General features: G+C 40.6%; 3 protein-coding genes across 5 annotated transcripts; 2 read left to right on the plus strand and 1 right to left on the minus strand.

The window, feature by feature from the left end:
* Positions 1–1,550: 1,550 nt before the first annotated feature.
* Positions 1,551–8,631, plus strand: bet1l (Bet1 golgi vesicular membrane trafficking protein-like). Its single transcript, XM_022198608.2, has 4 exons — positions 1,551–1,612; positions 4,084–4,169; positions 5,440–5,496; positions 6,981–8,631. Exons 1-4 carry the CDS (start codon positions 1,594–1,596, stop codon positions 7,146–7,148), a joined length of 330 nt encoding a protein of 109 aa, XP_022054300.2. The 5' UTR covers positions 1,551–1,593; the 3' UTR covers positions 7,149–8,631.
* Positions 8,632–10,441: 1,810 nt separating this feature from the next.
* Positions 10,442–27,465, plus strand: deaf1 (DEAF1 transcription factor). Of its 3 annotated transcripts, none has more exons than XM_022198606.2 (13): positions 10,442–10,900; positions 11,877–11,974; positions 12,891–13,017; positions 13,122–13,271; positions 14,320–14,459; positions 14,546–14,647; positions 14,860–14,904; positions 16,618–16,741; positions 17,495–17,626; positions 24,286–24,578; positions 24,771–24,878; positions 25,672–25,758; positions 26,660–27,465. In XM_022198606.2, the coding sequence occupies exons 1-13, from the start codon at positions 10,702–10,704 to the stop codon at positions 26,759–26,761; spliced, it is 1,707 nt and encodes a 568-aa protein (XP_022054298.1). In that variant the 5' UTR covers positions 10,442–10,701; the 3' UTR covers positions 26,762–27,465. The 3 variants fall into 3 exon arrangements, with proteins under 3 accessions (XP_022054298.1, XP_022054297.1, XP_022054299.1); XM_022198605.2 differs by having other exon boundaries at positions 10,443–10,900; positions 25,669–25,758; XM_022198607.2 differs by having other exon boundaries at positions 10,444–10,900; positions 14,546–14,611; positions 25,669–25,758.
* Positions 27,466–34,999: 7,534 nt separating this feature from the next.
* On the minus strand, positions 35,000–55,837 carry drd4a (dopamine receptor D4a). Its single transcript, XM_022198598.2, has 4 exons — positions 54,917–55,837; positions 47,750–47,862; positions 40,553–41,142; positions 35,000–35,479 (listed from the first exon to the last, which is right to left on the minus strand). The coding sequence occupies exons 1-4, from the start codon at positions 55,148–55,150 to the stop codon at positions 35,274–35,276; spliced, it is 1,143 nt and encodes a 380-aa protein (XP_022054290.2). The 5' UTR covers positions 55,151–55,837; the 3' UTR covers positions 35,000–35,273.
* Between the last annotated feature and the right edge of the window lie 7,906 nt (positions 55,838–63,743).

Raw genomic sequence — 63,743 nt, forward strand, 5'->3', positions numbered from 1 at the left:
TGCCAACTCTCACGTTTTGGCCGTGAGACACACGCAAATCAGTCCCTTCACACGCTGTCACGCCACACTCCCAATATCACCCAGGCAAAAAAAAAGTTCCACTTTGCTGTTATGGGAATAACAACCTTTGGGGAAATCCAGTTCACATTTTTACTCCAGAGAACGCCGGGTTTGTGAAAAGAAAGAACCATAAGGTTGCTAGCATGTCATATACCTAAACGTTTTGGTGTCACACGGCTGCTTAGAATGTTGTTCCAAGCAACAACAAAAAAAAAAAGGAAACACAAAGTAGCATGTTTATACACCAGAAACACACTGGAAATAAGCTCTGATCTGTTTAGGTTAATTTATTTTTATTGATTTTAGAATATGATGGATTTGAAATGTTAAACATAAAAATCTGCAAGAGCTTATTCTTTCTGTGTTTCTGGTTTATTGTTTACAGGTGACGGGACAATGCTAGTTGCTTGCGAGCTTTGTCAAAATAGACAAAGGGCTAAAGAGTGTCTGCACAAATCTGCTATTATCCTGTGTTGTGTCCATAGAGAACAGCATTAAGTTTTGTTTGGTCACTTGGAGACAATGTCAACAGCTGGAAACCTACATTGTCATGCCCCTACTCATCTCAGAAAGTTGATATTTTAGTAAGTACACTATTAGTTTGTAGATACATTCTATTTTCTATATACAACAGACACAGAGTTATGTTTCTAGACCTCCTGTCCAATGTTCAGTTCAATATGAACTTTCATTCATCTTTTCTCACATGTTTAAGCTTTCCCAAAGAACGTGATTTATACACGTAATATAATAGTAATAGTAGTAGTAATAATAACAGTAATAATAATAATAACGATAAAAATAATAGTAATAATAGCAGTGATAATAGTAATAATAATAATAATTGATATAATAGTAATAGTAATAGTAATAATACTAATAATAGAAGTAATAGTAATAATAATAATAATAATAGAAGTAATAGTAATAATAATCATCATAATAATAATACCAGTAACTGTAATATAAAAAATAATAAACAATAATCATAAAATATTATAGGAATATAATGATAATTATATGAATAGCAATAACAGTAGTACAGCAGTAGTACAATAATACAAAAATAATAATTGTACTCCAATGCAATATAAAGCTGTAAATGCAAAGTCAATAAAAACCTGAGCACATCTGAATGTTTTCTGTTTGTTTTTTTCTATTTCTTTCTATTTCTATCTATCTATCTATCTATCTATCTATCTATCTATCTATCTATCTATCTATCTATCTATCTATCTATCTATCTATCTATCTATCTATCAAGTCTGGCGTTTGTTACAAGCAAACCCCGTCAAAATTGCTTACGAACTGAGCGATTTATGACAACTTTAATTGTATAAGCACATCATTCCTCTATGGAAGTAATGCATTGTAGGAGCGAGTGGCCCCGGTCCAAGATGGCGGCCCTGCAGGCACGTCGCTCGAGTGGGCGGCCGCAGTCAATGAGGCGTTACGTATGTCTATGGTGACCACTTCCTCTCTGCGGTGATCACGTGTCTCTGTACACAGCTGATCGTGACGTCAATATCCAACATGGCGGACTGGAGTAGAGGTTTGTTTTTGACACGTATTCACTTCTAAATATTCAAGAGTTTATTGTCTCCAGCTGTGCAGATAATAATGTCGCCGCCTTGTTATGTTAACAGGAATGACGGTGCTTGTCAGCTGCGTGTTAGGTGTCGGAATATGTATTTTATTAACTTAAAGCCTAAATCAATCCTACAGCTTAGCTAGCAGGCTAACTAGCTTATGAGTTAAGAGCTGACAGGTTAGCTGTCCTGCCGTCCGACAGGTCTCAACTATTGTTAACAGAAAGTTTAAGTCTATTCTCAAAATCCTGACTTTCTATGTCAGACAGAAGCGGATATTGATATGTTGTTTGATATTCCGAGCTGTTTATCGTTTAAGTACAGTTTCCCTAAAATCTGGACACATAGGAAATCTCATAAACTATATTTGTTTTGCCCCAACAGATTAAATATGGCTGTGTCCAAAGGTTAAATTCATCTGCTATCTTTCGATATATCCATCCTTCACGTCCACTGAGAAATACTAGTTCAACTCTTTCTTGTCTTATCTGTGGAGGCAAAAAATTCTAGTTATTGAGATTTCCTATGTGTCCAAACTTTAGGGACACCTTGTACTAAAAGGACAACACGGTTTACTTAGAGACCCGGAGAAGCTATGAAAGGACACAGTAGTCCGGGCCAGTGATCTTAGCACATTATGGGGTAACTTTCACAGCACAGCACTCGTGTTGTCGTGTCATAGACTGTTTTCCCTGTTGATGTATTTCTCTTACCTAAATCTAAGCGTAACCACGGGTCGGCTGATATGTTTTTCTGTCGACTTTTTAGCACTTTGTTAAAATAGCTTTGCTTGTGTGATGATGCATTTATTCTTCCATATTCAGGAACCCAGCCAACTTTAAAAGCCCTAAAACATTTGGTCACCCAAAAACTGCATTAGATTGATAGATAGAGACAGGACAATACAATGGCCTATCCCCAGGCACAAACTGGTGCTGATGATGGTAATAAAGGCTGCCTGCAATTTTAAACGATAAGAACAACATGAAGAGGCTTCCTGTTAGCTTTATTTTACATGTGTTTAGAAGTTCTAGGAGACAATGAAAACTTCTGAAAATGGCTCGCATTTTCACATGTTTACTTGGGCAATATGATGATGACACACTGACAAAGGAGATCAGAGAAGCTGAGGAGCCGTCTTTCAGCAAACGACCCTGCATCAGTGTGGAAAGGCCTGAAGAACATCAGTAACTACAAGCCTCCACCTCCTACTTCTGTAGGGAGCCAACAACTTGCTGACAACCTGAACCAGTTCTGCTGCAGGTTTGAAAAGGACTTCACACCCCACATCCACACTGACCATCTCCCCGCACAGCCATCAACAACTCCTGCTGCCCCACAACCCCTACTTTTTACTCAACCTGCAATCAAAATCTTTGAAGAAAACGTCTGCCGCCTCTTCAGGAAACAAAAGACCAGGAAGGCAGCAGGTCCAGACCGAGTCTCACCTGCCTGCCTGAAAGTCTGTGCAGACCAACTGTCACCTGTCCTCACTCAGATCTTCACTAGATCACTGGAGCAGTGCGAGGTTCCTTCCTGCTTCAAACGCTCCACCATCATCTCAGTCCCCAAGAAACCCAAGATCACTCTGGCTGAATGACTACAGACCTGTCACTCTGACATCTGTGGTCAGGAAGAACATCACCGGACCCCCTGCTGGACCCCCTGCAGTTTACCTACTGAGCAAACAGGTCTGTGGATGATGCAGTCAGCATGGGGCTGCATCACATACTTCAACACCTCGACAGACCAGGGACCTGCGGAAGGATTCTGTTTATGGACTTCAGCTCGGCATTCAACGCGATCGTCCCGGATATCCCCCTGCCTAAACTAACCAAGCTGTCTGTCCCACCCCACACCTGTCAGGGGATCTCCAGCTTCCTGACAGACGGACAGCAGCTTGTGAGGTTGCGCAACTTCACATCCAGCACCCGCACCATCAACACCACACCCTCCAGTGATGTATTCTCTCCCCACTGCTCTTCTCCCTGTACACAAATGACTCTACCTCTTCACACACCTCTGTGAAGCTCTTGAAGTTTGCAGATGATACCACTTTCGTTGGGCTCATCCAGGACGGTGATGAGTCTGCCTACAGACAGGAGGTGGAGCAGCTGGCTGTCCAGTGCAATCTGGAGCTTAACACACTCGAAACAGTGGAGATGGCCATGGACTTAAGGAGGGACCCTCTGCATCCGTCCGTTTACACTTACTTTCACACAGTACTTCTAATACTGATAGCATTTTATTTAGAATTTCTTAGATTTAGATTAGTATGTTTATTCTTTTACTGTCTGTTGTTGCTGAGTACTACAACTCTATACACCATGCCAAATTCCTTTTCTGATTTTGATACTCATCATCCTCAACATTACTGAACAAGTGGTTACAGAATAAGTCACACTCTTCTGATTTCTAATCCACTGTGTTTCAGGTCATGGCTCTGTGGACGATATGCTGGATGCTGAGAACAAACGGATGGCTGAGAACTTGGCCACCAAAGTCTCCAGACTGAAATCTGTGAGTAACACCCCCAAATTGCTTCTTTCATCCAGCAGTTCTATTACTAAAACTGCTGGTTTTTAGTTCGTTTTCAGTTAAGTCACTCACTAGTGTCAAATTTGTCCAGGTGTGATTACAGTTAAAGGTGCCACTTTTCCCTCAATTTGTTTTCAAAACCAGAAACAGGGCTCCTTGTTATCTCACAGATAGAACCACTTGAACCTTTCAGACAAGCACTCCATTCCGTTAATCTGATGGCAATTTATAATGTCAGCTTCATGTCTTGTGGACACTCTGGTCACGTCTCTGTAAAAGTCACCCACAAACTTACCAGGTTGGACCTTTTAACTTTTCCATATCACTTTCAACATGGGAGGAGTAAACAGGAGTTGAGGTTTGTTTCTTCCAGCTGTTTGGAACTACTGACTCTGAATTAGTTTAATACCTGCAGGATCAGACAGCAGTGTGATCAGCATGTGGCTCCAAAAAGAGAGATTTGCACGTAGAACAACAGCGCTGTTCACTTAATTTAATTCTTCTTCTTATAAATAATCCTCGAGATAATGGAAAATGTGGCTTCCTCTGGCACTCTAGGGGTATTGCTGAATTTATCTGTGAGGAATGATACAAAAAAGTACCGGAATCCCATCATGAATTAGTGAAGCCAGCAATGTTCCGAGTCGTATGTCTGAAGGGGTTTTGTGAATTATTTGTACTGCCAAAAGTTCAAAACCCAATGCAGTTCACAGTAGCAACACGGATAAAGTAATGATAGCAATACTAAATCAGTTACCCTAGTGCATGCTGATGGTGTGGAAGAGGTCCAGTTCTGCATAGTACTCCTGGTTTTTCATTGTTATCACCACCGCCCTGAGAAATGTAGTTGGACAAGTAACATCACTATTTTTAGCAACACTGTTGCCCAATGCTGGTACCTGAGCTACAGCCTCAAAGGTGATAAAGAAGCAGATGGTGTCTTTATTAAGACCTTTTTCAACAGGCCATTTTTGCTTTTATGATAGTAAAAGTTGAATAGAGACAGGAAACTGGAACTGAACCCAAGCTGCTGCAGTGGGCTTTGCGAGGCCAAAGCAGAGGATTTCTGTTCTCGTTCTGTTCGTTTTACTGCAGTGTGTTCTTCCCTGAAAATGTGCTGTCATGTTATCTCTACTGCCTGTAGTTTGAGCCAGGGATCATGTGAAAATTAATTAAGCGTCACATATCATTCTTTTATAAAAGAAAAATTGTGCAGTACATGTGATGGTGACTTGATTGTCTGTCCTGACAGGTGGCTTATGACATCAACAGAGAGACAGATGATCAGAACGATTACCTTGACGGCATGGTATGTCTTTCCTGTCTGTGTATTACCAGAGAAAAATAACTGATCTTTGATTTTTAAACAAAATAAGAGCAGGTATTTGATTTTTCTGTCTGTCTGGGGAAATCTGACGGTTCTTTTTTTTTTTTTTTGCAATCAACAATAACATACCCCATTATCCTTATCAATCTTTGCACTTTTAGAGCTTCGTGGGAGCTGTAGCTGTTGAGCTACTACCAAATGATAATTCTTCTCTCTTCAGGAGGGCTTCTCTGCACTATATGATTTGGGGAACATTCTTAGTAAAAGATCATAAATGTGGGGGAGAAACTTAGATCTGACAGTCTAAAGTTCTCTCTTTGATCTTGAATTCACACGAGAGAATATACACTGCCCGGCCAAAAAAAGTTGCACACTCTAATATTTTCGACTGTCTTTAGCTTTGAGTATGGCACTCATTCGCTATTGCTTCGTTTCGATAAGCTTCTGCAGTGTCAACCCATTTATTTCTGTCTAAAGACGCATACATTTTTCACCAAGGTCTTATATTGATGATAGTAGAGTCAGAACACTGCGCAAAGTCTTCTCCAGCACATGTCAAAGATTCTCGATGGGGCTGAGGTCTGGACTCTGTGGAGGACAATTCATGTGTGAAAATGATGTCATGCTTCCTGATCCACTCATTCACAATGTGAACCCCACGAATCCTGGCATCGTCATCGTAAAACGTGCCCATGTCACCAGGAAAGAAAAACTCTTTTGATGTTCAGACCTGGTCATTCAGTGTATTCAGGTAGTCAGCTGACCTCATTCTTTGGGAACATATTGTTGCTGAACCTGACCAACCCCAGATCATAACCCTAACCCTCCCGCTTGTAGGTACTAGCCATGGTAAGTGAGTCACTTCATCCGCCTCTCTTCTTACTGTGATGCCCCCATCACTTTGGAACAGGGTAAATCTGGACTGACAGACCACATTTGTTCCTTGAAGATGGTGGTCACCACTATCTTTCAGGTTTTAATAATGCAGTGGATGGTTCTTAACCTGATTTTAGTAGTTTCAGAAATCCCCTTAGTTTTCTTTTTTTTTGCTTGATGCATGCCAATAATTTGACCCTTCTGACACATATTAACATCCTTTCCATGACCACAGGATATGTCTTCCGACATGATTGTTTAAGAAATGAGAAGCTCCTCACTGCATCAGCTAGGGTTAAATAAGTTGCTGCAGCTGAAACATATTCACCACTGCAGTAATTATTCAATAGAAGGCTCTTCTTATTTGCTTAGTTAAATCCAGGTGGCAACTTTTTTTTTTTTTGGCCAGGCAGTGTATTTCACTAAGGCAAATTTAAATATGAGTATAATAATGTGCAGTGTTGTCTGTTAGTGTCTGTGGATGGTTAAAACAGTTATAGCAGTAGGAGCAGTTTAACTGTGAGACAGATGAGTGAAAAGTAACATGCTGTCTTCATTATTATAAAAGTATCTTCTTGTCTGTCTTTCAGGACTCGAACTTCCTAAGTGCGACCGGGTTGCTGAGCGGCAGCGTGAAGCGTTTCTCCACCATGGTCCGATCAGGGAGAGACAACCGGCGCATCCTGTGCTACGTCTCCGTGGGGCTGGTCCTGGTCTTCTTCGTGCTCTACTATTTGGTCTCCAGGATTCAGCGCTGACGGGGAAAACCACGACCAGGAACTGGTCCTGATGTGATAATGAGACTGTAGACTGTGATGCCAAATATGATCGGTTTAAATGAGGTCTGTGGATCTTATACAAATGAAAAGACATTTTTTATTCTGCACCAAAGTGAGAAAACAAAGGAGTAGCAGGCATTTTGCTGCATTGTTGGCTGGACCAATAGGGGGCATCGGCCATCTCCCTGGGGGGAACTGCAGTTGGTACAGTCATAACAGAGACCCTGGAGTCTATTAAAAAGAAAAACAACATGCCAGAACTTTGCAATCTTCTGCTTGGCACTGTCCTGCAGCTGCCAGAAAGTCCTTGTTTGGACTGAGGGAGGGTGATGACTGAATGCAGGCTGCATGAGTACATTACCTCCCACAGCAGAGTGTATTGGGCTGATGAAGCAGTCAGTCAACACAGACCTGTCCCAAAATATGTTTAATGTTACTGTGTCTCAGTTTCAGACTATACAACTTTTTACTTTTACAGAATTAGAATTTATTTTGAGGGGTCTACTAGAATATGTTTACATGGTTTAATGGTCAAAAACACATTACCCAGAGTACTGGTCCCAGTGTGGTGGTATATGCTGTGGACCTGAGGGGGAAGAACCTGTGAGGAAATGTCAGACCTGGATGGCAGTGATGTAATATAGTGAAACTTAACAAAACTATTCAGGTTAATTCACCCAGCAAGCAGTTGTGTTAGTACTGAATGACACTTACGACCTGTACTAGCCTTTAAAAATGACCTTGACATATTAATAACTCAACATTTGTTATTCCTGGCTCTAACACATATGTCTAAGCTTTGGTCATCTACACTTTTGTGCAGCATCTTGTTTTTCCAGGTGATACAATCTTGAATCATTTGACATTTGGGTGATATTGCAAAGAGGTGTACTTCTATCGTTGTGTACTGTATAAATGAGCGTGAATGTACACTACCAGTCAAACGTTTGGACACACCTTCTCATTGATTTTTATTTAATTATTTTCTACACTGTAGATTAATATTGAAGACATCAAAACTATAAAAGCATGCGTTGTACACAAAGAAGTGTTAATCTTTAGTATTAATCTACAATGTAGAAAATAATACAAATCAATAAAAAGCATTGAATGAGAAGGTGTGTCCAAACGTTTGACTGGTAGTGTATGTCTGAGCACACATATATTTTATTGTCAATGGTCAGATATTCAGTAACATTATAACCATCATCATTTAAAAGCCACTTTGTCTCAAATACATCTTCCATGTGTTTTCTATTTTGTGTCATTGTTTTCCCTTAAATTGTACTTCCTGTCTTGTACGTTTCCATTTTATTCCATGTTTTTTCCAGACTTTTGGTATTTGCTTTAGGGCTGCTATTCTCAAGATTCTGACAAAGACTAATTTGATTTTTTTCTGATGTAATAGACCATTGGTGTAAAGATTTATAAGTACAAAGACACAATAAAATAAATAAGTTTATCTGTGCAAAGTTTCTGTACTAGACCTTCATCAGGCAAATAGTTTGTTGTGAAGTCAGTCATCTTAAATAGGGTGTGACTCTGACCAATGAGCACCAAATGTCCGCATACCCATTAGACATAAGAAACACTGAAAGGGGAAACAGAGGAGGAGAAAAGATTATTTACATAATATCGAGACATGATAGTCAGCAGTGTGAAGCCATTAGTGACTCAGCTGTGATCAACAGTCATGTGATAAACGTGGACAGATCAGAAAGGTAATTGCGATCTGACAGCGCGTTCAAAGAGGATGGAGAAGGGCAGCAGAAGGAGCAAGAAGAGAAAAAGGCAGAGAAGGATGAAGCTGCTACAGAATACAATAAATCTGTGAAGAGGATAAATGAAAAAGAGGATGAAGATACAAGGGATTAGGAGATGTTTGCAATTAGAAAAAGATTCAGCACAAAAGCAAAACAGCAAGAAAATATAGAAAATGACACCAAATAACAGAAAGCCTTGAAAGAATGAATTGAGGAAAATTCCTCAAAGCAGCAGAGGGAGCAAGAAAAGAAAAAAAGCTGAGATTTATGAAGCTAATGCTGTATAGAATAAATCCATGGTAAACCAGGAAGTCCTACCCCCATTTGCAGTAAAGACCAAATCCTGGGAGGTCACCGTGAAAACAGTGAACCAATCTCCACCTCTGCAGAGTCTCAGGTGCTAATGTAGAGCTATTCCACTTGCCACAGACGTTAAGTTCAACATCAGGTGGCAGACAGCAAGTACATTTGTAAAACATCTCAGCCTCTGCAAAAAGCAAATGGACCAGAGGGTCTCACCATTACCAAACTGGTTCCACTTTCACCCATTTTCAATAAGACAACAAGTACAGGAAGGCACCACATCCCTCTTAAGAAGGAGTAGATCAGTGGCCACATCTGGAGAACACCACAACCTCCATGCATAGTATAATTTAATAGGTGCCATAGTATGATAATACCCATTATTAAAAAATGACAATAATTAGGCCAAATTTGCTGAATAGCTTTGACCTTAGAATCTTAAAATGCAGAGTTAATCTCATTTTCAACTGAAAAGGACAGAGCTCATACACAAAACTTTATTCAATAGGTCTGACTAGGAGGAGTACACAACAATATAAAATTATGGCAATTTCTGTCTGAACACAGCGCGATCAGCATCTTCTGACTAGAAATTCTAATTGTTCTTTACTTTTTAAAAAAAATATATAATTTCACTTTATTATTGAGGCCATGGTGGGTGACAGCAATGTACTGGACTATTCCAGTACAGTGCACTGAAAAGTGTTCCTAATATTTTTAATTTTAGAAGTGTACCTATTAAACTGGCCAGTGAGTGTATGGTACAATATATGTCTCACTGTTTGGGCCAACCTACAGACATACATTCAATACTGTCAATACTAATGAGTGGAAAACCAAATTAACTAATTATAGTCCCAGCCCTTCCTAGCCAGCTATTATAAAAGCAAATACTTCTTTTACACATGTTGTAGTATTTACATGTTTTCGAAAAGTAAATGGTTAAGAACAATTAGGACTGTTTCACTGTGGTACGTTCACGTGAGTACTACAAACAGGAAAACTGATATTCCGATTCAACGTAAATTTATTGATTAATCATGTTTATCATGTTGCTTACTAATGCTTATACTGATACATAAGCAGAAATTAAATACATCTAAAGGTCAGACTGGTTGATATGAAACTGAACAAGTGCTGTAACGCCTACAAATGCAGTTTTTGTGCACATCGCCGCTATGTGTCGCTTCGGGTCGACTCGTGCATTTTCGGGATTCTCCGGAGTATCTCTCCCTCAGACTTCATGAAAAACAAACAACGGGCGGCCCTCGTCTCTCCGGATTAGCTCGCCCGATTTCTTTACGTTTCCATTAATTTTGAAGAAAATATTGCTGATTTTAAGGATTATTGTTGGCGCGTTCCGTGTTCCGGGTTCTCCTTCGGTTCGTCACAGGTTCGGCTCCGCTCGGAGCCGCTCTGCCCCGCGGCTGCTCGGTCACATTCGGCTCTTGTCGTTCGGCGGAAGAATGGACGAAGCGGACTCGGCCACGAAGGCGCTCGGGCTGGATGAACCGCCCATCGGCGGGCCGTCGGTGGAGGGAGTGGGCTCGGATACCGAGTCGGAGGCCGAAGTCACCACGATGGCTGTGATGGCAGAACCGGGAAACATCGACATGGGAGCCGAGTCGCTGCCGAACCCAGACGAGGCCGAGGCTGCATTCGCTGGTAAAACTGGCTTCAGTTAGCAGCAGGCCGCTGCTGTACGGGGTGGCGCTAAAACACATGTGATGGTTATGTTAGTGAGCTGCAGTCCGCGTTTCAACTGAACAACAAAGATGATTACTAGTTATCCATCAAAGTTAAACATCAACGAAGAAGCTGCACAGCTGTTCAACACTAAATAAAACCACCATTAGGGCTTCTCGATAGACTCCAGATTTACCTCCCTTCGGGTATTGTGTTATTTGAAAAACTAGCATATTGGTAATATAACCAACACTTAGAGTATAGTGGAACTCTTTTGGTTATTAATTTTGCAAGCATTTCCAAATTCATCACTGACATACGTCCTTTATTTTTAACATAATATCCCAACTTCAGTTGATACACACTCTTCTTGTTTTTCCACTGCCAGCTCAACAGCATGAACACTGATTGACGGAGTTGACTGAATAATAAATGAATTATATGCATTTATCTTTTTTTCTGCTCTATTAAAAATATTATAACAGATATTTAATGGAGTTTGCTGAAGATAAACTGACTGTGTGAACAGTAGGTACACTGGAGGAATGCCTGCCAAACAACTGAAAAATGACATTAATTCACATATCTTTTCATAATAATTATTTAACATTCATGTTTTTGAAATGTATTGTTTAAAATGCCCAGAAAGCATCCGTCATTCACTTTTGTCACTGTGTAGTCAATTGAAAGGTACATCAACTAATAAAGTCTAAGTAGTGACTTTCCTCATTTAGACACATTATGACAGATATAGTTAATAGAAAAAAAGTCCTCATGATCATGACATATATGCTCTATGGCAGGCAATATAGGAAATAAGAAATATCATCATCAGAGTAAAACTCTCCAGTTTGATTCTACTTCTAACCTGTCTGTAGTGGCTATAATACAGCTGAAGAGCTCATCTGAGAGTTTATGTGTTGATAAAATATTTTCCCTTGTTATTTCTGATCAGAGGTGAGGGCAGTGACGGTGGGGGACGTTCAGGCAGCAGAGGACAACGTTTTCACCACCACAGTCACCACATCAGGAAGCCTTCCCGAACACGTGCTGGTAGGGCAACACACACTGATGTTCAGGCTGCTGCACATGCTCAGTGCCACTCTTTATGTTGACGTACTGTCCTTAGATACAGTATAGATGTAGTTATAAGCATCCAATTGTGACAGTCCAGCAGGTATCAAAGATGGTCATCTTTTTGGTAGGGCTGGACTGTCTTCCCTCCGCCTTCGGCCCACATCGGCTCATCCCGTCGTGTGATCACATAGACATATACACATATGTCTATGTGATCACCCCCTCCTCCCCCCAGACGAAATTACAACTATTCGGAGCTCATCTCTTCCCTTTGCCTTCGACCCACTTCGGCTCATCCCGCCATGTTCGGCTCATCTTGGCTCATCCATTCGTGTTTGTTACCACCACCCGAATAGCGAGGTGGCTGCCGACTCTGACATCACGCTTCACTTTGTCGCATCAACACAAGATGCCGAAGACCTCTGCTGTTTGGGAATTCTTCAGTTTAACTGAAGACAAAACGAAGGCAGTGTGCAAAATTTGCGTCCGAGAGACCAGACGGATGGATCCGCAGCAGGCAGCTGATGTAGTGTTCATTTGTAGTCATAGTTACAGTGACTCTTTGCTGCTATCTCACAATGAAACAGTAATCTTTAACAAATCTGTGGATCCACACTATAAACCGCATCACTGTTAACATCTAATCGGGTGGTCCTTGTGTCATTTCTGACCTTCCCTGGAAACTTAATCCAAATCTGTTTATCTGTTTTTGAGTAATGTTGCTAACAGACAGACAGACAAACCAATGCCAGTCCTCACATCACTTTGCCACCTTCCTTGGCGGAGTAATAATCAGTTATCAAAACAGCTAATGATTAATTTGATAGCTGACAGTTAATCGCTACATCATGGCAGCTCTAGTTTATACATGTATGTACTGCGTGTGTTCCAGAGCGGCAGGACCACTCTCCAGCTGGGTGAAGGTCTCAGCACCCAGAAGGCCACTCTGATTGTGGTTCACACTGACGGCAGCATCGTAGAAGCTGCTGGTCTAAAGTCTGCTGCCACCATCACATCAGGTACACCCGTCTGTCTGACTTTCTGATAAAAAATAAAAGTTGCCTGACAGCCTGAACTTGACAGAGACAGGTCTGTTTGCTAAATCCTCCTGTGCCTCCATCAGGCCCACAGACTCCGCCCACTCCGCTGACTCCGCCCCAGGACAAAGACTCCTGCTCCAAGTACAACTGGGACCCCTCAGTCTACAACAATGAGCTGCCGGTGCGCTGCAGGAACACCAGCGGAGTCCTGTTCAAGAACCGCCTAGGATCAGGTGACTAGCACATCGAGGGGTTCACACCTCAGACTTACAGACTAGCCTGATTCTGGGAAGGTTAGTTTTCAGGATTAGCTTCACATCAGGTTGAATCTTGTTGTAATCAGTCTGTCTTTAAGATTCTCATTCATTGCTGCCTTTAGACATAATCTTAACAAAAGTTCATGTGTTTTGCATATAAAATGTTCTTGCCATCGCAGGGAAGAGAGTCTGTAAAGTACAGAAAAGAAAACCATACTAAAATAAGAATGACTTTGATGCTGAATTAAAATTAGTGAAAGCAAAGTAAAGAAAAAAAATCGTTGAGTTTCACATACAAAATGTTACAGAACTGCTATCAACAAAAAGTACTTAAATTGTCAAAAATATAAAGGATTCATAAAGAAAATGAGTTGCTTCTATAAGATGAATATTACTGATTATTCTTTAATAAGGTAATAATTCTACTACATGTAATGCAATAATTCTACCAATCACTGTCATGAATCTTCCAGGCAGTCATATTAGTAGATTTAGTGCATATGTAAGGTCATTAACAACCCAGGACTGTATCACATTCTAATTCATTCATTTCATTCAGTAAGGTACTTAACTCTTGGGTATTTTGGATTTTTTCATCATTTTGCTGTCACTAGACAAAAGTGATAATCTTCCCATCTGACCTAGTGATCGAGTTGTGGTTTCACTGATATGAATAAATACAGGCACAGTGATTTTTTAAAAAAGCCCTGTTTTATCAAAAAACCTGGATTACATGTTTAATACAGCACTATTGTCCTTGGAGGGTTTTGATAACAGCAGCTCTGCAACTAACAATGTTTGTGAGGCTACTGATGATGAGGAATTAGTTTTGGTACCATTCATGAATCAGATTATTTCAAAGCAGAACTGGACTGTGAGAATAACGAGGCCATTCAGAGAGGACAAATGGAGAACAACAATCAGATATTTCCACCCCTACTAGAAATTACACTGATGGTTCTGTTATGTTTGTGAGTAATTTGCCCTGTTGCTGCCCACGCTGACCGTGCTACATTTGGTTCAGGGGGTAAGGGTCGCTGCATCAAACACAACCAGCAGTGGTTCACTCCCACTGAGTTTGAAGGCCTAGCTGGAAGAGCGAGCAGCAAAGACTGGAAGAGGAGCATCAGATACGCTGGCAGGCCTCTGCTCTGCCTCATACAGGTACTAAACTGTACTGCAGTACTGCACTGTATCCTGCCATCGAAAGGACCTTGCATTGCAGTGTGTGTGTGTGTGTGTTTTGCTAGGAACGTATCCTGAACCCCCACGCTGCCTCCTGTACCTGTGCAGCCTGCTGTGATGACCTGACAGCGGTGAGTGAGCAGGACTGGTCCTGCTCAGCCAGCACGGTCAGAAACCAGTTTATCATGGAAAAAAATCTGTCAATTAACCAGTAATGTAATAAATCTAACCAGTTCGGTAGTTAATTGGATTGTTTGTTGTTTGATTGGAAGGTCAAAATAGTTCTGAGCAGCTTGTGATAACTCAGGCTGCTTTTAGTACAGTTTGGATGGCAGAACTCGGTGTGTGTTTGTCTTATTCTCCTCGTCTTTCTCTTCAGTGTCCAAAGGAGGGGGACTCTCTGGCGACAGAAAGCATCAGTATGGTAAATTTAGTTGATTTTTCTCTGTTACTATCATTTCATTTCCGCCTGTTTTTACTTCATCATCTGGATCTGAATACATTCAGTCCTGATATTTCAATCTGTGCTGTAAAGTCAGTCCCCAGTTCAAACATAGAAGGTTCTTGGTCCTGCTAAAATACAAAAGCTGCACTTTCAACAGTTTTTGTTGAAAAATTTGTTCATAGGGTTGGGTATGAAATCTCAGGCCTGGTGAAATACAGTTGGATTATGTTCATTTTGTTTCTTCCTATAAAATAGCGTTACTTTTAAATGGACAACTCAATAAGGAAAGTCTGGTTTTAGCTTGCTGACATCATCACACGTCAGATGACGCTCTGAGGAAGACTGCAGATGCAGTCAAAACATGTCAGCAAGGTAAAACCATGCTTTTCTTATTGATTGGTTGTTTTTATAAGTAACGCTATTTTATTTTATTGTATTGTATTGTATATTATTTAACTCTAAATGAGTTTAAATGAGTATGGGTGTTTTTTTCTGATCAATCTACACTCTATGACCCATAATGACAAAAATAAACACAGGTTTGCAGAATTTTTCTACAAATTTCCAAACAAATTAAAAAGCTTTGAGTCTTCTTGTGTAAGTCGCTGCGAGCTTTATCCAATTCTTCCTCGCAGATCCTCTTAATCGCCCTCAGATTGGATGGGAAGCATCTGAACTTCCTTCTCCAGGTGAACACAGACGTTCTATGGGATTTAAGTCTGGGCTTTGGCTGGGTCACTCCAGGACAGTCAGACTTATCCTGAAGCCTCTCCAGGGCTGTTTTCTGCAGGTTATTGACAGTCAGTGCATATTCATCCTAATGCTTCAAATTAATTATAAATCCAAACTCTGCTGTGGTCGTCCCTCCAGCAGATTCTTTAATCAAGAATCTTTATTGTCATTGTGTTTTCGCACAGTGAAACTATGATTGGTGACCCCCAGCCGTAGATAGAAAGTAGAAAAAGGCACACTATATACAAATAAAATGTAAAGAAAATACTTAAAAAATATCACTATGTAAACAGAGTTAGTGCACATGAGCAGTAGGATCAGTGTAAAGTGCAGTCCAGTGCAAGATTCAGTTCTTTATTGCACATAGTGAGTCTGTTGTGTGTGCAGGGAAGAAATGGATTGGACAGCTCTGGGGTAGAAACTGTTTTTCAGTCTGGAAGTGCTCCTGTACCGTGTCCCCGAGGGAAGTGGAACAAACAGTCCATTTCCTGGGTGGGTGGGGTCGGCAGCGATACGTCGGGCCTTCCTCTGGACCCGGCCCGTGAATACTGAGTCTAGGTCTGGAAGAGGACTTCCCACAATCCCCTTGTGTGGTTTTCACCACCTGGGATAAGTTTTTTCTGTCCTGAGCTGTGCAGCCCAGAAAGAACTTATCCCGTTTGGTGAAAACAGCACAGGGGATTGTGGGAAGTCCTCTTCCAGACCTGAACTCAGTATACACGCTCTGTTAGAGTCACTGTTGTGTTCTTGGTAACCTCCCTGACCTTCTTGGCCCTTTGAGTGTTTTTTTTCCTTTATCATTATGAGTTGCTGGAATGAGATTCATGGCCAACAAATATTTATTCTAATTAAAATTAAATCAGTTTCAAACGGTGCTTGTTTGTGTTTATCAGTATCTGTTCATCTTTGATCCGTTGGATGTTGTGCTGATGTCAACTGTCTCCTCTCTGCTCGGTTCAGACTGGTCCAGTTCGCCTCTTCGTCCCATATAAGAGACGGAAGAAGGACATCGAGCCTCCGATCATTCCTGCCAAAAAGGAGCTTCCCTCAGCCAAAAACATCACACTGACTCCAGGAACCACATGTATGTCACACGACCTCAGTGTGACATGTGATTGTATTAGGGTGAAGCCTCTGTTACACAACAGAAGAAACAAATAGGCCAGTTTGTAGTTCAGGATCAGCTGCTTTTTGTCAGTTAAGTCTGTTTATTTCATAACTTAAAGCAATCACAGTCCCAGTAGTGTGTTTTGACCTCTGACTCTCACTTAAAAATTCACCTTAATGCTTCTTAAAATCATCCATTAATCCATTATCTGTACACCACTTAATCCTTATGAGGGTCACAGGTGCTGGAGTCTATCCCAGCTGACTTAGGGGGAAGGCAGAGGATCACAGGGCTGCATATGCAGACAAACAGTCGCACTCACATTCACACCAATAGACCTATGTTTTTGGACTGTGGGAGGAAGCTGGAGTACCCAGAGAAAACCCACTCATGCACAGGGAGAACATGCAAACTCCATGCAGAAAGATCCCAGGAAGGTCAGGATATGAACCAGTTACCTTCTAGCTGCAAGACAACAGTGCTAACCACCGAGTCACTGTGCAGCCCATCTGAAAAACAATATCAAAATATTAGAATCCATTAAATATTAACATATTCCCACATATTGCCTGATGTGTAGTTTGGGTTTGGTCATCTGAAAATGGACATGAAAAATCAGTGAAAGTTGGTGAAAGTCTGAGAGATCAGATCTGTGATGTGAGCATTTAAACCTGGTCTAGAAATGTCTGACTGTCCAAACATGGCTGACGTGTCCTTCTCTTCCAACAGTCACAGTGTCCCCCACAGGACAGTTCACCACCTCGGGGACCTTGACCTTTGACCGCACTCCATCAGGCGACGCCGCAGCTGCCATCATCTCAGAGAGCTCAGCACAGAACGAGGTGTTTGCCAGCACCACAGGTACCATGTCTCACTGATTTACCTCACTCTGTCATCTGAGGTGCATTTGTTGATTTTTTTTCATTGTATCTTGGGTTCAGACCAGCCCAGACTTCTGTACTATGAGAGATTAGAGAGTTAGCAGTTACACTACTGTTCAAAAGTTTAGGGTTGCCCAGACAATTTCATGTTTTCCTTTGAAACTCACACTTTTATTCATGTGCTAATATAATTGCACAAGGGTTTTCTAATCACCAATTAGCCTTTCAACACCATTAGCTAACACAATGTAGCATTAGAACACAGGAGTGATGTTGCTGGAAATGTTCCTCTGTACCCCTATGGAGATATTCCATTAAAAATTAAATGTTTTCAGCTAGAATAGTCATTTACCACATTAACAATGTCTAGACTGCATTTCTGATTAATTTAATGTTTTCTTCATTGAACAAAAACTGCTGTTCTTTCTAAGTGCCCCCAAACTTTTGAACGGTAGCGTTTAATATACTGAATTGTAATAAAATATAGATGTAGTGTAACATGAGTAAAATGGAGTGCAACCAGACATTATTCCTGGGTATCAGTCCATCAGATAGAAGAGATAGTTATGCGGTTATCTCATGTGGGAATTCATCAATACGATACACATATTGCTCAGTTCGATAGTGTAGAGTTTGACTTAGATTTCTTTTTCCTCTGAACTTGGATCCATCAGGGATGTTTAAAGTGTCCCCCGCTTTAACGATCTGTAATAGGGTTTTCCCAACATCCCCTGCATCACCGTCTAACCTGCAGCCTATCCATCAACCTATCAGGCACTAGGAAAGCACAGCAGCTGCTTTCTGATTGGCTGCTTTCGTGTTGCTGTAATGAGCTCTCAGGAGCTGGCGGCTCTATGGGTGTGTCTGTGTGATTGACGAGGCGCTACGACTGTTCGCTGTCCTGATTTCTCAGCCTGAACATTTTTTTCCCCCATACCTCCTCACTCCTGCTTTCACCAACACATCGTTTAGTACTGACACTGAACACCTACATTTGAGTTACTATGAAAATATCTGTAATTCAAATAGAAGAGATGGTCACTGATTGGGGTTTTAACATCACTGTGACTGCTCTGATTGGACAGCTGGGCAACGCACACAGATTCAGCAGTGGTTCAGCTGCCAGGACGCTCTCTGTCCTTCACCTGGAGGTTAATGAAGCACCCTGGGCCTCACTGACTATCTGTTTTAGATGAACAGATGAAAGGCTCCAGGATACCATTTTAAACCCACAGAAACAGCTAAATGCAGTGTTAAAGCTGTCAAAGTGAGAAATCAAACAGTGCACCAGTTTTCCTTTAAGCTGAGTTAAAATGAAGAGAAAATGAACGGTGCAGGTGTTGTTTATTTGTTTTCATTTCTCCAGTAGAGGGCAGTAAGTCTCTGCTGTTGCGGAACTACCACACCATAAAGAATTAAAACCAGTTGACAGGATGTTTTGACAGATGAGATGAGTCAGGTCAGATCTTCAACCATCACAGATATATAAAGAGAAACTGACAGACTCACCTGGTAGAACTTCTCATGTAGCTACAGTCAGTTCTCCACGGTTTATTTATCCTCAGAATATCTGTAACTCATAATCATAACTAGAAAAGCACTCAGAGAGCGAAGTACTCTGCCAAGGCTGTTCATTCCTCCGTTTGGTATGGCCACAAATGCAGCTTTTTTTCTTTTTTCTTTTTTTTTTAAGAAATGCAGCATTTGTTTATTAGTTATTGATGATCAGAAATCATGGCAACATAGAATATGGCCATTTAAGTTAGATGTACCCACAAACAAAATGACCTTGCACTGAGCACAGGCGTGTGTACGATTTGTACGGCTACAGAATCGCACGACCTAAATATGTAGATTTGTACATTTGTGGTACGGTCACAACAGGGCTGGCCTCAAATATCCGAATATTCAGTCATTGTGGTGGTATCGGATATGAATTTTGAGATTCGAATATTCGGAACCCCCCCCTCGTACCTAGCAACCCTGATATCCCACTTCACTTCGCAAGTGCTAGTATACAGACGATGAAAGCCGAAGACGAGCCAAATATTCGGATATTCATCATTAATTGGGCCCGAATGTCCGGAGCCCAGAAATTTCTATTCAGACCAGCCCTAGATCAAATCATGTGATCGTCAGGAGGCAGCTGACGTAGTGTTCACTTGTAATCATAGTTACAGTGACACCGTGCCGCTATCTCGCAATAATACAGAATTCTTAAGCAAATCCGTGGATCCAGACTACAAGCCGCATCACTGCAAAATCTAATCAGGTGGTCCTTGTGTCATTTCTGACCTTCCCTGAAAATTTCATCCAAATCTGTTAGTCCATTTTTGAGTAATGTTGCTAACAGACAGGCAGACAGACAGACAAACCAACACTGATCATCACATAACCTCCGCCGCATTGTTTGGTGGAGTAAGTAAAAATTTATTTCTCTATCGAGTTACATATTCACATACTGTGTACGTTCTGCACACAGTGGATTGATATTTGACTGATAAGAGCATATTTTGATGGATCAGTATCAGCTAAAATAATTCTGACTGTTCTTAATCTGTTACAGGGTGGGGAAGCAAAAATGCCCTTTCAGGTAAAAACAACTATAAATGGGTATAACTTTTTTATTCTTTGGAATTTTGAACTGATTTCTCGAAGAACACAAATTTAAAGCTTTCAGAACATATTTATTCAATATGTCCTCCATCAGCCATGATGAAGGTCTCGATGCAGCCTCTGAAAGAGGCACAGGCCCTCCTGATATCCTCCTTGGGGTAGGCCTCCCATTCTCTGGAGAATGCAGCCTTAAGTAAATCCATATTGGCATGAGGGGTGGCATTAGTCCTCAACTCAGTGGCACCCCATCAGAAAAAATCCAGGGGGTTTAGATCAGGTGAGCTCGGGGACCAAATGCCTTTGGGCCAGAAGTTCGCCATATTCTACTCACAGAACTTTTGGACCTTGATTAATGTGTGAGCAGGAGCCCCATCTTGCTGCAACACATAGTTGTTGTCAGGGTAGGTGGCCTTCAGCCAGGGCAAAGCGGTGTACCTCAGAACTTTGTAGTACACATCAGCCCCAATTTTCTGATCTGGCTTGAAGAAGTAGGGGGACATCTTATTGCCATCTGAGCCCAAGACTCCCAGGACCATCTGGAGATCTCTTGGTGCCCAAACTGGATTGTCTGGCATGCTGGATGCGGCGAATGGTCCTCTCACTGATGCCAACAATCTTGGCAATGTCCTTCTGAGGGATTTGGGCATCTAGGAGATCACAAACCCTATTGCGTTTTGCTTGTTACTTGCTCACTTCACAATGCACCAAGGTCTGACAAATACTAAAAAGATTGGTTAAAGGTAAGGAACTTTGATTTTAATTATTGTTTTGATTACCTTCACCGTTTGGGCAGGACATTTAAATTTGTCAATAGGACATTTTTGCTTCCCCACCCTGTATGTTCATAGGTGTGTAGTGTTTAGTCCAGCATTGCTTGTGTTGTACGTCGCTTTGGACAAAAGCGTCTGCTAAATGAAATTGTAGAATTGTAGAATTGCAAAGCTGCTCTCTGTGTGAATGTAGCCTCCGTGTCTTTGGAACCAGAGAAACTTCTCTGGTTCCAAAACAAAGTCTAATTTTATGAAAGACTATGAGAAAATAACACTACTGCTTAATTGATTTGTATCATCAGGACACATATTTCCAGTAAGTTTATGGACTCAGTCACTAGTTTCAAGTCTCTATTAATAAAATCTGATGTTCATTGTTTAAATTATGGCCCTATTTAGAATAAAATGGACAATAGGGTCGTGCCAGTTTGTGTGCTTGACAGGTCACTACTGTGTCCTCGAATCCTCAGTGACATCCACCTCTCACTCGTAACGTCAGGTTCAAGAGAGCAAAATGATGACGGCCAAGTTACAAACTCAAGAGGGAAGGCGACCAGTCTGGATTAAGGGGCCAAGAAAAGTCTCAATGAAGCCTTTGTACAGCGTTAGAGACACTTGCACATCAAAACATCCCTGTAAAAATCACATCTGAAGGCTACTGAGATGGTCTCATTGACATTTTGACCAGTTCCTGTCTAACCTGAGCTACATTGTGGTTGATTACTGAGGGACCAGCTGTACCCACTTTACTTTTTGTCACAATCCTACCAAATGTCCTAAGTCTTTATCACACATTAGCTTTTGTGTCGAAAATTACCGGACAATTTTCGGTCCGATTAGAAAGAGTCCGGTAAGATGCTGAAGTGTTAGAACATACCTCCATTAACACTTTTTCCCAGGACATGTTAAATGGAAGTCTAAGATGATGTGTGGTTATTTTTGGACTCGTCTGTTCTTGCTGGAGCTCCGAGCTGTCAGGAGCCGCACCGCCGCAGGTGGAAAAACAGATGTTATGTCGTTTATGTAGGTCAGGAGCGAATGTATGGAGGACATACAGACATACTGACCTGAATATGCTGTGTTTGAGTCAACGTTCTTCTGTACAACATTAAATATCGTTGCTTCCAGTGGTGACACCGGAGATGTGCGATTTAAAAATCTGATTTCTCTGGTGTTGGTGTAAGGATTTTGTTTCTGTCTTTTCTTTCTTTATATGATTGTAAAATAATCATGTTTGTGCTTTGGATAAAACAAGACAATTGGACACTTTACCTTGCAAACTTAATTCGTGCATAATTACATTGCCAAGGAACGCAGCGAAGTTATGTGACGATTGGTGTACGTTTGTCTGTCTGTTAGCAACAGTACTCAAAAATGGAGCAACGGATTTGGATGAAAGTTTCAGGAAAGCTCAGAAATAACACAAGAACCAAGTGATTAGATTTTGGGCGTGATGAGGCTCAAGAACTATTTGCACAGGGTTAGTATTACCTGTGAACTGCCTCCCCACATCTGTGTTTCCTGTAGTGCATTCGCTCAGGAGAAGCGAAGTCTGTATTTTACTCGAATTTACTGACATTGCAGTCTGGATGTGATGGCAAATCTGTGCACGTCGCAACATCCATGGTATGTAGTTGTCATGGCAACAGTAAATACATCAAAGCAGCAACTTGACTTGAGAACAGTGGTCAGGGCGTTTCTGTCAAGCCTGTTGAAAGATTTGCTTACCGCTCGCTGCTACACGTCATTCATCTCAATGCCTTTCAAAATTTCCATCTTCTTGTTGATCTGATTTTGCAGTTTCTGTGAATGGTCAGTCGGCCTGTTGTGTATAGGCTTACTGCTGCATTTGCACCTAAAATGCTGTCAATAATTTCCACCGCAGCCTCCATAATTCAACCGGGAAACAGTTAGAAAAAGGCGCACAGTGAAAAACACAACTAAAATACCCCCCAGTCAGTGAGATGCAGATTCGCACATAGGACGTCGGTGTTTGGAGAAATACGGTAGGTAATTTGTGGTGAATTTTTACTTCACAACTTACAGACATGGCGCATTCGCATGGGATTAAGATCACAGACATCCTCCGCAATTATTACAAATCACCATTGGTCCGGAGGTAATGCTAAACCCGTGTGAATAGGGCATTATAGACTGGATCCACAGATTTGTTAAAGCACAACATGCGTGTTGATTGTGTTTGTTTGCTATAAAGTTGTTTTACAAAGTGAAGTACTTGTAGTTTAGTACAAACAGCTATAATCACCATATAATGGCACAGTTGTGCTTCAGGGGGGAAAGGATAAGCAGAGTTGGCTGGGTACCTTATTTCTTTATGGCTTTGTTATTTTCTTTTGTCTGTCTGCAGTCTTGCAAAATGTCCCATTTTACTTTGAAGTAGCTTTAATGCTAGCTTTGCGAATAAAATCAAAAGGTATTTTGTTGAAACATTTTTCAATTTCAGTATGTTTAATTGCATTGGCTCTTTTGTACTACACTTAGAAACTGTGAGCTGAATTAACGGAGCAATCTGATAAATTTCAGCCATTTTCCAACGTGGGATGTGTAACATTGCTCAGCACTCTGTATATTTTCTTGCTTTTATACCCTTTCCCAGTCCATGATTCCTCAAAAAGCTGGTTAACATAATTTTCTGCACTGTAGACAATAAAGAAAAGTCTTTGTGTAACTAGATGTCCTCAAACTTTTGAACAGTACTGGATACAAATAGATGTAAAAGTGCTATTCCTCTGTGAGCTGTTGCCAGTTCATAAATAAGATTTTTAAAAAACAGATTGATTACCAGAAGATTAATAAGCAACAGTTGTCATAATCAGCCAACTTAGAAACATTTGAAGCAAAAACAGGCTTAGTTTATTTCATGTGACACTAAATAATTTTCTGTTTGGGACTTGCGTTCTCTGCTAAACTGTCAAAGGCTTTTTTTTTTTTTTTTTTAATAGCTGATATTTAACAAATAAAACAATCAAGGAAACCACTGGTGACTAATCAGTAATGAAAATTCTCATTAATTGTAGCCTTAGTGCTGTACTGTAATTCAGTGTAGCTGCTCACAGAGGTACGACATTGTGCTCTAGGAGGAGGTCATGTCATCCCAGCATCCAGCGTTTAAATAAGACCTACACAGGATTCCCTCATTCCCTGTTGGTTTTCTCACATTGTGGGTCTATTGAAGGCAATAAAAGAAAAATAGTAAACCAATCCTTCACCGTTTTCTTTTTCTTTCTCTCAGTACTGACAGCATTGCCGGCGTTGGCTGTGACTCCTCAGCCGGTTCAGGCCAAAGTTGCCGTGGCAGCTGCAGTGGCGTCTCCGCCTGCAGCGCTGGTGACGGGGCTGGAGGTGGGGCCTGTTGGGGGGGCGGGGCCAACGGTGAGTGAAGGGCAGAAGAACACATGGCTGTACCTGGAGGAGCTCGCCAACACGCTGCTGAGCAACGTCCAGCAGCTGAAGGTTCTCATCGAACAGGCCAAAAACTCATCAGGGGACGCTGCGGGGGTCAAAGGTCAGGGAGGAAGAAAGGAGGTGAGAAGACACACGCACACACACACACACACACACAGGCTGAGATTTAATTCAGCATTAAACAGAAACTGATTGATTGCATGTGACTAATAATTAACAGTGCTGGGAATATAGGTGAGTAACGTTATTATTTTCTCTGTGTGTGTGTGTGTGTGTGTGTGTGTGTGTGTGTGTGTGTGTGTGTGTGGTCAGTGTGGTCAGTGTGGTCTTAGTCAATCATTTCAGAACCAGATCTCATTCCAGCAGCCGGACGACTCCGAGGCCAAGAGGAGCTCAGACATCACAGAGATCATTATTAATGTACGACACACACACACTTTTTTTCATGGTTTGCAAACCTTGAAGAAAACCTTCAGCCTGAGATTGTGGCTATCAGTTCCTACTGTGTCTCTATCTCCAAAAACACTTGATCTGACGTTTCAAAAAACGCAATTGGATGGCGTCGTAGCAACAGAGCCTCTCTAATGTTTCAAACCACACAGCTGCAGGGACTGATGTGAGAACTTTCTTTTTGTCCTTACAAACCATAATTGAAAAAGGAGGTGCTTGGGGTAATTTAGAAGTGATTTGGTCAGCAGAACATATTCTAATTCAATTGTTTGCAGTACTGTTAAGCACAGTCTGCAGCGGATGTAACGGACCATACTGTGGTGTTGAGTCAAACTGTGTCTTCACAGGATGTAGCCAACAAATACACCACTAAAATGTTAACAAACAACTACTCCACTGTTTTGCCTCTTCAATATAACATGTATATAATGTTGTAATCTATATATATATATATATATATATATGACATATTATACATACAGTATATGTATAAAGAAGACCAACTGATATATCAATATTGGAGCTTTTTCCTCCCTACAAATCAGCATCTGTCACAAAATTCCAGTGTCCATTGATGCTCTACAGTGGAAAGTAACTGTTAATAATAAGTTCAGCAGGTCTACAATTCTCCACTACAAAGTTTCTAAGGCACCGATCAGCAGAATTTCAATTCCAAACACACATATTTAAAAATAGCTCCTGTTGCCTGCCTGTTTTGTTCTCTCGTGTCCTCATGTGGTCTCCTGCTTTGGCTCTGCAGCAGATGTGTGTGAACTGCGGCCGGGTGGCGATGAGTGAGTGTACAGGCTGTCACAAAGTCAACTACTGCTCGACCTTCTGTCAGAGGAAGGTAAGACTCACCTGAGCACTCCTCTTTACTGAGTGTGTGTGTGTTTTTTGATTTAATATTTATTTTAGCCTCATCTCTTATTCAGTAGTGCCTTCACCAAGACAGGCATCCATAACACTAAGTCAGAGACAAGCATTCTACTACAGACAGTACGTGATATACCACAATCAGATACTGAAACTCAGATAGACATTAATTGGTTGATGAACCGACATGAACAAAAAGGAAAATGTGGTCAAATTATGTAAATGAAAGACATTTTGTGTGTATTATTTAGCAGGAAGAAGATATTGTTAGGTTACCCAACTTTAAGTTAGTTGCCCAGTGGGAGAAAAGAAGACTTTTTTTATACTCTGGATGTTTAAACAGCAAAAAAAGAAGATGTGATGCAGTATTATTTGAGCAAAAACACCTCTGAACTTTTTATTATTCATATGAATCAGTTCTATGGCTTAAAGTTAAGGGTGAGAGAATGTCTCTCACTGTAATGCTCACTGTTTAGCCGTGGTAAATAGCATTATAACAAATGTAGCAGCTCATTATCATGTTCTGGATAAAATGGAGTTGTATGGAAAGTTTTAACTTTGGTAGCTGCCAGGATGGTGCAAAGGTCCTGAACTGACTGAGCTTGTATGCATCACTGATGTGGGTGTTTCAATAAAATGTGAAAATATGTTTTATGTGGGTTTTCAATTGGATTTGGTTTGGGATCAAAAATTGTCCTGAGAGCTCTGACCTACTTACCAGCAGGAAGTGTATTTTAAATTTTCATTTGTACAGCAAAACTATCAAGAGATGTAATATTCAGTGAGCTTTTAACATTGCTTTATCTGTATGAATGTAGGAAAACAAACGAAGAGTCCAGAAACAGCATCACACATCAGTTTGTTTCTCTCTGCAGGACTGGAAGGACCATCAGCACACCTGCTGTCAATCAGCAGGGGGCGTGACCGTTCAGGAGGAGGAGCCAATCACAGCCATGGACATGGACAAAGTGAAGTGAAGGTGCAGCAGGCTGTAGGAAAGCAGGACTTCAGTGAGGACGTCACGTCTTCAGCTGCTGCAGACAAGAAGAGCTTAAGTGGCAAAAAGTGGAGTGTTTTTCACAAACCTGACCTCCTCACTGGAATTGTTATTCTGAACGTTTTCCCTCAGACTGAGAGAGGAAGTTCTCTGATCTCCTGAAAGCTGAATTTGTGCCACTTTGTATTTGAGGAAGCCAAGGGTTTTCCTACTTACTTTATAATTTTTTTTTTCTTAATCACAGCAGCATCTAGTGGACTTTAAAGATCTGAAGCTTGAAAATTCAGGAAACAGAAAACTTGGAGATAATCTGAACAAAAGTAACAGTTTGAAATATCACAGCAACGTGTAAATCCGACAGTGACTGCTATTTTAGTAGCAAGTAATTTTTCTATTAATTTATTACTTAATTTCATCAGCTATTATAGTGCTGTTTTCTATTTTGTGTCTTCCCCAGGGACTGGCATCTCTCTGCTGCTTTGTTGCCATTTTACCTCTTAATAAAGAAATTTAACTGTCACGACTGCATGATGGAAAACGTCTTGAACCAGACAACCAGACAGAGTGACTGTCCTGGGTGTTTTTCAAGGGTTCTTTCTTGTAAAAAAAAAATCTGACAGTTTGTATTTTACTACATGTGAACATGAAAGAAGTTCTGAAATAAAAAATACCCTTGTAATTTTATATTGATAGAGACAGTGTCTTTTTGTATGAATCTAGGCTCAACAATGATGTCAAGTAAAGTCTGATCGTTTACACCAACCTGTGTGTGTATGTAGACTATTTATACTGTGTGTCAGGATACAAAGCAAGCCATGAGGTCCAATGAGCTCTCTGTAGACCTCTGTGTTAAAAATGCAGCATAGATCAGGGTGAGAGTATGAAGCCATTTCCAAAGCCCTGAGTGTTCCCAGTAGCACAGTGGCCTCAATAATTGATACAAGTGTAAAACCACCAGGACTGTAAATGGAGCTGGCGGTTTGGCCAAACTTATTAACTAAGTAAGGAAGACTTTGGTCAGAGATGTGACCAGTAGCCCAAGAGTCACTCTACCAGAGCTTCATAAGTCTCTGCAAGGACTGTACAAATCAGGTCATTTGGTGGACTCATGAGACAGAAGCCACTCTATGCTGTTCAATTCAATTCAATTTTATTTATATAGCACCAATTACAGGCCAAATTGTCTCAAGACGCTTTACAGAACCCATATGGCTGAACCCCCAGAGCAAGCCCAAAGGCGACAGTGGCATGAAAAAACTCCCTTTTAACGGAAAGAAACCTTGAGCAGAACCTGGCTCATACGAGAAAGAGAAGAGGTAGAGGGGGTGAGGGAAAGGGATGGGAGAAGAGGGTGAATGGGAGACAAGGAAACATATAACATTGGGACACAGGCATGATAACAGTAACACAGATGATACAAATAAAGTGAAAGCCAACACTGAAACTGATTCATAAGTTTAGTGTTATAGTGTAAGGCTCTGGCATTACATATACTACAGATATAGCTGGTAGCAAGAGGCAAACAGTGTGTAGATGAGCATGTCAAGTATAGTTAGGGTGATGCAGAGAAGACTGGCAAGTCTGTTGACAAGAAAAAGCAACTCTGGCCAGATCTCCAAATATTACATCTGGAAAATACCAGATATTACCTTACTTACTAAAACCATCTCTGCAGTGAAGCATGGTGGTGGCAGCATCATGCCATGGGGTTGCTGCTGAGCATCACTGACAAGGAACCAGTCAGTGCCGAGTGATGCAGGCAAATACAGTGCTGTCCTTTTAGATAACTTGCTCCAAACTACAGCAGCCTGAGACGGACAGTGGTTCAGTTTTCAGCATGACAATAACCTGCAGCAAAAAGCCAAGACATCACTGGAGTGGCTTCAGGACGAGTCTCTGACTGTCCTTGAGTGACTTAGTTCACAGACACTTCCCATCCAATATAATGGAGCCTTAGAGCATGTGTCAGGAAGAATGTGGAAAAGCTACTCAAATTTCAATGTGTGAAACTTGGAGAGACTTGCTCAAGAGGGGCATGGAACTGTCATTTGTGTCTCAGTACTTTTATGAAATTTCAGTGTTCAGAGACGGATTCAAACACAGATTTAAACTGGTAGCTTTTTTTTTTATCCGACTGGAGTCTCAGAAAGAAGACACCTTCCTCTTACAGAATTCCACATCTGTGTGTTCTTTTTACACATTTAACTTCTGTTTTCTGTTTTCCGTGTTCTGCGTTGGAAGACATATTTCTTTTTTGCATTTCTTAGAGCAGTCAGGTGGTCAGTTAGAGTGACTCCTGATGAATCATTTTAGACATTATGACATTTGGTTCTGCTGTGTCTGAGTCCCAGAGGCACTCAGGTGTCTGCTGCTGCTCACTGACAAGGAGGGACCCCCAGGACCAGACATTTCCTACTTGCAGCCAGGTCACCTAAAGTGTATAAGTAAAGACTTTTAATAAAGGATTTTTTTTTTATTCTCACGTCTCTTCTTCCATCTAACAAGTTGGTTTTACTGACTGAACACCACAGCTTCCATTGATATCTGCAGGGGAAAAGGGGTTCAGGGGTTTTATAAATGATCCTTGCTGTCAGTCTGTCCCCTTTTGACTGGTGAAATCTTCTGAGAAGCTTTTAAAGCTTCGCATCCATCACGACTTCGTCAAACTTTACTGTCCTTCAGATGACTTTGTAACACATCAGATTCTATAGTCTGGACAGCAACATTTCAAATAACTTTTGCTGATTATTTACAGTTAAACATCTAATTTTTTCTGCAGTGGTGTGGAAGCTTACTTTGGGGTGGGGTTGCAGGTAGACTAAATGATTAAATAGTATTTGGTTTCTGCACAATATGAAAAATATTGATATGTGAACTCAAAGTATGGGCTTTTTCACAAATAATTTTCTGGCATGAAGACATCAACTGTTCATATTCTTCATTTTTACTCTGCTAAGGAACTGCGGAGTTATGTGACAATCGGCGTACGTTTGTCTGTGAATCTGTCTGTCTGTCTATCTGTGTGAAACATTACGCAAAAATGGACGAACGGATTTGGATGAAATTTTCAGGGAAAGTCAGAAATGACACAAGGACCAAATGATTAGATTTTGGCAGTGATGCAGCTTTTAATGTGGATCCACGGCTTTATTAAAGATTTCCTATTGCGAGATATAGCTGCCCGCACGGCATCGCTGTAACCATGGCGTGAACACTGTGTCAGTTACCTGCTGACGATCACATGATTGCGATCCTACTACAAAATGACTGTGATTTATCAGTTGGAAATCAGACAAGGAACAAATGATGAAACTGTGGAGTGTTTCTGAGTCCCATCAATTCCTGCCGCCCGCTACATATTTAGGTCACGTGATGTAGAAAACCCCAGCCAGACAATAGTGAAGCTCCTGATGTTTCACAAAGCCTTTATTTACGTTCAGCCGTCAGTCTTATTTTGAACACAAATTCACCTTTCTGTCCTTCACATCAGAAAACACCGTCAGATCTCGTCCCCATTCCGGCTAGGTGCTTCTAAGTTCATACACATCCTTTGCTAGACAGCAACAGCGTGGAACCTTTTTCTTTCATCTTCATGTGAATTTTCGGCAGCGTCTTCGTCATCTCAAGAAAAAACTTCTAGCTAAACACTTCCTGTGCCGCTGGAATGGTTACAAAATGAAAGCCTGTAGCATTAAAAATACGCCTTCAAAATAAAAGTCTGGAGGGAACGGTTATTTTATCACTAGCAAAACAAAGACTTGACAAGAGTGATGAACTGATCTACAGACCTTTATAAGAGTAATTTACATGCGATTTGGTATAAATACATAATGTGCACATGCATAACACATGCCTGTGCTCAGCACAAGGTCATTTTTTATTAAAGATTTCATCCGTCAGAAATGATACGTCAACTGAGCAGCCTTGACGGAGTACTGCGCTCTCTGAGGGCTTTCCTTGTTTACAGTGTGATGACATAATGAACACTGGCATTTAAATACTTTTTTTTAAATGGTTGCTACCTAGCAAATTTTGCTACCATTTCCTTGTTTCAGTTAGCGTGATACAGGTAGGAGGGGGCTGCACAGTGGCATTGTCGTGTCACAGCTAGAAGGAACCGGGTTCACATCCCAGCCTGGGATCTTTCTGCATGGAGTTTGCATGTTCTCCCTGTGCATGTGTGGGTTTTCTGTGGGTACTCCAGCTTCCTCCCACAGTTCAAAAACATGCTGAGGTTAGTTAGTGTTGTTTGTTGAATTTAGATTTATATATAAAAAATTCTGGACACCTGCTGTTAAATTACTTCTTCACTATAACACTTATGTTTATTTCATACTTGAAATTCTGTGTGTGGACAACTGATAGTTGCTCATAAATGTTAGGACTTACCGAGAAGTTTGTCAGTAACAGACCAACGGTAGATGAAGAGACTGAGTTCATGATTCTGAACTGCACTTTAGCCTGATATGGGCACCAGCTAAATGACAAAAGTCTACTAAACTCCACTGATTACATGAAAGACTGAAACCACTGGCTGCAGCCCACAGATGTGTAGTTGTTACTAATATACTGCATTTCCATGGTATTCCACTTTGAATACTCAGTTCCCTAAATACCCAGTGGGTTGTATCTGCGTATTCCATGCATGCACACTCCCGTCGATCATGTGCACTATTGATCCTGTAGCTTTATCGCCATGTAGATCAATGTTGAACACAGATGTAATTTATGTTACGCTTACTCTTGCTTACCTTTACAGACTTTTGTTCACTTGTGGATGTGAAAAGTATAACACAAGGCCAATTCTCATCCATGTGTCTACAAGCATACATAGGACGTAAAATCATCCAACCAAGTCTGGGCTCTTCCCAGCAGATGTCCACGTGCAGCCCAAAATCTGTGATTGTGTCGACTGACTGCACGTGGGCCTGGAATACAAATTCCTGTTTTGAGGAGAGACTGTACGAGGAGAACCTTTTACATCATTAATAGAGTTGTACCTGAAGTTTTCATTTATACATGCTTTCCATCAGTGGTGAGGAACTTCTATATTCTCCTGAAATCCTGTGCTATATCCGTCCACTGCACTCAGCACACCTTCGGAATAAGCTCTGACTCGGTGCTTTGGCCCGGTCTGTAACCAGCTCTTATGTCCTGTAAAAGGTGCATAATCAGAGCCTTTAAGAAAAATCCTTGGAAGCCCTGTGTGTTTGCATATGTTTGATATGAGAGACAACGCGACTGTTTCTGTGGCATACCAACACATACCTATGCAGTATGAAGACAACTGCATGTGTTTCCACTGTCTGTTTTCGAAGTCTGTGCTGGTCATGTGGAAACCATGAATTGAACTTTACTCTGTAGTAGAGACACTGACACTGGACATCATCATATAGTGAAGTTCCTCGCATAGACTTGAGTATCAACAAATCTGGCAGGTGAGTGCCGTACTCCACTCCTCAGTTTGCAAAGTGCAGCTGAACACATTTAAACACAGTGAAACAGGGAGAGTGGAGACATCAGGCTGGGAAGGTAGTCTGGATGAAAGTCTAAAATTAGGATTTGGGCATAAAATAGCATGACTGTAGCACGTCTGAACCCCATAGTGTATGTGAAGGCAGTGTGCTGATGATTAAAAACATGACATTCATCAGTGCTTGCTTTGTAATCAGTACAAATACATTGGTTATTAAAAATTCCAAACATTTTTAGTTTTTTTTTTTACAGTCCCACATCAGTCCTTTGAGCAAAGTGCGAATAATGAGATTGAATGAGTAATTTATTGATGCTGGATAGTTTGGTGTTAAGTTGACTTAATGAAGTAGCTGATAACAGCGCAACAGACAACAAAGATGCCTCGTTTTCTGAAGCAACATTCATTGAAACGTTCGGTAGATTCTAACCTTATTTCTGTGAAATTTAGACAGAAACCAAAGTGCAGATTTGGCAGAAGTGATTATCGCATTCAGTCATATTTAATTCACTACCACTGCAGTATTGCTGATTTGATCTACCTTCAACAAAAATATAAATGCAACACTTTTGTTTTTGCTCCCATTTTTTATGAGATGAACTCAAAGATCTAAAACTTTTTCCACATTCACAATATCACCATTTCTCTTAAATATTGTTCACAAATCTGTCTAAATCTGTGATAGTGAGCACTTCTCCTTTGCTGAGATAATCCATCCCACCTCACAGGTGTGCCATATCAAGATGCTGATTAGACACCATGATTAGTGCACAGGTGTGCCTTAGACTGCCCACAATAAAAGGCCACTCTGAAAGGTGCAGTTTTGTTTTATTGGGGGGGGTTCACCCCTCTTCAATGGCTGTGCAAAGTTGGTGGATATTGGCAGGAACTGGTACATGCTGTTGTATACGCTGATCCAGAGCATCCCAAACATGCTCAATGGGTGACATGTCCGGTGAGTATACTGGCCATGCAAGAACTGGGACGTTTTCAGCTTCCAAGGATTGTGTACAGATTCTTGCAACATGGGGCCGTGCATTATCCTGTTGCAACATGAGGTGATGTTCTTGGATGTATGGCACAACAATGGGCCTCAGGATCTCGTCACGGTATCTCTGTACATTCAAAATGCCATCAATAAAATGCACCTGTGTTCTTTGTCCATAACAGATGCCTGCCCATACCATAACCCCACCGCCACCATGGGCCACTCCATCCACAACATTGACATCAGAAAACCACTCACCCACGCGACGCCACACACATTGTCTGCCATCTGCCCTGAACAGTGTAAACCAGGATTCATCCGTGAAGAGAACACCTCTCCAACGTGCCAGACGCCATCGAATGTGAGCATATGCTCACTCAAGTCGGTTACAACGACGAACTGGAGTCAGGTCGAGACCCCGATGAGGACGACGAGGATGCAGATGAGCTTCCCTGAGACGGTTTCTGTGAGTTTGTGCAGAAATTCTTTGGATATGCAAACTGATTGTTTCAGCAGCTGTCCAAGTGGCTGGTCTCAAATGATCTTGGAGGTGAACATGCTGGATATGGAGGTCCTGGGCTGGTGTGGTTACACGTGGTCTGCGGTTGTGAGGCTGGTTGGATGTACTGCCAAATTCTCTGAAACGCCTTTGGAGACGGCTTATGGTAGAGAAATGAACATTCAATACACAAGCAACAGCTCTGGTTGACATTCCTGCTGTCAGCATGCCAATTGCACACTCCCTCAATTCTTGCCACATCTGTAGCATTGTGCTGTGTGATAAAACTGCACATTTCAGGGGCTGTTTACATGAGGACGCTTGCAGGTAAAAACGTCAAAATATAACACCCTATCGTTCATACGAGGACGGCATTTTGGGGGCTTAAAAACGCAAAAATTTGAAACCGGCCTCCAGAGTGGAAAAGTTGAAAACGCTCCGCCGTTACGTTTCCGTCTAAACAGCAAAACGGAAAACTTTGCCGAGATCTGACCACGTCGCGTACGCGATTACGTCACACACGTGCACCGGTGCTTTGGTTTGCCGGCTGGTACAAGGAAGTAAACAAAGATGTGTGATTATTTCCATCCTTCGTACCTTCAAGCAACTCTGGCAGCTCTATGTACACTACAGGAGTCGTACCAACAAACGTACAGAATCTGTACAGATTCCATTCATGAACATTTACCGCGGTGGAGATCCGAAAAGGGAGATAGTATGCATGCGCGTAGACATGGCGGAGTTTTATCACAGCACCACCCAGCTGCCTGGCATGCATATCCAATCGAATTCCACACACTATAGAGTCACCGTATATACGCAGATTTCCTTCAAAACCGCTCGTCTAAACGTGAAATGACAAGACGCCACTTTTGTGTTTTCTGTTAAGATGGTCCTCGTATAACCGTAGCCTCAGAGTGGCCTTTTATTGTGGGCAGTCTAAGGCACACCTGTGCACTAATCATGGTGTCTAATCAGCATCTTGATATGGCACACCTGTGAGGTGGGATGGATTATCTCAGCAAAGAAGTGCTCACTATCACAGATTTGTGAACAATATTTGAGAGAAATGGTGATATTGTGTATGTGGAAAAAGTTTTAGATCTTTGAGTTCATCTCATAAAAAATGGGAGCAAAAACAAAAGTGTTGCATTTATATTTTTGTTGAGTGTAAAAAAACAAACAAAAAAAACAAAACACAGACCAGAACAATCTGCACTTTAAATGAAAACTTTTATTTTCAAAAGATGGATTTCGACATATAAAATGAGTTCTTGTCTGTTGTGTGGTGTAGAAGTGTTTGCGAATCCTCTGAACTGTTCGTTCCTCAGACGGAAGCCTCTTCATTGGAAACATGAAGCTCAAACAAACTTTGCTGTTGTTGCATGTAGAAAAATAAAAACCTCACAGAGGAAGGAAATGATGGCAACAAACACAGACCTAAGACACTAAATCAACAGCAAGCAGCCCCTGTTGCAGCTGTTGTGTGTTTAAAAATCGTCCATGCTGCAGCGGAGTCCTCTCCAGGCATTCTAGGAGCAGCAGCGGTGCAGCACCTTTTTGAAGAAGTTCCTGAACTCGGTGTTGAAGACGGTGTAGATGACGGGGTTGAGAGCACTGTTGACATAGCCGAGCCACGTCACCACGCTCATCAGGGCCGGTGGGACGTGGCAGTCCTGACACCGAGCTCGCATCGTGTGGAGGACGAAGAACGGAGTCCAGCAGAACAGAAAGGCACCTTGAGGAGGAGAAGAAGAATCAGACTAGAAACAGCAGAAAGTCCCTTTAATACTACCAGAAATTTGGTAAACCCAGATGGAGATGGTATTATCTTTGGGCAAGTGATACACAGATAGGTCATGTATAGCAGAAAGTGGAACCAGCAGCAGCAGGAAGGTGCTAGCATAGCTCCATTAAAACAAGAAAAGCATCTACCTCGAACTAACATTTATTGTTAATGCCAAATAATGAGAATCTGTGTTTCTGGACCAAAGGAGAAGCACAAAGAGTTGCCATTTTGATCAGAATGTACACTACCAGTCAAAAGTATAGACACACCTTCTCATTAAGTGGTTCTTATTTCTTTCATACATTGTAGATTAATACTGCAGATTAACACGTTTTTGTTTACTAAATAATTACCTCAGCCAGGAGGTTATGTAATCACCGGAGTTTGTTTGTCTGTCCGTCTGTGTGTGTGTTTGTCTGTTAACAGCATAACTCAAAAAGTCATGGACGGATTTTCACCAAATTTGTACAGGATGTCCGGAAGAGCACGAGTAAGAATCGATTAGATTTTGGAGGTGATCCGAATCACCGTCTGGATCCAGGAATTTTTTGAAGGTCGAAGGACAATTGAGATATGGCCGCCAGGCGGCCGCCGGCCATCTCTCAATTGTACAGACAGAGGTCGCTGCAACGATCCCGGGCAACGGCCGAATCCCCTGCGGCAGGTTCGGGCTTCCCGGGCGAGTCGGGACCGACGACACGAAGCGGCGGCGACGCGTCCTTCAGGAGTTCTTTTGGAAGACTCCATTCCATACACTCTATCACTCAGTATTCAGACATCCTCTGTTAGCCCTTTGAGGGAAAATCCTCATGATGTGATCAGGTTAATAATTTATTCATAATGCTTAGATAAGTAACCTGTATTTCGCCAAGCAGCTGACAGTAGAACAGAAAAAAAATGCATGGATGGTAGAAAGCACAAACGCCTGCCTTACTCGTCAAACTACCAACTTAAATACAGTATTTATAACCTACCAGCTTGTCATCTATTTACGCTACCAACCATTCCGCAAACCTGCCCAGCCTCCATCTAAAAGATACACATTTTATTGTATTAAGATCTGTGTAAGATCTTCAGCAAATCCATCCATTATCCCCTACACCGGTATAGAGTTGCAGGAGGGGCTTGAGTCTATCCCAGCTGGCTTGAAGGCAAATTAAGGGACACCCTGGACAGGCCACCCTTCTATCACAGGGCTACATATAGAGACAAACAATCACACACATTCACACCTGCAGACAATTTAGAGTACCCAATTAACCTCAGCATGTTTTTGGGCTGTGGGAGGAAGCCAGATTACCTGGAGAAACACCACGCATGCACAGGGAGAACATGCAATGATCCTTTAGCTGCAAGGCGAAAGTGCTAACCACCAAACCACTGTGCAGCCCGCTTCAGCACATTCAATTTGAAATAAAATAATACTCCAAAAATACAAAGTCTCAGCTTTAATTCAAATAGAATGAACTGTGTGGAAAATACATCCTCTGTTACACAACATGCCTAAATTACAAAGTAGATGTTTTTGAGCAGCTGCGTTTCATTTTATTTGAAGACAAGCTCAGACACGTTGCTGAGAGTTGCTGTTTGTTGATATGAGAAATAAAGAGGTGAGCATGAGAGTGAAGAAGACGAGGCTCAAAAAGTCTACCAGAGAAACATCAAAGGGTAGTTGGTTTGCTAAAATTAACAACTGGGCTCATTCATAAAATCAAAAAGTAGACTGAGGAGTGCAAGTCTTGTGGATGAATGAAATATGTTAAATGGTGATGAAAAAAATCCCTTTTAGATTTTGCAAAGTTAAAAATGACAGGAAAATAGACATTAGCACAGCAAATTATGAGCAGAAAAGCTGTTTGGGATTACGTTGAGTAATTGTCACAAAAATTAAAAAAACAAAAAAAAAAACAAAGGTTACAAACATTTCAAATAAAAACCCGCAGAGGAAGTCCACAACACAGTGGTTTTTAATCATTCATGCGCCAAGCCCAGGAGTACAGAATCATCCCTCACTTCTTTTTCAGCAGGAGGAATGCCTCAGGATGAACAGTGGTTTATGTGGGTGGGTAGAGGATGTAGAAAGACATACGGGATGCCTGGAAGGGAGCATCTGAACCTCAGGGTGGAGGTCAGAGGTACTGTGCTCCAGGATGTAACGAGCTTTTGTCATGACCTGGTGCTTACTGAAAGAGAGCAGACTCTGGGACAGTCCAGTGATTGTGGAATAGGTGTTCACTATGGCTTTAGATGGTTTCTGTTCCTGGGATGGGAAGCAACAAATGAAGGGGAAACGCAGAATGCTCTCGATTAAGAAACTATAAAGGATATGTATTGAGGACACTGAATTATTCATTTCTCTGAGGAAGTACTAACTTTGGAGTGACTTCTTGATTATAGATTCTGTGTTTTGCTCAAACGTCCAGGTGTTACTGACTATACTGATGTAAATTTGCTTAAATTAAAGGTGGGACTTGGCATTTTAGCAATTATATTTTGAATTGAATGTGATTAAGAAGAATGACCAGAGAACAAAAATTGTGTAACTGTTGGTAGATACTGGGCTGTATCTACAAACCTACCCGTCCAGTGAGTGCAATGAGCTAATGAGGTTGAAGTTCACCTACTTTTTAACCAATTTCAGTTTGCTTTTGACTTTACCAACCAGCCTATTTAAAATGTATCCCTCATCTTCCAAAAAAATATATCTATGTACCATTTACTTTTTACCAACCTATCAAGACACTGCATGTCTCTCAGCCTACCAAACTACAAGCTCTCACATGAGCCTCCCCACCCATCTACTGACCAACAGAGGGCTGACCCTCCACTCATCACCTGCTGTCAATTTTGCACAGCTAGCAGCAGGTAGCTCAGGGGCGGCTGGATGGCTGACAGCAGGTGAGCCGATCTGTCAGCATCTTTCAGTTCCATTTCTAAGCAGAACTATTAGAACGCAGCCTCTGGAACCCACAACACGAATGAATTTGCGCAGACCACTTCATTCTTAATGAGTTCATTTCCTCATATTGTTCCTTAATCTCCTCAGACTGCCCCCTGAACTATCAGCTGAGCTCATGAAATAGAGTCATGAGAATTACTCGCACACTTAAACGTGCGTGTTGTGTAATAATTGGATTTCAGATTAAGGAGCTGTACGGATTAGTTGCTGTATGCTAAAGGGAAGCACCTGCGCTGCTATTAATAGGCTGACCCATTCTAATGGATGTCTTGGAAGAGGCATCAGAGGTGGCGGCGAGGCGTTCAGTCACCTGTTATATCACTGTTCATTTGTGCGTGAGGGTTTCCATGCTGCTGACTGACGGTGCTGTTTTCTAGTGTTCAGGCAGATTAGGGACGTCTGACATGAACTCACCCACTGCTAAGGCTAAATTACAGTTAAATCCGAAGCAACGTTTAAACATACAGAACAATTTTATTGTGACACAGACGGATTTTAACTTGTGGCTTTCATCAGAGTTCAGAGGCTTCTGATTTAAGCCATAAGCTGGTCTTCAGTTGTCTGAGTCAGGTAACTGGTTATATCAAATCTATTACAGCTGATAGGTGATTAATTCTCAGTAATAGTACAATTTCACATTCAGTAATGAAATTAGTTTTACTGATACAAAGTTTTTTATAGTTTTTATGTGGTGCTTTCTCTACTGTTTTCCAGGGAAACGATGAAGAGTTGATATCAGTTTTAAATGCTTTATTTCAAGATTCCTGGACAAATTTGTGCAGAATCTGCTGAGGCTGGAAGACAATGTACAGATAAAGTCATATTTTAAGCCAGAATTTAACCCTCAACTGGTTGACCTGACCAGTTTTAGTATTTCCACCAGATGGGCCATAGTTTAACCCTTTAAGCTGCAGTTAATTCCAGCCATTTTCAGTACAAAAAAATCGCTAATATTCTATTTGTAAATAAAAAATATGACGAGAAATACAGGGAATATTGGACGCGCATCGCGAGGTGCATTTCCTTGAAAACGACCTATTCGTGGATTATATACTGACTTCAAGACATGTTTTGGACAAAATATCTTACTGGCTTGTTTCGTCTGGATGTCCAAGGTTGGATTATGGCCGTTTTTTGTGGAATATTTTCATCTGTGTGTAATAATGAACCCGGAAATGGGAGTCGCGCTGTGTACGTTAAAGCTGTGTATAGAGAACGGATGGATGGATATTCGTTGTTTGTTGGACAAATGTGTTTATATTACCCGCTGTGGTAATCACATCTGACAGTGGTTTATACCGGTGGATTCATGAGAATCTAAGCTTTCCATCGGCGTATAGTGTTTGTATAATCGCGTTTGCAGCCTTCGGACATTCTTTAAATTCCTATGCAAATTAGTAAGTGTACCGCCGGCGGTACACTGAAGTTTAACGGGTGAATGTACAGTTTGGATAGATTTATTTAAATAAAAATCGTCTGGTTTTGTGGGCCACAGTAGTGTAGTTTGGCAGCTAGTGGTCTCACAATAAAGTTACCACAGGCGATGATGTTGAAGGTTTGAACTTGAAAGACTGTTTCCTTTCTCCATGTAACCTGAAGGTAGTTGAGCCGTGCCAGGATCTCTGACTCTACAGCTGCTCCAGGATCCAGTACTTGTAGCTTATTGTGGGACACACGAGATTGTGCCATTTATCAGAGTCACAATAATGTTGTTTTTAGAACTACAGTGCTGTCTGAACTGACATCTTTGAGAGTGGGGTTTTAAAAAATCAAGGCTCTACTTCAAACTACAACAAGTATGTTGTTTTTGTAGACCTGCCTCTTTGGAAGCATGAGTCAAACCTATCCAAAGAAGAGTTCACAAAGCACTCTGACCATTAAAAGGCTTTCTCCTTGTGAACGATAGGAACTAATGTAGCCTTTTTCTCTGTTTTTCTGACCATAGATCACCATAACAAACATAATTGTACACTTCCACCTCCGTAGATGGGTTAGCTTACGCCATAAGTCTCTTTGCAGCCCAAAATGTTTCTTTATTGCTGCTGAACAAGACATAAACTTACCCACAACAACAGGAAGAACTTTCATAGCCTTTCTCTCCCGGCTGTTGATCTTGGCCCTCTTCCTCCTGCGAGGGTCAGGGTTGAACTTGATGTCTGCAAAGCTCACCGTCGGCACGGGGCTGTCCTTACACTCAGATGAAGGGAAGGGCTGCTCCGGGGACTGGAAGGTGGACGGTTCATCCGGAGTGTCTGTCACTTCCCGCTCTATGATAGGTGGTAGTGGTGGTGGCAGTGAGGCCAAGGGAGGAAGGGAGGCTGCAGCCTCCTGCAGTTTGCGGCAGGCCTGGATGCTGTTCTTCAGCTTAGCTTTACGTGCTTCCTCCCAGCGCCGCAGGCCGCGAAACATACCACAGTACAGTAGCAGCATGATGGGGCAGGGGATGAAGAAGGAGCACACAGACGAATAGAGGACGTAATCATTGTTTTCTAGTTTACACTCAGTGGGGTCGCGGCCCGGTACATTGTTGATTCCAAATATGATGGGCGAGGCCACAGCCAAGGCCAGGATCCAGGTGGCCGACAGCAGCACGGCCTGTCGCAGGTCCACGTGTTTCCTGTTATAGTTGAGAGGGATCGACACAGCGATGAACCTGCAACAGGTGAGAGAAATCATACATGTTGAAGTAATATCAGCAAGAACACTGCATTATTTTTTTTACAGAAATACAAATGAAATTGCCAGAGTTCTGATACACAAGTGTCTGCTGCTATGCTGACAGTGAACATGAGAGCAGGCCTCTTCCTCCCTGTCAGTCTTTTGATCGTAGTAATAATAATTGCCTGCATATTTGTCACACCTTTCACAGCAGACTTTTTGACCTGTCTGCAGGAAAATCAAACGTGAAGCTGATAACATTAATGAAGCCCCGACCCGGGAATTACTGCAAAGCAGCAATTAATAATGTGATTAGTTACACTTGTGACTGACAGCTGCTGTAAAAAAAAAAAAAGCTTTAGTTTCACTCCACATTTTCCTGTCTGTGTGTATTGGTTCTATTGTAGAAGAAGTATTTGCTTTCAAGTTCCTTCTAATTCATCTGACTACTGCCATCTGTGTGTACAGTCTGATGCTCTCAAGAATCCATCAAGTCTAGTGCAACCGGTAGTTTAAGTAGCGTTTGGCCTTACTGAACTCAGCTTTGATATTATAAAATTTTCCGAATATAAAAAAGTCATGAATCGAAATGCTTTGCTCATTAAATTTCAAGCAATGTTTTGAAACACTTTTTGTGATACATATTAAATTCAAATGTACTGTATTGAGATGTATATGACAGTTTTTGTAGTAAAATTTCGAAGATGAGTTTAATACCATATTTACATTTTGCATATCATTATCTTCTATTTTTTCTTCAGTAATAATTTGTATTTGAAATGAATACAGGGGATTTTTAAGGGAGGGACTAAGTTTCCTTACTCCAACACTGGGAAACACTGATATCACTCTCATGCCTGTACAGTAAATAAACAAATGCTTTCTCTCCAACTAAAATCAATGCAGTTTAGTCTGTTCACTTTCTTTAAAACTGCTTCTCTACCTGGCAAGGTCCATTTTACTCATTTACCTTCACGCCTCAGTGTCAACTCCTTATAACACTTTTAACCCAACTGCAAATATCTCAGCTTCCGTGAAAAATATTTTTTCAACACACTGTTGTGTCAGCCTGAAACAAATGCACTTTCAAAACCTTCCTTAACTCATCTCACTCAGATACCAAACAGCATCAGTTTGGATCCATGACATTCTTGCCATCTGCTTTTCATTTAGATTTACACCACTGAATAATATCTTCATGTTTAAGTCACATTCTATAATCCCTCCTACAGCTATGCATGTGTATTTGTAATGTTTGACATCTCTGCCAGGTCAGTGTTTTAAAAAAATCATACATAATAACAATATTTGTAGATGAGGGTATGGCCAGCAGTTGTCTAGTTATGATTAGCATAGAAGAAACAGCTAGTCTGACTCTATCTAAAGTAGGGCTGCATGATTTAGATTAAAAATTACATAATGATCTTTAGCTTTTCTGTAGTACAAATTGTGATACTTTTCTTTAAAAAAGAATCTTCACCAGATGATTTGAATAACACTATTTGCGCAGAATGAATCCTTCCAAGATGGTTATGAAAAAATATACAACAAAAAAAAGGGGGGGGGGGGGGGGGGGGAGCCAATTTTCTGTTTTTCTGTGAGACATGCTTTGACTTAAAACTGGAACTTTTTTAATATGAGAAACTTTTTTTTTTTTTTTGCTTTGGATAGCATTCAGATCTGACTCATTTTATAGAGCTTTGTGGAGCTAGTTTAAGTCTGCAAACAAATTAGCTTTGTTGCTTCATGCAGTTACAATAATTGACACTGCAGACAGAGCACCTGTTTTTGGTCAGCATCATCCTTTCTGTAGCTGAAATATTTTCACACAACTGACCTGATTCTGCACAATTATGATCCAAATGATAAACACAATGATTCCGATCAATACTAAGATGATGGTTTATGACTGTTATTGATTTTAGAGACAAAATAGTTGTAACTGTCTTATTTAAGTAGTTTTAGTGCTGCTTTCATTTCCATGTTGTGCTACACTCCTGCTAATTTATACATCTGTATTAAAATAAGACTTTGAATAGCATTCTATCTACGTTCAGAGCGTCTTGTAGAGGCAAATTCTAAATAAAAGTGTCTCTAAAACCTCACTTTCTGAACGTCTATTTACCAATAGACGCTATAATCTGCTGCCGTTCCCTAAACGCCTCGCAGGCAGGCTACAGTAGGTGCTAGCTCAGCACATAGAAGCCTCTCGTCTCCCACATGTGTGAGTTTTGATTTTGTATCAAACAGGAAAAAGCTCAAGTATACAAAAAAAAAAATCCACCAATCAGCATCTTTCAAGCTCACTAATTGCAATTACAACCCTAACAGGCTGAATGCTGGCTATTAAATACAGACAAACACCCAAGGGTAAAAAACTTAAATTTTAAGGAGGCCTGAACTAAATCTTGCCTTTGAGCTGTTTCCAGTCAGCCAATGGAAGCCCCTGGAAATTATTGGGCCCACTTCAGAAATGCTCTCATTTATAGTTCTCTGATTCTAGTTCTCAAATTGCCATTTCTACATTTTTCTGGCTTCTATACAGACTAATGCTATGCTAAGCTAAGCTATCAGATTCATACATAATGGACTGATGCGAGTGGTATAAACCTCCTCGGTGTACTTATCTCTGATCTATTAAGAAATAATATTAACAGTCAGTTCATTCAGAGGTCTGGCTTATTGCCCCTGGACCTCTAAAGTCATTCTTCCATGCATGACTGATAGCAGGTTATGAGTCAGTTTTTCTGTTAAAACCATCTTGGCTGCAGAGAGACCACAAGATTTCCTTCTTCAGTCTGTGGACATCAGCAGCAGGAGGACTCTCTGCAGACCTCCAGCTTCTGTTTCCTGCTCAGTCTCTTGAATTATTCAGGCTCTGTCACCCAGTTAAGCGTCTAAATGCTACCGGCTGCTTCAAAAAGCTTCAGATCATCACCATCAGTCCACATTAGTTTCACTGCTGCCCATCACTCTCTGATGTAATCATATTTTCTGGAGTCGGGACATCACATTTGAGGAGCAGTCCTGGTTTTGAGCTCAGAGTTTCATCCTTCAACATCAGCCGAGAGTTCAGATAATCTCATTGAGCCAAACTAACAAGCACGGCATTTCATCACTGCTGACACATCCTTCATTTGGGGCTTTAAATTGTCCTGTCTGTTCTGATTTTTCTTTTTTTTGGAGCTTTTACAAGAAAAAGACTAAAGGTCATCTTCATATTTCCACATCAGAGTGAAACGAGGCGTGGCTGTCTGACCCCAGTGACCTTCAGATGGAGACCTGATGGTGTCCTTTGTGCTCCTGACAGATCCCTCTGCTTTGATTAATCAGCTTGATGTTCCTCAATGACCCTGACATTAGGCCAATTAAAACTCTGCTTATGACACGATGTCTCTGAGTTATGGCCAAATTTTGATGTCTTCCTTTAAATCAACTGCACGGTGTTCTCTTTATTCCTGCAGGAGACTGAGGGTCTGTTTGGCTGTAGAACCATCTGCATGTTCTTCCCTCCAGCTGGAGAAAATTTATCATCATCAAAAACTGCTTTAGTGGAAAAGAATTCAAGTCTGGGAGTGAAGAAATGGACCAACAATGGCTCAGAGCATGACTGGCTTCCTTAAATGTCACTATACTTTATTTTTTCTGTGCTGGTAGCCTGACTCTTGAATTGATAATATCTCTGCTGTTCCACCACTGTGGTCTAGGATAAAACTACTAGGTGGATTGTACAAAAATCCATTAATTTGTTGACGCTCACTAAAGGATGAGTCCTGCTGACTCTGGTGATCCTTGGTCTCTTCTGTAGCAACACCATTAAGCTGATATTTTCTGCCTTTACTGAAATATCTCAGAGGCTATTGGGTAAATTATTTTGAAATTTGATCCAGATGTCCATATACCCCAGAGGATGGGTGACCTAATGACTTCATGGAGTGTCTGACTTTGCCTGTGGCTCCACCAGCATTTCAAACCTTATTTGTTCTGTAATATATCTCAACATGCACAGGATGGATTCACATTAATACTTGGCACAGACATTAATGGATCCCAGAGGATCCATCCTATTGACTTGATGATCCCTTGACTTTTCCTCAAACTCACCATGAGGTTTGAGGCTAAATATCTCAACAATCGTTGGAAGAATTCTTAGTTCAGACGCTCATGTCTTCCCAGGTATTATTATAGGTGAGACTTTAACGTTTCCTGTTTCTTTTGGGGAAAATGCCATTTTGTCCATTAAATTGTTTATTTTCTTAAACAGCATTATGACATGTTTCATTATGTGCAAATCAGCAAATGTTAGCATGTAAGCATACCCAGCTAAGAAAAACATGTTTAAGAATAACTGCTAACCATTTAGGCCTTGTCACTGTGAGTTGAGGGGGAACTACCACAGTGTTAAACTGAAGCTAATGCTGAAGTACCTTTACCTTCTAAACCCCAGGCAGTTTATGGGCATTATTTGTTCCCGTCGTATTTTTACTTATTGTGTGGTCATTCTTCACATCAAAATATATAATCATGCACTTCTATGGAAATAATACCACCATGGCTAAAAAATGACATCACCATCACATTACCAACACAGGAAACAAAATTGTGATTCATATGCTAGTGACTGGATTTTTGACGAGATCCATCTACATTTTACAACCTCTACAAACTCTGTGTTTTTCACTCTAATGTATCAACTCTAAAAAGATGTTTCACCATGTTGAATGTATTTTCCAGCAACTTGCTCCTCTGTATACTGTTCACGAACCATGCTGCATTTATTTTATTTTCCTCTCAGTCAGTCTGGTTGTCTACTTCTTTGTGTAAGGACAAACCACAGTTTATCCGACAGTCATTATACTTTTGTCTAAGTGACTGTTGCTTCCTGCTGAGTCAGTCGGGGCTTCTCAGTTGGGCTTAGCAGAATATGTACACACCGTTCAAAAGTTTGGGGTCACTTAGAAATGAAGACAACATTAACTGAATCTGAAATACAGTCTAGACATTGCTAATGTGATAAATGACTATTCTAGCTGGAAACACCTGATTTTTAATGGAATATCGATGTAGGAGTACAGAAGCCCTTTAGTTAGTTAGGCCCATATGGTTTTATAATAGCTAGTGAAAATGACACACTACACTGTTTTCCATGAAAGCTCACACTTAAATCAATGTGCTAACATATCTGCACAAGGGTTTTCTAATCATCAATTAGCCTTTCAACACCATTAGCTAACACAATGTAGCATTAGAACACAGGAGTGATGGTTGCTGGAAATGTTCCTCTGTACCCCAATGAAGATATTCCATTAAAAATCAGCTTTTTCCCGCAAGAATTGTCATTTACCACGTTAACAATGTCTAGACTGTATTTCTGATGAATTTAATGTCATCTTCATTGAAAAAAACTGTGTTTCTTTCCAAAAAGGGCATTTCTATATGACCCCAAACTTTTAAACACTTTTGTGTTTTTATGTCTAGTGAAAGGCGTTCTTTATGTGTCGAATAAAGTGACTTTGATGAAATATTTAAGTTTTTGTTGTCCTCGATGTAACTCCATGTCACACACAAACCATTAGATATTTTAAATCTTAACAATTCTTTCTCTTCATACAGTTTCTGCAAGTGAAGAGTTAATTTGCAAAAATAGGTAACTGTTTTCAGAAAACTCATTTTTTTATTGTTTACCTGACATAATAATAATAATAATAATAACTAATAATAATAATAATAATAATAACACTAATAATTTATTTTTTCTCTAGTTTGTCATGTATTTTCTACTGAGTCAAATCCAACTTCAGTTTGATTGAAATTATTTCAAGTAAACAATAAAAAGGTTTTCTGAAAAATTATCAAAACGGAGTTATCTGTTTTTGCAAATGAACGCTTCAAGTACAGTGCAATCCCACAGACAGGGGATACTACATTTATAACTAGAAAAACATTCAGAGTGCAGACCTCCACCAAGGGTAGAGAGGAAAACAGGAAACCCATGCAGTAAAGGATCATGAGCTGGAATTGAACCTGTGTCTCTGACACAGTTCTGTTTACGAATCACCTTCTTAACCAGTTGAGCTATCTGGACACCTTGCTCCAATTTGTTGGACGACATACTAACCTATGATGTTTTTGTCATATTTTTGACCACATACTAAAACATACTAAAAAATTCAAAGTGATCCAGAATCCAGGATCCTTTCCGGATTGCCACCAAAATTAAATCAGCTGTTCCTCTTACCATACTCTACATCCCCTGAAAATTTCATCTGAATCTGCCCAGGCGTTTTTGAGTTATCTTGCTAACAGACAGACACACAAACGCCGGGTGTCACTTAACCTCCTTGGCGGAGGTAAATATGAAAGTACACTGTCCAGCCTGATATTAAATCCAGCTCCTATTCTAACGGACCAGAGGATGATCCTGGTGACTTCAAGACTTTTATAAGGTTTGTGTTTCAGCACTTGTACTTGTTGTTTTCTTCTACAATTCTACTGTCATTTAGCAGAAACTTCTATCCAAAGTGACGTACATCTGAGGGTAGAGGAGTTTTCTTGCAGCATGGCCTCATCTGTTGTGTGTACCTGACCAGAAGAGCACTGACCTGTCGATGCTGATGGCGCAGAGGTTAAAGATGGAGGCGGTGCACAGCATCACGTCCATGGTCATCAGAGCATCACAGATGGTGGTGCTGAAGGTCCACACACCGTCCTGGAACTGAAACACAGAAACACTCATTATGTTCACTCATAATCATATAGACCTTACTCAACATTACCAAAAAGCACGAGTACAACAATGTAAAAATACACAAGTGAAAGTCCTGCATGAAAATTCTATTGAGTTGAAGTAAAGACCAGTCATCCTGAAGGTCTCTAAGATTCTCTTAGACAATCAAGGATCTGCAGATGTTAAAGAAAACGTCCACTGACACTGTTGCTTTTATGATATAATTTATTATATAAAAAAGACAGCATCTGGACAGGCACCACGGTCTGCCTGATGGAGAATTCAAGCCAATAGAATCTCTCCTAGAACAAAGAAGTCAGGTGACGTATAGACTCGCAACATATGGTTCTCTGTTACATATCATACAAGGAAGCAGGGAGCATTTTCAACCAACCTCCCTTAGACTCTTAGGTAAAAAAAAGACCACCCTCAAATGGAGCTCCTCGACTCTGCGTTTCCCAAAGAGCCACATCCATTACCAGCGAGACAGAGGACCCCTAATTCAAAATTGCATTAAGTTTCTCAGACTGAAAAGCACATTCCAATGAAACTAGTAACACGTGTTCAGGTTCCATTCGTGGTAAACGATCAGATGCTACAGTCATACCTGATGTACTATTGTGAGACGATTCATGGCAGAGGAAAGAGAAGGAAGCAAAGTTCTGATACAAACACACTTTTCGTTTTTACACTTTTCTCTTGGTTGTGCTTTTTTTGTGTAACACATTGGATGCTTGTCCCATTTCTGTGTGTTTGATAGAACTGCTAACAAGTCTGAGGCACTGTAAATGGTAGTAAAACTCAACTAATACAGAAATGACTTTCCTCAATTCATCCATCGATTATTTATACACCGCTTAATACTTATTAGGGTCATGGGGGGGCTGGAGTCTATCCCAGCTGACTTAGGGTGAAGGTAAATTAGGGGGACACCCTGGACAGGTCGCCAGTCTGTCACAGGGCTGCATATAAAGACAAACAATCACACTCACATTCACACCTACGGACAATTTAGAGTTCCCCATTGACTTCAGCATGTTTTTGGACTGGGGGAGGAAGCTGGAGAAAACCCACACATTTACAACCACAAACTCCAAGCAGAAAGATCCCAGGAAGGCCAGGATGGGATTTTTTTTAGCTGTAAGGCGAAAGTGCTAACCACTAACCCACTATACAGCCCACTTTTCTGAAAATACAGTTCTAATATTGAACATTATATTGTCTAAAAAAAAGATTATCATGATGTAATGTAAATAATGCACCTGCAAAGTAACTAAAGCTGTCAGGTAAATGCAGTGGAGTAAAAAGTTGTACTTTATGCAGTGGTATAAAGTAGCATAAAATAGAAATACTCACCTCAAAATACATTAAAACTGTACTTAAAGGGGAACTTCGGTTTTTTTCAACCTGGGGTCTGTTTCCATATGTAATTTCATACATGTGAGTGATGGAGAAATGAATTTTCGACATAGCTCCAGTATTTAGCCAGGCAGGCAGCTTAGCAGCTCAGCTAGCAGCTCGGCTAGCGAAAAGTATGGGGCAGCTGGCCCCCCCACGTCAAAGTCCGCCCTAACGTGCTTTTGCCCCACACTGACCGGCTCAGATAGTCTCCATGAGTGTCCCACAACATACTAGAGATGAGAAGTGAACGAAAGCCTCCACATTACCTGGCGATCGCTCTTTGTTGTGGTCTGTATCCAAATCTCAGGACGCTAGAACGCAAATCTCGTTCCGAAATCGTGCGAGAGCTCGCGAAATCGTGCGAGAGCTCGCACCAAAACACCGGTTTTGGCGGGAGCTATCGCACGATTTCGGAACGAGATTTGCTTTCTAGCGTCCTGAGATTTGGATACAGACCACAACAAAGAGCGATCGCCAGGTAATGTGGAGGTTTTCGTTCACTTCTCATCTCTAGTATGTTGTGGGACACTCATGGAGACTATCTGAGCCGGTCAGTGTGGGGCAAAAGCACGTTAGGGCAGACTTTGACGTGGGGGGGCCAGCTGCCCCATACTTTTCACTAGCCGAGCTGCTAGCTGAGCTGCTAAGCTGCCTGCCTGGCTAAATACTGGAGCTATGTCGAAAATTCATTTCTCCATCACTCACATGTATGAAATTACATATGGAAACAGACCCCAGGTTGAAAAAAACGATGTTCCCCTTTAAGTACAGTACTTGAATAAATCTATTTATTTCCTTGCCACTGCTGGCATTAATAGTGAACTATACATACTGAAGTACTGTACATCAATAGCTCTAGTTATTTTGTATACAGTGAATACACGACATTACATATACAGTCCAGACAGACACATATGATTGTTCATCAGCAGACTGTATGTTCACTGATTCTGTGCAATTATACTTTTGAAGTACCTAAACTTGAGTATTTACAAATTACAGCCCTCAGTACTTGTACTTTTTTTTTTTTTTTACAGCTGTTTGCAGATTAACGTGTGCTGAGCATAAATCTGCAGAAATACCCTTGTCCAATGTACTTTAATTAGTTCCTGAATAATTTAGCTTCTGTTGTCAAACATTTGTGAAGACACTAAGAACAAAACGCTCACAGATTAACTGCGGAAACAACAGGACAATACGACAAATGCATAAATAAAAAGACACAAAGAAGATGGGAGGGCAAAACTATGAACCGTAACTGTCAAACTCACAGAAGTGTGAACAGAAAACGGACTCATTGTTAATGTTTTCATTGTTTTGGTTTCGTAAAATCTGTTGTGATTGTGGGGCCCCTTCACTGACCCCTGGCGCCGGTATGAAAGCGACAGAGGAATGTACACACTGTGTTTGGGTGTTGTTGTCTGAGCTCTAACAGACAAAGACGGAATACATGTACCGGGACAATGAGTGCAGCCTCCAACAGTGAGCTGTGATCGCTGGGAAAAACCACTGTGGATTCATCAAGTTAGAGAAATAATGTAAAAGATGTTAAAGAGTGACCTTTAAATCCTTCTATATATGAGATGTTTAAGTCAGTTTTCAGACTGTCATCCTGCTGGTGTCACTTAAGGTCCTCTGAGTATGATCAGTGATGTCAGAGGGGTTTATATGAGGGGCGGGGCTTCTCCTGAAGGTCAGCAGGAGTTCAGAGTTAACAGTTAAAGAGACACTGCACTTCTTCACAGCCCACACTGAGTAAACATGCTGGACCCTGCAAGACGCTCAAAGGAGCTTAAAAAGTCTGAGGGGCTTATAAGACGGAGAGACGGACAGAAAGACTGAGAGGAAGATACAACAAAATATCAATGAACAAGCAAAATGCAAACGTGAGTTAACTCAATATGTAAAAAGTAAATGATGAATAAAAGGGAATACACATACTGTATGTTATATAAATTACTTCATTAGATAGAAGTAAGTTGAATTAATAAAAACGACAACATATATAAAAGTAAATGAAAAAACAACTAAAGGGTACAATGATAAACAAATAAAAGTCCATTTGCATGTTGAATTTATCAATACACTTATTTGCTAGGTATAAGTAAAATAAAAATATAGATATAAAAATATATATATACATAATAATAATTACATACAAATCTTTGCTGGATGAACCCTTTATGGGGCAAGTGATCATATTTGGTAACTTCCACACACATTAAATATCTGCCTCTCTGAGGTCGAGGAGCATGTGGTTTTCACCCAGCCTATCTTCAAAGATCACTCTCCACGAGTTTGGAAAAAGATAGACTCACACTTCTCAGTCCTCTTCCATATTGTTGTCAAAACTAACCATGATTAGCTGACGAAACTCACACATTTTACGGTTGAGTAGTTGTGCTAAGTGATGAAATATACATTTCAACATAAAAATTAAAAATTTTGATTAATGTCATAAAAGTAAAAAAGTGTTATATCCTCCAATAACACTCTAGGGTTGACATTTTTAATTAAAAAGTTTGTGTTCGCTTAGAAATGCACTTTCTTTTTGGAAAGAAACACAGTTTTTTTCAATGAAGATAACATTAAATTCATCAGAAATACAGTCTAGACATTGTTAATGTGGTAAATGACTATTCTAGCTGGAAATGGCTGATTTTTAAAGGAATATCTCCATAGGGGTACAGAGGAACATTTCCAGCAACCATCACTCCTGTGTTCTAATGCTACATTGTGTTAGCTAATGGTGTTGAAAGGCTAATTGATGATTAGAAAACCCTTGTGCAGTTATGTTAGCACATGGATAAAAGTGTGAGTTTTCATGGAAAACATGAAATTGTCTGAGTGACCTCAAACTTTTGAACGGCAGAGTATTAAATAAATGTATAAAAGTAGAAACACTTAGTAACATGGCAATATTGTAGAATTATAAGTTCAGAAAAATATAAATGAATGAAAACATTATTGTAAGAATGCATCCGTGCAATACAATTGAAAAATATGAACAAGTGAATATGTAAATGGAAACACAACAAATGCTTTACAGCTGCTTTAGACCTCCACAACACACAGTACAGTGCTGCTGTGTTGTGCTTCATAAAAAGCTGAATGTGAATTTCATCAGTCTACAAGACAGCTGATACCACCTAAAATTGATTGTGTTTGTTCATAATTGTAGCTTAGATTAAGATCCGAACCTATTATGTGACAACCTCATAACATAAATGGAGACACAATCACACACAAAAGTTTAATTACACCTGTAAAGACCATGTACGTCATGACTGTTTTGAGTTTCCAGTAACTCCTATAACTCTCAATTTTCTGTGATGGAATCAGTGAAACAGATGTTTTTGCCACAAGTAATAATCACGCATTTCAGTTGTTTCATAGATTTATGATAAATCTTCTGGAAATATGACTACATCTGCTGGGGTCAAAAATATACACTTAGCAATGCTAATGTCTGGTTAAAGGTCCCTTGACCACCCCCACCATGCTTGATGGTAGGTTCGGTGTTTTTGGAGTTAAAATCCTCACCTTCTCTCCTCCAAACATATTTCTGCTCATTGTGGCCAAATGGCTCAATTTTTCGTTCCTCTGACCACAGAGCTTTGATCCAGTAGGTCTATGCTTTGTCCATGTGATCAGCAGCAAACTTCAGTCGAGCCTTCAGGTGCTGTTTCAGAGGAAGGACTTCCTTCTTGCATGACAGCCTCTTAGCCAGTGGTGATGTAAAACACGCTTGACTGTGGACACTGACAGCTGTGTTCCAGCAGCTTCTAATTTATTATAGACCTGCTTTTTGGTGATTCTTGGTTGGCCCTTGATCATTCTGACCAACTGTCTCTCTGCAGCAGACGATAGCTTGTGTTTTCTTACTGATGGTGGCAGTGATGTGCAGTGGTTTGCACAGTTGATTTTTGGGTTCTATAACTGCTTTGAAATGGCTCCAAGTGACTTTTCTGACTTATTCGAGCCAATGATTTGCTTTTTCAGATCTTTGCTGAGCTGCTCAGACTTCCCCACTGTAGTGTTTGGAAATGAGTCTAATGAGTTTATCAAATAAGCCCTATTTAAATATATAGAGAGTGCAAAAGTCAGCAGCTGTAGTCCATTGTAATCACTCACAAGAAGTCGAAGAAAATTTGATTTTAACAACTTTCTGCATCACCAAAACTAATGATCCATGTTGCATAAGGACATTTTCCAACAAATTCTGTCATATTTCCAGAAGACCTATAATAAATCTGGGAAAGAACCAAAATTTATGATAGTTTTTTGTGACAGAGGTGTGTGTCTTTCAATCACTCCATCGTAGAGAATTAAGAGTCGTAGGAGTCCTTGGAAACTCAACACTGCCCTGACACATATGGTCGTTAGAAGTGCATGTAAACTGTTGTTCACCGCTGTATGTCCAACTTCACTTACAGCTTCTTAATAAGCTGTAAAGAGGTTAAAACTGGGGCATATACGTAGAAATGCATTTCAATGGCACAGAGTCTATTTTGTGTCATTGTGGAGGCATCGATTCATGTTTGTTTAGGATGTATTTGGCTCTATAAATAGTTTTATAGAAATGCATCAAAACTAATATGACAACAGGTTAATTGCACTTTTATTAACACAAACTACTAAATCTATAAAGGGGCTTTCTTTTGTTGTGGAGAGCTGGGTTTCTGTGGCTCAGGCACACAAGTTCAAATTTCTATAAATCTACAATAACACAAAGTTTGTGCTGGTTCCTGCACAGCTCACGGCTTTCTTTCATCCTTGTTCTTATTGCTGCCTTTTTCCTCAGCACATTTAATACTTTGGATTGTCCTATATTGCGGTTTTAATGTGCTTGTGTTTTTATGTTGGCTTTTTTTCCAAGAAACAATTTCCTCTGGTGTGGCAATAAAAGCTGAGCGAACAAACGATCGCAAACTTCAAGCAACAAATATAGAGTGTGAAAATGCACTTTTTTGTTCCACACACTATGGAACTAAACATTCCCTTAGCTTACCTGTACAATACAATAGGCACTAGAATAGGTTTTTGAAAGAGGTAATCAACCAATAATTGTGTTCAGTTTCTTCTAATATACAAAGGATTTTGATGGATCTGCAGAGTTTAAGTATCTTTTGAGAGATAAACCCCATTAAACCTTGCAAATGAGCCAACATCTGCTTGGTAATGTATTTTAGTCCAATAATTGATCCATTAATTAATGGACAGAGCTAGGGCTGCTACAGATTTGGCGAACAGAGAACAGGGATAGCATCAGTCAAATAGCAGCAAACAGTAAATGAGATAACAGTGAAAAGTGATGCAAATGTACAGAATTTTAAAGGGAGATAAAGACTTTAATAACCAGAAGAAAACCAAACACATTCATAAAAATGAAAGCTCATTTATGAGGTGTTGGAAATTCATGAGTAAATTATGGCAAAGGTCAGGTAATTACACCTCAGTTGAAATGAAGGCGTTTTTAAGTGTTGTCTGGTTAAATTAAATGTATTGTGAGGGCTTTCTTGGTGCCATTACTCAGCTCTGAAAACAGATCACAAAGAAAAATGCTGAAGTCTTCCACACCTGGAGTGAACGCACATGCAGCAGGTATGTGGTCTCATGTGTCCGTGCCGGTGGAGCTCACCTCGGAGTAGACGAAGAGTGGCAACACGAGCACCGCCAGCATCAGATCCGCCACCGCCAGACTGACGATGAAGTAGTTGGTGGTGGTCTTCAGCGCCTTCTCGGTGAACACGCTCAGACACACGAGCAGGTTCCCGCAGATGATCACCACGATCAGCAGCACCCCAAACAGCAGGGCTGGTACGTTGTATCTCGTCGCCTCCGCCTCCGCCGCTGCGCTCACGTTGGCCGCCATCTCCGCCGCGGCTCCTTCGTCGGTCCGTCCCGGTCCGAGCCACAGCAGCGCGGCCAGCGGGCTCTCATGAAGGCCGGGTCGGACTCTGGTGCCCGCACTGTGGGGTCATCGTGTTGTCACAAAGAATCGACTCACACCCTGACGGACTTTAATGAGGAGCTCCAGCGCGCTCCGGTGCGCACTTTACGCAAAAATCCTCCGCGTAAAGCACGATGGGCACAGGTCTTTACGAAGTGAAACATATAATATTAAACAAATGCGGATGAAGTTCCACCTGTCCTCGTCACAAAGAGCATTTTTGTCGATAAAAACTCAAAAGAAAATGGACATAGTTTAAGTAAAGCCGCTTTAAAATTCCGAAATCGTGAGAAAGTTGTGAAGGAATCCACGTCTCCTCCGGTAAAACCAGTAAAGATCATGCGAAGGGACGTTTCCAGTGCATTTTCCGGTGCGTTTACCTGCAGCCTGCTAAAGGCCACCAGGGCCAAATTAACCGATTAAAGCCGCTTATCAGCTGCGCTTTACGGTGTCCTTCAGCCCTTGAGCTCCAGCAGGAGACAGTTTGTCCATCTGTCTCTGTTCACCTGTGTGTCTGTGAGAGTGTGCGCGAAGACATGAGCGGCCGCTGCAAAAAAATGGCCCCAAACTTTATTTAACACTTCACCGTCCATCATTTTTTAACACACCACAGAGAGGATCTTTAACTTACAATATGATACAGTGTATACAGATGTACTATATAATAAACAGTGCCTAACAAGTGTATTAGACCACCACCCAGTGTAAGGTGTTTGCCACCGCTGCTCTAAATTAACAAAATTATTTATCACCAAATGATTTTTTTTAATGTTTCTGTAATGGTTTATCTGCCAGCATGCGCAAGCTCTTTAATGCCAAAATATAATTATTGGTGTTATCCATGAATTTTCAATTTTACTGTTTTACAAAAAAGCAGAAAAAAAACAGTAAAACACATTTATATTTTTGGATTTGCTTGCATTCCGGAACAGAAAAATGTGTTTGAGTGGTATATGTTATTCTTGATTCATCACTGACTTCATACAGAATTCCAGTGTGCTGGCTTAAATTTGGATAAAATGTGAATTCAGTTTGAAATTCCTCCCTCCTGTTCAAAGTGATAAAGCGCAGGTAACTCACTATAAAGACAGAGTTCAAACTAAAGCACTTCATGATGCTGGATGGTCTTTAAGACAAAGAGGGAAGACAAAGTGTTCTCACAGTGTTAGTCAAGTATGCCTCGGACTCTATTGCAGAGACTGGTACTTAAAAATGCACCAAGGAAGAGGCCAAAATGAAAGCTAACTGAGGCAGATGTCAGGTACTTCAAGATTTGAAGTACCAGAGACAGAAAGAAGACCACTGCTAATCTTCACACATAGATTGGTGCTTCTAGGCTATCTTCAGAATGACCTTACGCAGACCACTGAAGGAACAAGGCTTAGAGGGAAGAATAGCTGCTAAGAAGACATCATTGAGGCTTGAGAACATCCAGAAATGCCTTGAATTTGCCATGGAGCACAAACACCGGACTGTACATGACTAGAAGAAGGTACTCTGGATGGACGAATCCAAATTTAACCACTTTGTTTTGATGCTAGATGCACTGACCCCACAGTGAAATTTTTGGTTAATGTGAATAAGGACTATTTACACTAAACAAAAATATAAATGCAACACTTTTGTTTTTGCTCCCATTTTTTATGAGATGAACTCAAAGATCTAACAAGGCATAGATCTCACAAAGGCATTGTGCTGTGTGATAAAACTGCACCTTTCAGAGTGGCCTTTTATTGTGGGCAGTCTAAGGCACACCTGTGCACTAATCATGGTGTCTAATCAGCATCTTGATATGGCACACCTGTGAGGTGGGATGGATTATCTCAGCAAAGGAGAAGTGCTCACTATCACAGATTTAGACAGATTTGGGAACAATATTTAAGAGAAATGGTGATATTGTGTATGTGGAAAAAGTTTTAGATCTTTGAGTTCATCTCATAAAAAATGGGAGCAAAAACAAAAGTGTTGCGTTTATATTTTTGGTGAGTGTAGTTGTTCCAGTTTGTTATTTGCCTAATAAATAACAATGCAACTTTTAGGTTGGAACACCTGTTTGACAGCTTTCTAAAATATTTGTGTTTTTTAGTTTTTATGGCAGGTGGTATAATCCATTTGTTAAGCACTGTGTAGGCCTATGTAAAAATGTAAACCAGAATCCGCAGGTTTCCCTCTAAAATTCCACTATGGCAACAAGAAGTGAAGGCCTAACTAGGTATTTTAATGGGACTTATATAGATTATTAGGATTAAAACACAGTTAAAAGCCTAATTAGCAGTATTGGAAGAAGTACTCAGATCTTTAAATAATAGTAGTGATAGGCTAGCAAAACAGAAGTGAAGCATTTAACATTTGACTTACAGTAAGCATCAATATGTACCATCACTGAGCACTTTATTAGGAGCACCTGCTTCTTCATGTAGTTATCCAAAAATGTGGCAGCAGTACGAGCATCAAATCCTGCTGATGTAGGTCAGGAGCTTCAGTTAATGTTCACACCAGACATCAGGATGGGGGAAACTATGTGATCTCAGTGACTTTGACTGTGGTGTGATTGTCGATGTGAGATGGGCTGGTCTGACTGCTTCTGAATCTGCTAATCTTCAGGGAATTTCACCACTGCAGTCTCTAGGGTTTTCTCAGAATGGTGTGAAAAACAAAAAGCATCGAGTGACAGACAGTTCTGTGGATAGAAAAGCCTTTTTTTTAAAGAATATTTTTGGACTTTATTAGAGGGACAGCTGAAGAGAGACAAGAAAAAGTAAGGAAAGAGAGGCGACACAGCAACAAACCTGGGATAAAAGTGAACACAATCTGCCACAGTAAGGACATAGCCTCAGTACATGAGGTGCAGGTGCTACCAAGGGCGTCAGTTTGTTTTTAAAAGTGTGGGGGGGTGGAGACCACAGCACTTTGAGAAAATGTCGAAGAACGGCGGCAAAATGTCACAAGCTGGGCTTGAACTCACAACCACCGTACCAAAGGCGGAGACTCAAGCCATTGAACTATCAGTACATGCAAGTAGAGGGGTCTGTGGGCCGCTATAGTACTAATTCTCCCAGGCCGAAATTTTGCCCCTGCATGCCTCTGGTCGGAGCTTCCACTTGGCACAGGCGCAAATTTAGCATCTGCGCGTTTTTTTTTTTTTTTTTAACCTCACGAAGGTGTGCTGCGTGTCTGTGCAACTCTCGGCCGAGTGCGGATGGTGCGTTCAGAGCCTCAGAATTTTCTGTACTACTGAAAATAACTGGATTTACAACGGCTTACATGTGAAGAATTTGAATGTGTTGGAGACAAAATGACCTATGAACAAAAAGTGGGGGGGACATATCCCCACCGTCCCCCCCTAAACTGACGCCTATGGGTGCTACGAGGTGAGCTACGAGGCAAAGCCTTTTTATGAAAGAGGTGAGAGAAAAAGGCCAGACTGGTTGGAGCCGGCGGAAAGGCAACAGTAAGTTAGATAACCTCTTTAAAACTGTGCTGAGCAGAAAAGTATCTCAGAATTCACAACACGTCCATCCTTGAAGCAGACGGTCTATAGCAGGTCAAATTTAACTCCTGTCAGCCAAGAACAGAAATATGAAGTTACAATGGGAACCAAAACGGTTGAGGACTGGTAATACACACCATGGTCTGATGAATGATGTGCTGATGCTGCAGATGGTTGTTTCAGAATTTGGCATCAGCAGCATGAATCCACCCAACCTGTCTTCTGTCAACAGTTCCTGCTGCTGGTGTAGTATTGGGATGAGGAAACTTTTTCTCACTTTGAGGCGTCTTAATGACAGTGAATCATTATCTGATTATCTGATCCCTTCACAGCCACAGTTTACTGTCTTGTCATTGCTTACTCCAGCAGGATAATGATCCATGTAACAAAACAGCAGCTGCCTCAAAGCGGTTTCATGAACATGGAGATGAGTTCTGTGGACTTCAGAGGCCTCCACAGTGCCATATGTGAATCCAGTAGAACACTTTGGGATGTGGCTGAGCAAGATGCGAAAGGTTTCTAACATCTTCTGGAATCCACAACACCAAGAATTGAGGCTGTCTGAGATCCACTATTAGCATGCTGTTCAGAATAAAGTGCTGGGTAAGTGTACTTTAAATAATACCAGTAGAAGTACTCATGGTACTCATTATACAGAATAAGTACAAGCACATCAAAATATCCCCTGAAATTCCAATTAGAAAACCTCAGGTTACCCCTTTAAAAACACACTTAACTAAGGTGGTAGTTTTGCAGGTCTTTGTCTTACATTTTAATCTGAATTTAATTATGAAAAAAAAACTTAAAAAATGACTATGTACTTACAGCACTTACTATCAGTGTGGCATGTTTTATTTTGACTTTTCCTTCAGTGGTTACTTCAAGTTTTTCTCTTCACACAAAGAATAAGATCCTTCAAATGTAACTAAACTCATATCTTTTTGAATTTTCACCAGAACTTATAAACTAATGTCCTCTACAAGTATAAACTAAGAGAGAGTTGTCATTTATGGCCTAAAGTTACAATACATGAATTTATATATATAATAATTTTATACAATAATCATATACAATGATATTTTAAAATAATTTATATCGAATATTTATCCATTTAAATTTTTTTTTTACATTTTTGTGTTAATACACAACAATTTTGCTAAAAAAAAACAGTAGGAGTTTTGATGGATTATCTGCGTAGTTTAGGTGTTTTTTTAAAGGTCTGCTAAATAACATGAAAGCTTTTGTTGCAATTTTTACTTTGAAAATCAAAATCAGAATCATATTACTTTATTGTTATTTAGGCAAATTACATCAGCGATGCACTGCAGAAAGAAATGACAATAAAAACACACACAATTACAAACACTTGACCTAAAATAAGCTTGTATTCTTGCTGCGGTAGTGCAGTAAATGACAAGAGAATAAAAAAGATGTTATTGCACATGTCCAAGGTAACTGCACTTGTGAAACGCAGTAGAGTGTGTACGTTTAATATTTACAGTCCTCTCTTTAAAAGACGGATGACGGTGGGAAAGAAATTGTTCCTGAACCAAACAGTTTTACATCTCAGGCTGCGGTACCTCCTGCCTGAGAGCAGGAGAGAAACCAGTGCATGGGCAGGGGGTGTGGGGTCCCTGGCCTTAATTTGTCTAGCGGGGTGGTTATCAAGCTGTTTAGTTATTTTTACATTCCATGAATTAGTTTTAGGTGCCTGAGCAAAAGCAAAACTGTACCAAAGGATAAAGTGCAGAGGAACCAACTCAACATTTTGGCTGAATAAAATAGTTACTGCTTGTTCATAATAATTAAAGCAACTAAGAAGCAAAAATGGAACCCCAGTTTTGAAGACAAAGCCATCCAGGAGGCCAAGACCCTAAGGGAGACCTCACTTCTAAAACGACATCTGACATCTGCTAAAGGACTGGAAGGTATTAATCATTACTCACCATCACAATCAAATAAAATCTCCAGGATGTTGAAGGATTACATCCCAGAAAAACAAACTGTATTGTTAAATAACTGAAATCTGTTTGAATAACAATTTATTTAATACTTAACATGAATAATCTTTTGGTCTCTAACAAACATTTGTTTTCAGTAGCACACTTTTACTTTCTCATTTTAAAAGATTATTGTGAAACAAATACAAGGTAAAACAGAATCTAGATATTCACAAAATGGGCCGTTTAAAAATAACTACTGCTATTTACTATATTTCTAGAGTGGGACAGTGATATGTCGTCTTGTATATTTAAAGTTTTGAGTGTATCCAAAGCGTGAAAATTGGCCTCAACGGGATGGAGGTCACATTGAGCTTCTGCAGGAACCTCCAATGATCACTCCGCTGGTGTTCTCTGCTCTGTGCTTTATGTTAATCAGAGTATGAACGGTTGAGTTTGTGCAGTTATTTTAGAGAGTGTCTGTCTGGACATCAGACCTCAGCTGCTGTTTCCTCTCAAGGTCAGACAGAAATCACCACCAACAGTCAGACTGAACATGTGAATGTCAGACAGTCTCTCATTAAACGTGAGATGAGATCAAATGGAATGAGGCAGTCACATGACCTCACTTGCTGCCAGGTGACACTCAGTGTGTTGATGACAGTCTCAAACACAAATTCAGACTTCCAGGATTTCGTAAGTTCCAAACCCACTGAATCCATCCCGTCAGCCTGCTATCATTATTCTTTCTGCTTTGGACATGTGTTACTGAATTAGTCCAATGTTTTAACTTGTCATTATGTAATGTACAAAAGCTTTACGGTGTTTGAGCAGAGTCGTAGGTGAGCTGGTGCGTTTGAACTGCTACTATCCTCACATTGTAAAGAAAGCAAAAGTGTAAAACTACAGCTAAGTCATGAAGGGATTATATTCATGCAAAATAATCTAAATATGTATTTATGATACAGAGAGACGTTTTTACGGTGAGGCAGAACAAAGTCTTTGTGGTCTGTGGTGTAAATGTGATCGAGTCAGTCATCATTTGCAGGACTGAGTGGAACTTCTTTAATCTGTCTCAAAAAATATCTAATTTAATTTGTTTTATTTTACCGTATCTTTCCGATCGTTTGAATGACAAAAACTGCAAAAACTAATCTCATTCTTAACCGTCCTGTCGCCCTGCGGGTCAAACAGACCCATTTTAAAGTTTTAAAAATGTGGGAAAAAAAAATATATTTTCACAGTGAAAACTTCCACATTTTCAAAATTTTTTGGGAAATTTTTAAACATTTTTTTGTGGAAAAAAACAAATTTAAAAAAATGTTTAAGACCATTCACAAAAAAATCAACCAAAATCCAGTGAATATCGCTGTCAAATTTGGGGATTTTTTTATTTAAAAAAAAATAAAACTTTTGACGAAAAATTTTCAGGAATATTCTTCCCGAAGATTTTGCAAATTTTTCTAAATTTGGGGAAATTTTTTCTGAATTTCTGGACTTTTTTCAGACGATGCAACAACATTTTTGGGTAAGGACAACACGAGGGTTAAGGCTAAATTATTATTATTAGGCTAATTATCTTTAAAATTGAATATTTTTAGTAAGTAAAAATATTATGAATGGATGCAGCATGTTCCTTTTAGAATTATTTCCCGGCATCGTGTGAACAGCTTGTAGGAACATGAAGTACAGAAAATTTAACTGAACAGTGAAATGAGAAAAGAAATGTATTTAGATTCTTTGGACAGCAGTCCTGCCTAATGGGACCAAACAGTGCAATGAAAGACACACTACTTGTGTTCAGTCTGGTTTGTTTCTCTCAGTGTTGCTCAGTCAGCATCAGTCTGTACTATCAGACTGCTTTCACATGTTTTATCACTGACTTTTTCTCACTGCTGCTGCTCTTCAGTTTGCTTCAGGAACCAACAGATGCTTCAACATCCTCCTCCTCCTCCACCACATCCCTCCATCCTGACCCTCCTGCCTGTGGCTGAGAGCAGAAGGAGCAGAGACGAGAAAAGAGGAGGGAGGATCGTTGCTTTTTGAGTTAAGATATTCTTTCTTTTAACCAACACGTACAAGCTGTCGCAACAGGAGCTTACACACACTTAGACACAAGCCTAAACTTTTAGAAACCTTGTTGGTATTAATTGTGGCTCCTCCTCTTTATCGACACCCTCTTAAAATAATGGCCTAAGTCATTTTTTCAGGTTTTTAAGAAAAAAAATCTGAAAAACTGAACCACATCACACTGAATCTTGACCTAACCGATTATACTACAGGGGTAGAATCATATATCTGAGGATGTAGGTGATTTTGCCAGAGGTGGTCAGCATCGTGAGGAGATTATTTAGGCAAAAAAAAAGTCCAAAAATGACTTAGGCTGTTACTTTAGGGAGGTGATGTTATGTTAAACCAGGGGGTTCCAGATGTACAACATCATTAGTAAGGTGACAGACTGTATTCAGTTAGGTTTGCTGTTATTGGTCAGACAACAGTGGAAGAAGTAGAGTTGATGTTATCATTGATTGGCTTTTTAGGTTTATTTTGAATCCAGGTTCCTGCTGCACCAAAAACAGCAAGAACCTGCAGCTTGCCTCACTGCAGCGTTACGATCCTTTATTTTTCTATGAACTGACTTGTTCTGTTTATTCTTTCCTGCTGTATTTGTCTGTGCAGTGCCACTCAGAGAAGTCTTTTGGCATTCTCATTCTGAGGGTGATGAGGTCATTTGTAATTTGAGGTGTTTTTGTCTGCAGTGACGGTGGAGCAGCTGAGGAGTGACGTCATCCAAACCTCAGGGGACGAGCAACAGTGAGCACACCTCCTGTCTGTGTCTGAAACACTTCAGAAATGCTTATTTATAATTTAGTTCAGATTATAGCCCATCAGCTGCGTGCACAGTGCACCAGTCTGACGTCAGTGTAAAACACAAAGGTCCCATATTATCCTAATGAACCCATCATTTCATCAAAGAAAAAAAATCTATAAATTTCAACATGACAGATGTTCCCATAAATGTAGCTCATATGACTTTGTGATGCTAAATTTTTAATTATCTCCTACGTTATAACTGACTCTAGCT

The sequence above is a fragment of the Acanthochromis polyacanthus genome, chromosome 8 (assembly GCF_021347895.1).
Source record: "Acanthochromis polyacanthus isolate Apoly-LR-REF ecotype Palm Island chromosome 8, KAUST_Apoly_ChrSc, whole genome shotgun sequence".
Taxonomy (NCBI): Eukaryota; Metazoa; Chordata; class Actinopteri; family Pomacentridae; genus Acanthochromis; species Acanthochromis polyacanthus.

What these genes read in the sequence shown, in the direction of transcription:
- drd4a (XM_022198598.2), bottom strand. Translation starts at nt 55,150, where the DNA reads ATGGCGGCCAACGTGAGCGCAGCGGCGGAGGCGGAGGCGACGAGATAC. An exon ending in TGCGCCATCAGCATCGACAG is followed by an intron (nt 41,143 to 47,749) that starts GTCAGTGCTCTT and finishes CACCTGTTGCAG; the next exon opens with GTTCATCGCTGTGTCGATCC. An exon ending in AGTTCTTCCTGTTGTTGTGG is followed by an intron (nt 35,480 to 40,552) that starts GTAAGTTTATGT and finishes CTCCTCCTCAAG; the next exon opens with GTGCCTTTCTGTTCTGCTGG.
- deaf1 (XM_022198605.2), top strand. Translation starts at nt 10,702, where the DNA reads ATGGACGAAGCGGACTCGGCCACGAAGGCGCTCGGGCTGGATGAACCG. An exon ending in GCCTTCCCGAACACGTGCTG is followed by an intron (nt 11,975 to 12,890) that starts GTAGGGCAACAC and finishes CGTGTGTTCCAG; the next exon opens with AGCGGCAGGACCACTCTCCA. An exon ending in GTCAGGGAGGAAGAAAGGAG is followed by an intron (nt 24,579 to 24,770) that starts GTGAGAAGACAC and finishes GTGTGTGGTCAG; the next exon opens with TGTGGTCAGTGTGGTCTTAG.
- bet1l (XM_022198608.2), top strand. An exon ending in AAGTCTCCAGACTGAAATCT is followed by an intron (nt 4,170 to 5,439) that starts GTGAGTAACACC and finishes CTGTCCTGACAG; the next exon opens with GTGGCTTATGACATCAACAG. An exon ending in ACGATTACCTTGACGGCATG is followed by an intron (nt 5,497 to 6,980) that starts GTATGTCTTTCC and finishes TCTGTCTTTCAG; the next exon opens with GACTCGAACTTCCTAAGTGC.